Here is a 59,051-nt window from a genome sequence, read left to right on the forward strand (position 1 = left end):
GTCCAACCACCCCTGCCAAGGCAGGGTCACCTAGAGCAGGTAACACAGAAATGTGTCCAGGTGGGTTTTGAATGAATCCAGAAGGAGGCTCCATGGCCTCCCTGTTCAGCCTGTTCCATTAGCTTAGCTAATACAGCTGTTGCTAAAAACTGGAACTGAGGTTCAGTTCATCTCCTAAAATGGCAGCACCCCGATGTCAGTGCAGAGGAGCACATTGCCCAGTCCGCTGCCCACGGGCCGGCCGCGGCAGCCTCCGGTACCCGGCCCGGGCCTCGCCTCGCCAACCACCGCGGCAAGAAGGCGGACCCAGGGTCATTCCACACGGCAGGACCAACAACGCCAAGGCGGGGAGCTTTTCCCCGAGCCCGGCCGGGGGTTCTGCGGAGTGGCGGAGCCCGGACCCCCCCCACATCCCCTCAGGTGCGGCGGGAACAATGAGCGCCCCAGCCACAGCGAGCCCCGGCGGCGCGCACAGATCTGCGCGAGGCGCGCACGCCTAAAGTAGTTCCTCTTTGTTCACCAGCGGCCAAGGCTCGGCTGCGCCCGTGTCCCTCCGCCGCGGCGCCCCGCGCCCGCCCCCGGCGCTGCCGGCGCAGGCGGGGCCGCCGGGGCGGGGCCGCGGCCCTTTGTGCTCCCAGAATGCACCAGCGCCTCCTCCGCGGGAAACAAAAATGGCGAGGGGCTGCGCTGGGGCCGGGCTGCCCGTGAGGCGGGTCTGACCGTCCCTCGCCGCCTTCTGGCTCGGCTCCGCGCCCGGGGGCCCGCTGCGCATCGAGCGCCCGGCCGCACCTCACCGCGCCGCCGAGGGAGGCTCCCGAGCTCGCCGATTTCCCTGTATGAGGCGGTTGGCACCACTGGAGAGACCGAATGAGGTGAGGGTGGGGGGGAGGGAGGGCCGGCCGGGCCGGGCCGGGCCGGGCCGGGCCCGCGCGGTGGGGGGAGCGCGATCCCCGCAGCCCCGGCCGCCGGTGCCGCATCCCGGCGGCGCAGCGGGGAGCGCGGCCAGGGGCCCGCTCCGGCGCGGGGAGCCCGAGGCCTGGGAGGGAGGGAGGAGGGAGCGAGGGGGAGGGAGCTCCCTGCGAGCGGCCGCTGGCAGGCGAATGTGAGGGGTCAGCGGTGCTCCTCGGTGACCAAAACAAAGGGAGGGAGGCAGCGGGCCGGTCGGCGGGGCCGGGGGCTGCAGCGCTGAGGTGCCAGCAGCCTCGCGCCAGCTGTATTTCCATCTTCTCCTTCAAGGATATTGTCCGAGTAGGCTGCGTTTGCTCGAGTGCGAAGGGAACAGCACAAAGAGGTAGTGGTTTTCGTTGGTAACTTTGTGTTTGGGGATTTTTTTTTTTGTTTGTTTGTTTGTTCTGGGTTTTTTTTTTTTGGTGTGGCTTTTTTTTGTTGGGGTTTTTTTTTTGGTGTTTTTTTTTTTTTAAGTACCTCATCTCTTAATTTCTGTCAGGCTTGACGATTTGAATATGCACAGCAGGCTTTTAGTCCACTTAAATGTGATAACTGTTGCTGGCTGAAAGGATATGCAGTAATGCATTTTCCTTTTTTTGCTATTGAATTCTGTGGAAAGAATGGGCTGATATCTCTTCCAGTGAAAGAGAACAATATGGTTCTGTGCTGGATGCTCTGGACGCTGATATTGGTGTTGAAATACGAGGGCTTGTCGTTCATCCATAAAGGATCAGGGTACTATTAAAAGTAGAGGGCCTGCATAATTAAATGAAAGGCTCTGCCAGGAAAGCAGTGTAGCATTGTGGTTGTTTCTGGAATGTGTGATAGGCCCAGCTTATCATAACTTTTAAAGCATAAACAAAAAGCGTAGCAATGGATAATGACATGGTTTTCTTCTGACTTAGTTTAAGGGAATGTGATCAATGATATATGCTCAAACTGCCAAAACTGTGGGATAGTAACAAAAAGTTTCCCTCTTGTTTCTTTTTCTTTTGATCTGTAATCAGGTTGGTAAAAGTTAACCTGGTAATGTTTGTCCCTTTTTTTGAGAGCTCAAATTGCATTTAATTTGAAAACATTTGGGATTAAGAGAGGAGGTGAAAATGTTTAATTTCTGTCTTATTAGAATACAAGTTAATGACTTCATAGCTTTTCATTTAAAGGAGAATAAGGGAAAACAAAGATTGAACATATGAAAGGAAATGCATAATGTAGTGAAAATGAGAACAATCTTTGCAAGGAGCTGCAAGCTGTGAAATGTGGATCTGTGCTGAGACTATAATGTAGTAATGTTTTCCACAGTTAATCCTTCTTTTGTCAAGTAAAGGTGTGTGTCTTCCCATCAACCTGCCTTTTCTGTTCTGGAAAGAATTTAAAATCAGATATAGATGCTTCTCATATGACTTAGTATGGCTAGTCAGCAGGGTATATATATTTTTTTAATAGGTGAAAGAGACATGTATTGATAGTTAGTATGAAGTTATGTTTGTCCTTCCCTGCACCAGGAGATCAAGTAAAATTTATGAGAAGAGCAGCTGTAACAAATAAGTTCCAGTTAATTTTTTAGTAGACAGTGGACTTCAGTATTCCCTGGAGATGGATGGGAATTAATGTAGAGGCATTGAAGCACATTTTGTGCTCCTCATGTGGGTTGTGGGGAAGGAAGCTCGGAGATGTGACTAGAGGCCAGCATGGATCTTGGATTAGGTTGTGAATTGGCTGCATTTTTGTGCGAGCGGCCACTGGCCCTGCTGCAGAGTTGGTTTCACCTTCTTCACAGGCCTTCCTTGCCGGAAATGGAGGGGAAGTGTGTCTGAGCAAAACACAACAGGAGAAGAATTATGAAACCACAGGTATGGCTGGAGAGATAATCTCCATGCAGGAGTGAAATCAAGATGCTGACCTTTCCTTGAGAGAAGGAGCGCTAATGATGAGGGCACTCCTGATGAGTCTGGAAATACTTCATTAACTAAGTATCTTCCAGGATATCACTACTTTACTTAGATCTATTTATTGTATAAATTCTGTGGAACGCTTATGGAGATTGATGTTCTTGCAGACTAACCTTAAAGAAGAAAACTTATTGTTATGGGATTTTGGTCGGCTCTGAAATCCTTTTCCTTCCCCACTTCTCTCAGAGCAAGGTAGAATGTTGTCTTTTATTTCTTTCATTGCTGGGGTGCATGCTCAAACTCCCTTAGGTCTGTTGCTGTGTACACTGGATTTGGATAGTGTAGAAACCCAAAAAGCAGTTGCTGCATTCATAGGGGTGCTGAGGATACAATTAAGGGGAATTATGGTCAGAAAAGGTGTCTTGTGACCCTGTACCATTGTTTTCTCCCTGTACCTTCATGTGCAAACACATGATCAGCCCCAAACAAATGGCTCTTGCAGTACATGACTGCCCTGTCTTTCTTCCCTACGTACTAAATGCGTTATTCTGTAATGATCTTTTAAACTCTAATCCTTTCACTATTTATATCAAAGAGATTTAAAACACTTCTAGTTATTTAAGATTTCTTGAGGGAAAATGTGAGCAAAAATAAAATCACAAATGACTGTAGTATTATGAACATGGGGGTACACTTATCCTGCTGAACACCTCTTTTTAACAGTATGCATCAATCTTATTAAGGACAGTCATATTTCACAAGGTCAGAGGGCAAAACCAGAGTATTCTATCTAGATGCTGAGGTTTTGTGTCACAAACAGTCACTTTCCTTCAGTCCTCTGGCTGAACTTCTCTCTGATATGCAACAGATTCATAGACATAACTGCTAATCAGATTAATAAGATGCCGGGCCTCGCTTAGTTTTTATTACCAGTTTTTTATTTCTTAGAAGCAAAATTTATTAATTTTGTCACTTAACGTGATGTATATGCTTTTGAAAGCATGGATCTATTTTAAAAACTCACAAATGAAGAAGGAACCCCAGGCTAAGGTTGGCTGGGAGTCAGTTTTGCAAGATTGTCTGGGGATCTGACAGACAGAGAGCAGAATACCAGCCAGCAATGTCCTGTGAGCTAAGGCAAGTGGTATCCTGGGCTATGAGAACAGAAGACTGAGGGGAAATGAATATTTCCTTCTATGCAAAGTCATTAGACAGCATCTCAGCAGAATGCTGTGTTTGGGTGCTACCACTGCAAGAGACCTCAAACTAGAGGAGTTTGGTGTAGGGCCACCAGGACAGTCAGGGATGGCAGCACTTGCTCTGTGAGAGGAGGCTTAGGGAACCAGGTTCATTCAGCTTCAGGGAGATAAAACTGCAGCCTTGCAGCTCCTGTGAGAAAATCAGTGTGATCCAGTTAGTCTCTTCACAGCAGTACTTGGCAGGAGGATAAGAGGTAACATGCCTACATTGGAATAAGAGAGATTGTGATGGGGGAGGGAACATCCCCCTCTCCAGGGTGGCAGCTCAGCAGTGGACCAGGGGCACAGGGTGCTTTTGTGGCTGCCTGGCTTGGCCTCATGGCTGATGCTATGCTGAGCAGGACTAGAGAATTCCTGAGAGCCTTTCTACCCTGAATTATTGTATTATCCTAAACAACACTTAAAACCAAAAGTCATTTTGGTAATGTATTTCTTATCCCCCAGTCATTACTCTCTGCTTTTCTAGACTGAGGGATGCCAAGATTATAGTCCCCTTGCTTTTCTTTGGTACAGTTGGCTTTTGATTGTACCAGCATGCAAAATAGTGTAAAGATAAAGAGCTTCAAGTGTGTTTTGTAGATGTTGTATGATACAGCACATTGGAAAAGCAATATTCATTTCAGTCTTTGAAGTAGTGTAAGGGAGAGACTATAATCTCGATTTGTACTTGATCCTTTGCTCAATAAAATTAATGGCAATGTACTAATATAATAGCCTGTTTATGTGTAATTGAAAAGTGACTGCTGCAATAACATTGGTATTATGAAAAGCAAAGTGATTTTTTTTTTCTTTTTCGTTACCTGTTGAATCAACCTGATCTGAGGTTTGGACCTGGGTTGGGGTGGAGGAAGCCAACCTAAGTTTGACTTGTCATCCTGTTAATTTTGACTGTCTTCTTGGCCCAGCAGAATCTTATTTGGGGGAGGAAAGTGTGTTTGCCACAATGAACAGATAGTGCTTGGTATGAGACCTCATAAATAGTGGGAAAGCTGAAAGGAAGAAATGTGGCCAGGATCCAACATTTCTCCAGCTGTTAATGTAGGTACCACATCCAGGTCACCGGCAATGTTGGAAACATGGCTTGAGCTTGGTTATGTGGAGCTGGGTAAACAAGCTATGATTATTACTCTCAGACAAGGTTAGTTTCCCTTTTTTGCTGTCTTCTAGCTGTGAGCACTTGTGTACCTGGCTTGTTTAGTCACCAGATCTCTCTGTGAGGTACTTCAATTTGTTTTAAATATCAGTCAGTGAATTCATATTAAGGGAAAGAAAACTGAACAGGAAGTTGATGGAGAAGCCAGCTTGTTATTCCAGAGTTGCTGGGAAGGAAGCAAGCTGCTGTATTGGTTAAGCCATGTGTGAAACTGCCATGAGTTTTGTGTGTTCTGAGCCCTTGATACACCTCCATTCCCCTCATTCCATGTGAATGTTAACTCCTGTTTTAAGGAGAGAAGACTACTGGTATTTTACAGCATCTTACAACTTCTTCATAGTTCATTTTTCTCTAATAAAGGGTAATAAAGGGCTAGTTTGCAACTTCAGACCAAAAAAAGTTGCAGTTAATCAGCAGTAATTTCATACTTCCAGAATCTGAAGTGATTATCTCTAGTTGTCATAAGGTCTTTCACTATATTTTCCTTTCCTGTGGGATACCACATTTCCAGTTTTGAGATAGAGCCCAAACCTCTGTGGGCTATCTTAGTACAATGCTCTGTGAGATTTCTATCTGATTTGTCCTCTGACAAGTCTTTAAAGTAATCATCCGTTCACTGTGATTTGTATTTACTAGGAATAAATGAGCTATTTGTCCCACTTTTGAGTTTTCTCAGCAGATTAAAAATTTTTTTAATGTTCTTTGGGCACTTTGTTGTTGAAACTTAGTATCTTTAATGCTTCCAAAAACTATCTGTGCTTATAGGATAGCTATCATCTGTTACTGTTGCAGCATTTATGAATCAGGCAGCTCTTCTTGAAAAGTTTCCTGAAATTGTATGGATTGTTAGTGAACCTGACTAGTTCAGTCATGCAGTCTGGCAGTGCCAGCTGAGGGAGTTTGTGTCCCAAGTTGCTTGTTTGCATTTATTCAGTTGTGCTTACAAACAGTTCTGTTAAACAGATCCGTGAACTGAGATGGCTGGGGGAAAAAAAAACCAACAAAAAAACCAACCACCCGTCAGGGGAGTTTTTCTTAACAGTTTTTTCACAGCAGTTGTTGAGACTGAAGGAGTACAGGAATATGAATGATTTTAAGAAAAAGACACTTGGAAACAAGAATGCACAGTCTCTTTTTAATCCTCCAGCCTCTTCACATATTTTCCCCCCAGCTTTTCCACTTCTTCCTTTTGTAGGATAGCTGTAGAAGTATGAAATGAGCACCAAAATTTTCTAACTGCTGATAAAGAGGTTAGAGTTGCAAGTGAGTCAAAACTAACCAAACTAATTTTGATAAATACAATGCTAGGTGCAGTAACTGCTTATGGTTCATAAATCAGACTGATTTGGGTAGTTGACTTTGGGAGGAAATTTGCCATTCCTGTTGACAATAACAATTAATGTCCTGCTTCTGCAATGTATTATAAACTAATTCATTAAGTAGATGAATAGAAGGTATCTACCTGTCTTACTTGAGAATATCTGTGGCTATGGTCTAGACTCCAAGGTGAAAATCAGTGAGCATTTTCAGTACTTTGACATCAACTTCTCAAGAAAAGGTGGAAGTGCATTTCTATTTTCAAACGTATATCAGTGTGCAGACACAGTTTACTGACTGCCACCACTAACTTCTGAAAAATTGTATGGGTATATGAGTACTTGTTTTTGGTTTTGCATTTTAAGTGCTAGAATAAAATACAGCACAACATCCTTAACATTGAGTATTAGATGTAAAGCCATACATACTGTATGACATAGAGTGTAGCTTGGTTGTGAAAGTTAAATGAGATCATGTCGATCTTTATATTGTATGAGATTTTTTGAAAAACAGCGTATCTGATGGATATTGTGCAATTATAAGTTCTTGGAGAGAAGTGTTTAAGATGGTGGAGAAATTGTTATTTCAAGATTACTAACCATAGTATATGTTAGGAAGGTGCTATGAAGCTAACTTTAAGGAAGACTGGAAAGCAAGTTGCTGGAAAATGTGGAACTTTAACCTTCTTGCTTGCCAATTTTAAAATTCAGTTTGCATTTGAACTTCCAACAAAAGTTTTATTTTAATGGTAGGTGTAACTTTTTGGCATTCCACTACAGCAGTTAGAGCTGTGACAAGACAGATGGGCAAGTTAGTAACATTTTATGCGTGTGGCTTTTACACTGGTCTGCACTGCATTTCTTGTGCAGTGGTTCTGGACGATACTTCAGAGACACCTACTTTAAGTAACTTAGGTCCTGTTCATTAAAGTCAACTTGTTAAAACAGTTGGCTTCCTACTTAATCGCAGTCAAAATCACTGAGGGAGTGTTCCCCTGGAGAGAAACTTCCTATCCATGTGGCAAGCAACTGTTAAGTTACTGTCAGCCTATTGTAATAAGTAACCCTATTTTCAGTGTCTGAAATAAACCATGAACTGCCACAGCAGGAGCTGCTTCATGAACTGTTCAGTTGTCACTTCAGCACTGCCATCACTCACAAAGAGAGCAGTGTGGACAATGGAGAAGTGCCTGCTTTATTGGCTCACATCTTTGCTGGGTATCAAGGTTCTTCAGGGGCTGAAGCTGCTATTGTGTGTTTATGTTGTTGTATAAGTGAATGTATAGATTCATTTAAGTGTTTTGTGTCAATAAATGATGCACTTTTTTTTGGTTGTGCTTCAGTGGTGTTGTAAGCCAAATTTTGTACTTAAAAGAATGTTTTTGAAGACTTTTTTAAAAATAAAGCTCACAGTTGTTTTTAAAGTGACAATCAGTACTGTTTATGATAAATGAATTTATGTCTTTTTGTGTACTTGGTACAAGATCTTTCACACATTTCAAGTACTGGAAAAGAAGAATAAACTTTCCTGCCTTGTAGCAGGAATGGCTACCTATTTCTAGACTAGCCTAGCTAGGCTAACCTAGCTTTTCCTAGGGTCTGAAACCCCAGAAAAATTTTTGAAAGAAAGTCTTTGAACCTTTCTGAGGGTAGTTCTGTCAAACCCGTTGTAAACCAGATGTCAGTGCCAAGAAAGCAAGAAGTAAACGTCCTGGGCTGCACTCTGCTATGGTAAACCTATTTTGAATGCTGCATGTGTCCTGTCTCATTTGTCAGAGGTTTAGAGTAGAGCTGAGGAAAAGTAGCAGTAACTTGAATCAGCTTTTGTGTAAGAAGCAGCAGAATTGGTAAGATTCTTTATCTGGGAAATCTGGCTGGGTGTTGGGTCTGAACATTGTTATTTGCCCCATGAAGAGAGAAGGTGGAAAATGACAGTTTAATTTTCTGATGCTGTGAGGAAGGATGTCAGATGAAGTGATAAGGTGTCAGCTGTGAAACAAGCCAAAGGATTTTTTTGGTCCTCTGGTCTTCCCTGGTCACCCATCTGAATATTTTTGTGTTTGGGATCAAGCAGAACTTAAAGTGGTGACCCAATTGTGCATGAGGATGCCAGAGGCCCATTATAGCTGCTCTTACTGTCATGTCATTGTTGAATGTCACTTAGATTATAAATATGCTTAAAGCAGCTGATTTTCTTGTGCCTAACCTTGGTTTAAACTGTTTAGTGTGGTATTTGAAGCCATTACCTTTCTAGTTTTATTGTCATATTGTGAGTAGTAAATTCTTTAGAGAGACGATTCCTTTCTCCTTGAAGCTGTAGAGCAACTTCTCAAATATGTGTATAGCAATTCTCAACCTATATGGGGCACTAATTAGTTTACTGGTTTTGTCTATGCTTTGAGATTAATTCAAATGTTGATGGTGCTGATAATGTACCTAAGATATCTTGAGTGAGGTGAAACTGCTCTTCAATTGACTGTATCCTGTTTAATTCCCTGCTCCCTAACTGTGTTTGCATCCTAGTTACACATACCTGCAGTTTCTAGAGAAAATACTTGTGGATATACAAATGGTAACTGTATTACATAGTCTCAAATTCTGAGTATTACTTGTGAAATTCTTCCTTGTGCAATCTCTGGTCCTGTTTTATAATTTTCTCTATTTTACCGCTTTAATTGAAGTGTATGTCAGACGGCTAGTCTGACATAAAAGTATATCCACACTTACATATAGATAGACTATATGTTGTGGAATGTATGAGGAAAAATGCTTATTGATACAAATAACTTACAATTTTGGGTTTCATATATGAAGAAAGGTTGCAAGATCTGTTGTTTTTCTTTCCTCTCTGTTAGAGTAAGGTTGGAAAATAACAAGGCAAATTGATTTTACATAAGGAATTCCACATGTAGAAATTCTTCCTGTGCTGGAAAGCTCTACAGCTATGCTTAGTGGCATTGCATGGTTCTGTGTTGGTGGTACCTCAGTGTGTACCCTGAGCCAGCATAATGCTCAAGCTGTACTCTCCCAACCAAGGTAATGCAGTTAGAATTGGCTTGGGATCTTTTTAGCTTCCTTGGAATTTTAGAAAACTGGCAGTGATTTGAGTTTTGTATAATTAATCCTGTATTGAATGTTTTTGATGTGTTTTTCAATGCTTCTGATGATTTTATGAAGAGTCTCTGAGCTGGGGATGAGCATCCCCCTCCTCATTTACATTTGTTGATTTCCTAGAACACTTCTCTTTTATTAACTTGTTCCTTACTACTACTTAGTAGCAGAGGCACTGCTACTAAAGGTGTGTAAAGTTACAAAAGACAAGCAGGTCTCTTGCTCCCTGGAGTTGTGTTGGTATTTCCAGTGGTTCCTTTAAGCCAGTCCTGGTTACCTCCTCTCCTGCTTGCCCCCCTCAGAGACTCCGCGGCAGTGGGAAATTCACTGGTCCAGAAGCGCTCTCCTTCACGTCGCAGCCACAAGAGCTCAGCGTCTCTGGCCAAGCAGTCGGTCCATGATGGACAGAAAGCCAAAAAGCCACTTTGTAAATTTGAGGAAGGTCAGGATGTCCTAGCTAGATGGTCAGATGGCTTGTTTTATCTTGGAACTATCAAAAAGGTAATCGCATTTTTTAACTTCACTGGAGTTTTAAAGTGTCGCATACTGTTGAAAATTGCAGTATTATTGGCTCACTTATGTAGTATTAAATACATTCTTCTGTTTGGTGCTTTTACTCATGGCTTCCACTGTATTTCTGTCTTTCAGATAAACAAACTGAAACAGAACTGCTTCGTTATATTTGAAGACAGTTCCAAATCCTGGGTTCTCTGGAAGGACATACAAACAGGCAAGAACTTCCATGAAGTAGTCATTGTTTGGTATCCTATTTGTTTAGATTACTGTTATCTGTTAAAAAAGATTATTATATAATATTCTTTTATTCTAAAGAGTGATATAATTTAATGTGAACCAAAACCAAAAATTAAACAAATAAGAAAAAAAAATATTTTCAAACAACTGTCATTGAAGTTGCTGTTTTGTTCTGGGCTTTTGTTTGTTTGTCTGTTTTCACATGAGTGGGGTGGAGAAAAAAAAATCTTCTAAAAATAATCACTTCTAAAAATAATCACATTTGAGTTTGTTTGGGTGGGGGGGGATTAGTTCTCTGCCCTAACAGAAAATTCCAGGCCCTAATTTACACCAAGCTTATATTCTTTGTACCGTTTTCAGTTCAAACAACAGAATATGGAAAGAAACGAAAGCTTGGTGAATCTTATGTTTGAACAGAGTTTGGCCACTTAAAAGGAACACCATAACTGTTGCACATAAGAAACCATTACAGGCTTTGGAGTACTCATGTGATATAAAGAAATGTGTAGTTATCAAGTGAGGCACCCATCATATAATACCTTACTGGTTTTCAGACATTTCAATAATAGTTAATGTTTTTATAACCTAATGCTAATGAAGCATGGATGATAATTTATTCTGCAAATCAGTTACAGTTTCCTTGTTGTACAAACAAATGGAAATCTGCTCTGGCTCTTTTTGATTCTTGATGTCTACTTAAAGGAAAAGCTTTGTATTGTAATAGCAAAAAATCAACTGCTTTATTTCTTTAAGCTTGTAAAAAATGCTGTTCTGCTGTGTAGTACTAGTTTGTTTCATTTATCCTAACTATCAAAATTTAATAAATGAGTATGAGGAAAATTTCAAGTTGATGACCCTTATGGGTCTCTTCCAACTCAGATAGTATTTTTTTTTAGGTATTTTTAGCCTAAATTTGCATTCCTTATTCAGTTACTGGACTTTTATTGTTAATGTTGAGGAACCATGGACTGCATAGTCAGGATGCTATACAAAACCTATAAATATCTGATAGCTTATCATACGTGATATAAATATTTATAACACAGTCTGTACAAAATGTCTGAATATGTTCTTATTAAGAAGTTTGTCACTGTAACAGTGTGTTTCTACAATGCATGCATCTCTAAGTGAAATTATGTACATGTGGTAACTGTGTTTCAACTGCAGATATAATCTGAAAAAAATCACAATCTCATCTTTGTCTAGGAGCCACTGAGAGTGGGGAAATGGTCTGTACAATATGTCAGGAAGAGTATTCAGAAGCACCAAATGAAATGGTTATATGTGATAAATGTGGGCAAGGTAACTAGATTTTTTTTCTATTTACTGCATTTTAAAAGATGTTTTGATTTGTTTCACAAAGGAGGATATTTGCCCGGCTATGACTGACTGCTCAACTGATCTTAAATTTTGTAGCCCTTAGTGGCTATTAACAGCTCAGTGAAAGATGATAATCCATGTTAAAGTGACTAACACCCGTTCTGTAAGTCAAGATTATTTTTTTCTACTAAGAAAATTTAAAAGACCATTTTGAATGTGTTACCAATCTTTTTGTTCAGGTTTTTGGCACTTAATTATGGATAATGCCTGATAGTTGCATTAAGTTACGTGCTTTTGGCAACATAGCTAATTCGATGTAAGCTTTTGTCATTTTAATAACAGTTTGGTTGATCATTTTTCATCCAGGTTACCATCAGCTGTGTCACACACCAAATATTGATTCCAGCGTGATTGATTCAGATGATAAATGGCTCTGTCGACAGTGTGTATTTGCAACAACAACAAAGGTGTGTTTCTAGAAAAAAATGTTAATACATTTCATATTGCATGCATCTTTGTTTTTGAAATTGAAACAACAAAAAGAAATGGCATTTTTTCAGTGATTTCTTTATCTTTGATCTGAACTCAAATTTTGTATGTTGAGAAATAATGCTGTTTTAGAAATTGACAATATTACACTCTTAAACATGCTAGTATAAAACATAAATATACCTGAAAATATTTGACTTGAAAATTATGAAAACTTTTCTACAATCAAATGAAAAGCTTTGGAAATTTCAGATATACATGACTGGTTTTTGTAAACTACTGTATCTGTTCTGGCTCAGAGAGGTGGTGCGCTTAAGAAAGGACCAAATGCCAAAGCACTGCAAGTCATGAAACAAACCTTACCATATAATGCAACAGACCTTGAGTGGGATGCAGGTCATAAAACCAACGTGCAGCAGTGTTACTGCTATTGTGGAGGACCTGGAGAGTAAGTAAATGGATAATATGTAAGAACTTTGCTCTACTGCAGCTACAAACTTGGACTCTTTTCTTCTAGACTTCCTTGTGAACTTGTTAGTTTTTGTTTCTGTGTGTGTGCATATCAGAAACTGGATGCAAAGTGGGATTTTGACTTCTCTGTACATTTGTGAAATGTCTCCCAGTGGGAAATATATTAATTTATTTTCTTCTTCCGTAAAATATTTTGGTTTGTTTTAATTTTGTCACGTGACCATCACAGTACATTCTGTAATGAGCAAGATTTTTGTCTTGCTACTTTTGATGTGTTGAGTTGGGATAAAGTTGTTTGTTGATGATCTTGCAATGCTAGGCAGAATTTTTCTGATATTAACTCAGCTCTGTCATAAGTCACAAAAGTAAATGTACTTAGAGATTAGTTTATTAAATTTTGTTGGAATAGACAGCTCTCTGATTCTACTATAATGTCATATCCTGATTTTCAGTGACTGGTAGGGGAAAGATTTTTTTTTTTTTCCTCTTATGGCATTACAGAGTCTTCTGCTGATTCTTTTTTACAAGAAAGGCAAAAAGAGGACTTCTTAAGCAGGTAGAGATGAGTACTCTGGTGTCTGCATGAATGAGTGAAAGACTAAGATAGCATTGTAGATTTGAGGTCAAGGCAAGTAAAGAGTCCCACAAAACAACAAAGTTTTTGAGGGTATACACACAGGACAGAGCTCTGGTTTGAGACTTGAACAAACATAGCTGTCACTTTTGCATGGTTCCTTTTCTCAAGGGAGAAGCTGAAAAAGGAAAAGGTGTAAACTATGAGGTTTCTTTTGAGGATTCAAGTAGTTGGATCCCCAGAACAAATGTTTGTGACATAATGCAGTTGTGTCGTGCTTTAGAAAGTAACAAGGAAGCTAACAGAAGGAGCTTATATGGAGTTCCTTAATTCTTACTGAGAATTAAAAGGTGGATGTCAGAGTAAATTAAATGATTTTTTTTCTTAATTTAATAATTTAATTAATTCTTTTACTAGGCTGTCTTTTATTATTCCTCTCTGTCTTTCCCAGTAATTAATTATGGAACTAAATGTTACTGCAATATCCATAGAGATGACTGTTTTATAACCTGTGCAAATCAGTTTGGGTCACAAGATCTATTTAATTTAAATATAATGAAGAAACAATTTTCAGTAACTTTTTAAACACATCTTGTGTCTCTTTCTGTTGTTGAAGCTGGTATCTAAAGATGTTGCAGTGCTGCAAATGTAAACAGTGGTTTCATGAGGCTTGTGTGCAGTGCCTCCAAAAGCCAATGCTTTTTGGTGACAGGTAAGAAAATTAAGCTGTATTTTGTTGGTTGTATTAAAATGTGAGGGAAATCTCACATATGAGCTTTTATTAGGGCATCCATAAGACAACAGTGTTTTTCAGAAAGGGCTTGAGTTTTGAGTAGAAGCTTATACACAAGACAGCCTGTGTTTGGGTGCCAGGAAAATGCAGTTCTTCATCTCAGTTGAACAGGATGCAGTGGTGGGTGGTGGAGAGGTGACAAATGGAGAGTTGGATTGCAGCTGTTACTGCCTTTACTTTGTGTGGAAATCCTTTATACAATAGGTGCAACTCTGCATCCTCTGTTCGTGTGTGAGGAGTTAGGACAAAAAGACAAACAAAAGTGCCGGTCTGTGCTTCTATTTGAAGAGGAACTTGGAGCACTTGCAGTAGATGAAAGAGGAAAACGAGAAGAGAATCAAAGAGCATTTCATTCATTATTTATTATAATTTTATGTGGGAATTTTTCTGGAATGTTTGTAAGAAGGAACTGAGTTAGGACCCAGGAATGTATGGATCCTTAAAATGCATATTTGCACTTTTGTGCTGGGGACATTCCAGAGCATCTTAACTGATACAGTCACAGGTTGAGGGACTTCCTCAGGCAGATTGAAGCAGTGGTAGCAGGATGAAATCAAAGAAGTACCTTGTACCTGGCCCAGTAGGTATCAGCACAATTATAAAAGTTGCTAAAGTAAAGAATAAAGGGACTCAGAAATACTACATGGCTGTGTTTCTAGCTTGCTTAACTTTCATTTTTTTTGTGATCAGGGTGTTTAAATGCTGTGTGTATGGACACTCATCACCCAGACACGTATACGTATACATTTGTGTGTATTTTTAGGTTTTATACGTTCATTTGCTCAGTTTGCAGTTCTGGACCAGAATACCTCAAACGTTTACCCTTGAGATGGTAAGTATGAATTTTTAAAAAAAGGGTGAGTTGGATACATGCTCTGCTTTTCTTTTTGATGTTCTGTTTCTCCTTGCTAAAATGGAGATCTGCTTGTTAGCTTGGGCTGTTTCCTGAGTCCTTCTTGCTGTGTGTATGATCAGGGATAAATCTCTTTCAAAATTTATCTGTAAGGGTAGAGATGTATTGTGATTGCATGCTCTTGAGATTCAATCCTGGGATCATTCAGTGGAGTAACAAGCAACGACTCACTCTTGGTGTATGTGAAGATTGTGATATCTAAGTGAAGTGGTTTTTGCAGGTTTAGGATCCTGCTATATTATCTAAGCCAAACATATTGAGCATCAGAGCACACATCCCGATATATTTTATAATGGTTTCTTTGAATAGACTTAATGGAACTAGTCTGTAATAGAAATGATATCAAATTAAGTGGATATATACTTGGTGCTAACAAATACATGGTGGAAATTACCTTGTTAAATGTTAATTCACCAAAATACTTGCATGAATTCAGAACTGATACATTCAATTATGAATTCAGACTTACTTACATATCCCATGGTTCAGACCAGTTTTGGAGTTTAAAAAAATCAGAAATGAAAGTGAGATGCAAAACAGAAGGAATCACCTGAAAAGAAATTGCAGGAGACTTCACAGTGTTGTCTGGATTGAGTGTCTTAAGTTGGGCTTTGTGTTCCTCCACCTGTATAATGCTAATATCTTTTCTACTAAATTGTTTCAAAGGAAAGCAATTGGAAGAAAAATACTTGTTTTCTCTGGTTTTTTTATTCAAATATTCTAGGGTAGATATAGCACATCTATGCCTTTACAACCTAAGTGTTATTCATAAAAAGAAATATTTTGATTCGGAGCTTGAACTTATGGCCTACATTAATGAAAACTGGGATAGATTGCATCCTGGTGAGGTAAGTAAGTAGAATACCCTTTCTTGTTTCTAAATCACAGTGCATACATATGTCCTGAAAGTTGACAAGCTGTGAACTGTTTTACTCTGGATGTTAAATCCTTTATTACCTTGAAATCTGATAATCCCAAGTAATGAAATAAAAAATTTTTTCCTTGCAGAAATAGAATGCTTTTTAAGTGGTGCATATTTTTCTAAACTGTAAAGTTTCTTCAAGTCATCTATGCAACTAATTACTTGCGTAGTGACTTTCCATTACTTAGCTGTTTATTCTGTTGCATATCTACATTCTGTTATAGTTTCATGATTCTTTGATTACTTTGATATTTTCACGTGCTCTGACCTGAAAATCTAAATGTAGAATTGAAGGCAGAGTATTATTGCATGTGAAGACCACATTCAGTGTCTCTAAGGTGTAACATGTTTTTTTATGTGTTAAATATTCTACTCCAAGATTTCTTTCCTTCCTAATTCTTACAGTGGGGGTGGTCAGTGTGTGTCCAGTTTGTTTTTGATCCTTTTGCAGTTGGATTCAGCTACTTGTCAAGGCATTTTTATTTTAGTTCATTACTATACTAGTTATTTTCCCAGTGATTTGATTACTGGGAATTTATCTTAGCATTAAAGAAAACCCATTTACTCAAGTAGATTGACTTCATATTTAACTAAGAGGACCAGTGTTGATCTTGGTTTCTGCATATGAGGTTAGATGCAAAAATTTATGACTTAAGTTCAAAGTGGGATACTGCTAGTAGAGTAAGTACTCTTTTTTTGTGCATGAAAATCATTTAGGCTTTTGAAGGTTTTTTAAAATATATGGCATATAATGGGCTGAAATTTTCTATCAGTACACTCTACTTCTGTACTTCAGTAAATTCATAGAACTGTAGTCCATTTTTATTAGCACTCAATGTGAGAACCAAGTGTATGTTCTTGGTTGAAATAAGTAACTCTTTTTCATAAATAATGGAAAATAGTCTAAAGATATGTATTTTAAACTTTGATAGAAAGTTAAGCAAACATTAAAGCATTACTAAAAATTAGAGTCATGAATACATATCTGGTTTACTTTGCTATGTATGGCATCTTTTACCTAAGTCATATAGAATCAATAAATCTGTCATATGAAGTCTTGAGCTTTGAATTAAAAAAAGGCTACACAAAATGTAATTTTCACACCATTTTATCAATAGAATGAATTTTTTAGCTATCTTACTGTACAGCTTAACAAGTATGTAAGCTGTATTTAATTTTGAATTTGGTTTTTCTTAGTATTGAGGGAAATGCAGAAGAAAATGGTTGTTCATTTAACATAATGTCATGTGGACTAGCTGTTCAGAGCAGTGGATGAGGAGGGTGGAGCTGGCATTGGCTTGGAGCACATAAGCCATTTTGAAGAAGTTGAAAGGCTGCACTCCTCTTTGTGCTCTTCCCCTTTCTGCTTCCAATCCATCCATGCTCAGTCTGTGAAAATCAGGTAACTAAGGGGAGGAAGGAAAGGGCAGATCCAAAACAAATCTGCCAAAACAAACTCACTTCTTTAATTTGTATTTTCAATTCTTTAATATTTCTACACCTTCAGAGGAACTACTGATTTGAAGTCTGAAAGTTACACTTTTAAAGGGCTAGATTTTGAATAAATTCATACAAGCTGTATTGAAATATTTAAATACCTTATTCAGAACAGATTAAGTGTCTTTCATCAAGTTGGCAAAAATTTGCTTGAAAAATCTGATTAACTTTAGTTAATTAGGGAAATGAAGGAAACAAATTAGTCACAGAAATAATTGACATGTACAATATAGTGATTTTAGGGGTTTTGTGATCTCCTTAAATTGCCACTGTTGAAAATGACATTTTAGTTTCCTTCTCCACCTATTTATACTTGAGTAAGAGGAAAAGGCTTTTAGCTGTAGGTAAGACAGTAGTAAATGGTGGAGTTATCAGAACCCCTAAGCCAGTCATTTTTAACATGTTGTTATTTAGAAAGCAATAAATATGTGGCAATTTTCTGTAGTCTAGCGTTGCAAGACCTCTAGATAGCAATGGATTGAACAGAATGCATATGGTGAAATGGAAAAGTAGTTGTTGCTTTCTGTGGCTAAAACCTCTTGAACACCTCCATTACTTTTGGTAGTCAGGTAGACTTTCAGTCTTGCCCAAAATTATGTTAAAATGTTGGGGTTTATGAGTACATTTATTCACTTTTTTTTAGCTGTTAGCATGTTGCATTCTTTGACCTTTTCTCTCTGTCATGTTTGGTGAGGATTGTATTCTTTAAAAATTATCTGATCCTGAGTTTTCTTGACTTTCTTTGAGCTGTAAATGTTGTACAGTCTGGTCTTTAGCATTCATATTAATAGTGAAGCTTATAAACTGCTGACAGCTCTATAATTAAAGATAAATTTACAAGTTTTGGCATGGCAACTGGAAATAATGGTAGTTCTGCTTGAATTGAAAAGTAGATAGATAAATATAAATGTAAACAATCTATTTTTACATTCTGGTACATAAATGTTGTGTCCATGTGATCGTCACCACCATACTTGTTATGCTTTTCTCTGTAATTATTTATGCAATTTTTCAGAGAGAAGATTTCATGTTTTGAAAGCTTGATAGGTACTTCAGGTTTTGGTGAAAGGAGGGAGGTTAGACTGGGTCTTAGCTGAAGGGTCATGAAGATGCATCTACTGGCTTGGGGTTTTTTTAATCCTAATAATTCTTCTGTGTGTTTTCCTTTCTTTTTTGTACAGGTTGAGTAGTATTAAAAAAATATTAATTGGGTCCTATGGCAGGATTTTGCCATAATTATCACAAATAATGAGGTTCTTTTGTCTATATAGTTATCCTGTTTGCAATCTCAGTTAATTTAGGAGTACATACAGAAGATTTTTTGTTAGGAGTCTTGGGAGTCTTGTTAGGATTGTTTGGGAGAGCAATCTGGTGTTATGTTCCCTCACTGTACTAAATGTTTTTGAGATGTTTTTCTTGTACTTCTTAAAAGTGAAACTCATTCTATGTCCTGGGCTTGATCCAGGCATTAATTCTGTGGATGTAAATGGGATTATGCTTAATATGCACAGCTATTATTTCCTTAATGAACTTCACATTCAAATCTATAGTTACAGTGACTAAGAGTAACTGGGATCTATCTATTACTAAAGAATTTGAGAGGTTAAATGATTTCTTAATACTTTACAGCTGGCAGACACACCAAAATCTGAAAGATATGAGCATGTCCTGGAGGCATTAAATGATTACAAGACTATGTAAGTTATTGCTACTTGTTTTAAATGTTGTTTGCCTGTTTAATCTGACTTAGGTTACAGTCTTCAGTCTATGGGATAATCACTCTGGCTGTAGATAGCACTTTAAGTTTTAAATAATGTTTCTATTTCAAACTATAACATTACATAGGTGCTTTGATTGTGACCCAGACTAAGAGAAAGAACTGTTTTGACTTCCATCCTCCTTCCACTTCACATTCTGGTTTTGAGAAGGAGGATTGCAATGGGGTAAAGAGGGGAATAAAGTAGCATTTAAATGAATATTCTCTTTGCATAATTTTGTTTTGCATGTACCATGCTATTGTAAAAGTTGAATTCCCTGGTATCAGAACTTTAACAATTAATTTAACATCCATCTAGGTTTATGTCTGGAAAAGAAATAAAGAAAAAGAAGCATTTGTTTGGCTTGAGAATTCGAGTTCCTCCTGTGCCACCGAATGCTGCTTTAAAGGCTGATAAAGAGCCAGAAGGAACTTCACATGAGTTCAAAATTAAAGGCAGAAAGTCATCTAAACCAATCCCTGATGTGAGGTAAAATAACCCAGTCATTCTAGCTCTCTTGTGGTTAATTTGGGCTACTTTAGTTATTTTTTGGTGCCAACAAAAAAGGCCTTTTCTTTGTAGAATGTTTTTTTTAAAATTAATTGTAAAGGTAGATTATTTGTGAAAACAAGGTCTCAGAACAAATGTAGTTAACTTTCTATTAGGATTCTTCTAAAAAATCAGCGTGAAATTTAGCAGTAAGAACAATAGAAAATATCCCAACTTTGCTGTCATTTGGGAAACAAAACCTTTTGCCTTACTGGATCTCTTAAGCAATAATCTAACTAGAATTCTCAGTAGGAAGAATGTTGTGAAATAGTAACTTGTATTGGTAAATATGCCATCTTTTTCACCAAGAGTGGTCATGTGAATAAATGATATTTAACACTTGTTCATTCCTCTTCAACATTTGGGAATCAGTAATGTCCCTAGAAATACATTGACTCTGTTATGTTACTATAAAGACAAAACCATGTAGCTTTGTACCTGCAAATTTTGATTTGCCAGAATCACCTCATTTAATACAATATTTTAGAAATAAGCATCTAATTGTTATTCACTGCCAAAGGAAAATATGTATTCAATGAAAACTATCATCAGTAATACAGAATAAAATACAAATTTTCTTCTAGGGAATTAAGTAATGGTATAGAAAGAAAGGGGAAAAAAAAATCAGTAGGTCGTCCACCTGGTCCCTATACAAGAAAAATGATTCACAAAACTCCAGAGTCATCTCCTCTGGTAAGGATATTTCTTCCCCCTTCCTCCCTTCCTTCTAACTGCATCATAAATGTTGAAGAAAAACATAACAAGTTAATATGAATTTATATTCTCCCCCCCTTGCTCTCAAATAAAATCAATAAAAAAATTTAAGTACTTTTTTTTTCCCCCCTTAGGATAATGAACCAGTTCCAGTGATAGAGAACCCAGCCTTGGAATTACCCTGCACTGTTGGGTAAATTAAAAAAAATCCCTCCTATCAAGCATTGTAATACCATGTCATTTATCTGTTTGCTTCTGAAATGTCAGCTCAGTTTTTAATGTAAGATTATTTTTTTGCGTGTCAAACCCATTACCTTGCAAAACAGGAAATCTGATGGAACTGCACACTCATCCAATACCTCAGATGTGGAATCCACAGGTGCTGCCAGTATGAAAGAAACTACCTCATCTAACATTTCCAGACATTATAGGTAACTACTCAGTTACTCTATCTGCTATGAAGATCAAGATTTGCAGTGTATTAATTTTACTAAAATTTTCTCAGAGTAGAGCTATAAATAGCATGGGGAAACACAAAGAAATAGGATGAGTGAAAATTTGTCTTGAATAGTTCTGTTTACAACTCAAGAGTGTGAGGATTTTTTGGTACTTGCTAACCACTGTTTTTGATATCCAATATGTGGCTAAGTGACGTTTACTGAAAAAAATTAAACTGCAAACATTTGCTGAGTTTAGTTTTCTACTAGTGGTCACAAAAGAACTGATGTACTCTGAATAAATTTTAGCAGCTTGTTGTTTTTTAGGTTTATATGTTCATGTTATAAAATACTAAGTATGCAGTGATTTTCTACAGTCAATAGAGCATGAAAAAATTTTGGCACAGAGTTTATAAATAAATTATTAACTGCAGTCAACCTTCCTTCAAGCAAAACTTTTCTCTCTTGAGTTCAGCAAATAGAAATTTCTCTTTTATTGGCGTATGTGGATTTTACTATTTTGTCTCCCCTTTCTGGTTCATGCTGTTGAGTGCTTTCATGAGTCATTTTGTGTGCATTATTGATACAATTTTCAAATAGCTCAGGTTTAATTTAGAGTTCTGAAATTGTTTCCATCTGTGTCATACTTACAGTTACCTGTCTGTAGGCAATAAGTATTTTTTGAGTGAAAAAACAACAAAAGTTATTACATGAGTGCCATGCAAATAACTGATGCTACAGCGTCCATGTTGAATTCCCTTGGAGTTAATGCTGTGGGGTTTTATTTTCAATAGTTTATCTGACTCGAGAAAAAGGACTCGAACAGGAAGAACTTGGCCTGCTGCAATACCACATTTGAGGAGGAGAGGCCGCTTTCCACGAAAAGCACTCCAGACTCAAAATTCAGAAATTGTCAAAGATGATGAGAGCAAGGAAGATTACCAGTATGATGAACTCAATACAGAGATACTTAACAACTTAGCAGATCAGGAGTTACAGCTCAATCATCTGAAGAACTCCATCACTAGTTACTTTGGTGCAGCAGGTAGAATAGCTTGTGGGGAAAAGTACCGTGTGTTGGCTCGTCGGGTGACACTTGATGGAAAGGTGCAGTATCTGGTGGAGTGGGAAGGAGCAACTGCATCCTGACTGTAGGACTGAACATTATGTTCACTGCACTGTCATCTGTAAGTACAGTTCATAATGCAGAGCCACGAGAGAAATGGTCTCTAAATGTGTTTCTAAAAAAAACAAAAAACAAAACAAAACCAGTTTAGCCTTAACATGTAATTGTTATCATTACAGCTCTTGTGATAAAGACTTATCTTTTTAAAATCGGATCTGAGACTTAAATTTTTTAATCTGAACATTGTTAGATTGTTTTAGGTTGGGATATTTTGGGTTACAATTGCTTAAAAATGTGCATGGTGTTTAAAAAAGGATGACATTTTCTAGAGAACATTCCATGGATACAGTTATTGTGATTTAGAGAAAATATTATGTAGATAGCACAAATATTTGAAAAATCTTGGTTTGTTTTCTTACCCAAATGTTTGCAGAAATGTATTTCTATTTCAATACTTTCTAGATTTCATAAGTGCAGTGTATATAATGCCTACTGAAGACTGTAAAATACTGAAGTTTTCTTTCAAACAAAGTGTAAAAAAAAAAAAAAAAAGAAAAAAATATATTGAGCCTGTAAATTGCTCTGTGACCAGACTTCGTCTTCTTAATATATTCAGTGTGTGTGCGTGTGTGTGTGCTGTATACCGAGGTGTATATGCACACACAGCCCTGGCGTGTATATAGATGTGTGATTGTGACCTATGCAATACAGATTATGGGATCGGTCAGCTTCTGAGAACACATCCCATAATTCTTTTTTCAGGAATAGTTGCCAGTATTTACACAGCAGCATTTCTTCTCAGGCTTATTGGGTGCTGTTGCTTTTTATGTACTAAGGAAAAGTGTCCAACCAGTGCAGCATGTTCTGGCAGTGGGTGCAGTCAATGATGGTCGTGTGCTCTACATTCCATTATTTTCCATTTGAATTAACCAATAAAAAATAATGCAGGATCTGAAGATTTTGAAATGAATTCTACTGGATATAACAATTTGAAAGCTCTCATGGCACTCTGATTGTAAATTTCATGTCCCAGTTATAAAGTAAGTTGACAGGAGTCGTGCAGGATTTCTACGTACATGTAGAACAGTCATATTTTGATAAATGTAGTATGAATTAAGTGTATTATTGCACAGGGTCAACAAATGTTGCCATTTGAAGTAACGTTACTGATTTTATTACAACATTACCTCTTTTGTGTTTATAAAATGTACCAAGTTTTAAATTGGTAAGATTATTTTACTTGTTTAAAAAAAATGTCAAAAAGTCTCTTGCCAGTATTAGATATTTTTTCTTTGTCTGCTACTTTTTGAGGGGGTTTTAGCCAAAGAGTAAACAGAAGAATATTTTTACTTTGGTGGTTATTCACTGTACTGTATAAGGTTAGTTTTCTTACATGCTTACAGTTTGCCACCAAAATAAAATTATGTAACATTAACAAATGACAGAGTGGTTGAAAGTGTACTGCCTGAGTTAGTACTTATTTATTCCATTACTTGGTTATTTGACTTTTTCTGCTCATCTTGAACATCTTGAAAAGGTGACTTTTTTTTTCTGAATTTTTTTTTGTCACCTTATAGCCAAAGGAAGCAGAGAAAGCTTTTTATCCTGTGTTTGGCTTATGGCTGGCTGGGTTATATTAGCTTTATAAAAATGCTAATTAAAAACTCCCACTTCTGTTTACCTTCACTAAAATGTGTGGGTTTTTTCTCACACCCTCAGCTATTAATTTAATGTTGCCTTGCCTATAGCTGCAATATTTTGATAACACAGCAACTTCATGTTAATTTTTGAATGTTTATATCTTGAGATAATGCAAAATGTAAAGCCTTTGTAACCTTACTCACACCATCTGTATTTGTCTTTATTGTTTCACTTTATCCAAGTCCTTTAATTCTAACTGAACACCAGCAGTATTTTTCATAGAGATTCATTTAACGATAAATATTGGAATGTACTTGGGGACTTAAGTGGGGGAGGTGTGGGGAGAAAATACTTGTCAAACTTCAGCTGTCCATAGACCTAACTATTGTGAATGTTGTTTTCATTTTATTACGGTGGTTGACTTAACTCTGATGTTCAGTTTGTATTTTTGGAATTGCTTTTCTCTTAGAATTAAAAGACCAACATTAAATGTGTGTATTTTTTGAGAGAGAAGAATGAGTTTTGATTCTGTACTCTTGTGAAGCACATACTTGGTGGCATCCTCCCATCCATCACTTCCCAATCACTAGCTTTCCTGTTCCTGTCCTGGAGACACTTGCCCTGCACATAGACACTAACTGGTGTTCCAGCTATGGTTGAGGGATGCTTTGTTACAAGGTGTCATGTACTGGAAAATGCTGCAATAGTGCTGCTGAAGATAGAGCTAGAGTAGTAATTAAAGCACACCTACAAATGCCTTTCTCATTTTATGTGAATTTCATTGTATGTAGTAGTGGTGTGTCTAAAGGAAAAAGACAAATGTTGCTGTATGTAATGATTTCATTTTGGTATAACTCGATCATTGTATGTACGCATGTGTGTAAATATATGTAATTCAACTTTGTTGTGGTCACTGATTTAGAACCATTTCTATGTGTATATTTAATATTTTCCATTATGTTTTATTTGTATTACAGTAGTATTTAGATAGGAGAAGTCTCTCGTGACAGTTCTAAAAATATAGATATCGCATGAATAAGACAGCAAAGAAATAATGGCACAATGCTGGTCAGAATTGTAAGATATGCATCATAGCAAACTATTTGTCAAATCATTGTTCTCAACAATACTTCAACAGGAATTTTGAATAAAACTATGGTTTTTCTATGCATAATGCATTTTGAGTGAGATTACGAAGGAATTTTGAAAAATCTCTAAGCATGGTACATGAAATGAAGGTCAATATTTTAATTTAACATGATGAAAACAAATACATTTAAAAAGGCCTTTAAAGGTGAAGACAAGCACTTTATTGTCTAGGGGGTGGGGAGGTAATTTAATAAACAGAAAAACAGTTTGTCTTTGGAACATCCTACTAAAGTGATCTTTAGTGTTATATTTTAAAAGGAAATTGGTGAATGGAGATGGAACATACCAAGGCTGACAATGGAGCAATAGAACAGAGTGATAAGGATAAACTGGACAGAAGCATCAGTTCTGTGCACAGAGGGAAGAGGAGGAGTCTTGCAAGTGCTATGCTGGTAATATGTTCAGGCACATCTCTAGTTGGATCACATCTGTCTGAATGAAAAATAAGGGCATGATGGAAGAAAATTACTTTTTGTAGAACCCTTTTTGGAGAAAAGGGTTTAGGAAACATTGAAACATTGTTTGGTCAATGTTGAACTTAAATACCCATATTGAGGTGTGAGATCTATTGATATCCTAGTTTAGTTAGAAAAACATTAATGCATGAGTTAAACTTTGGAGGTGTCAATGTTTGTAGAAAAGCTTGCTGGTGTTTTGTTTTTTTTTTGTAAATTGGATCTCTATAGGTGAGGTATGGTGAAATGAAAGATGGGAAGAGAGTCTCCTTTGGAGTCCTTGAAGGAAGCTGGGAGGGGGAAACAACTGTCTTTTAGCAAAGGTAGTGCAGGACAATAGAAAGGAAAACAAAAGACCAATACCACTACAAGCTGTGCATAGTCAGAATGAGCTTGAAATTTGATGCTTTTGCTGTCTTTCGATTTTGTCATTCAGCAACAATGAAACAAGATTTTTGTGTTGTCTTGGTGTTTTAATGTTCTGCATTTTTCAATCCCTTAATGTTCTCAGCTAGCCCATCTCTGCTGGTTTTTAAATCAGGTTTGTACATATTTCAGTATTGAGATCCATATACCATAATATCAACAGTTCTGGTTTTCATTAGTACCAAAATATTTTGCCAGCATATGCTAATTTTTCAAATACAGCTAATTTTTCAAATACATACAAATACGAATTTTTCAAATTCATACCATTCTTTTTATATAATCTTGTAATCTGTTACTGATACTATTTCACTAGTGTGTGTTTTTCTTGTTCTAAGAATGTTTATGATTCCAGCTTCTCAATTTGACAATATTCAAATTACTTCCTATTGTCAGCTACTTAGTGTTTGGCACTGATTGACTTCCATGTGGTTTTGGTTTCCTAGTCTTCTGCTTATTTAATGTTCACCACAGTACCTTCCAAGCCTGACATCTGCAGTTTTACTCTTAACAAGCTCATTTATTTCAAAACCTCTTTTAAAGCAGGAAGCTAATTAATAGTTATATCTTGCTCTAAATAAAGGACCACTTCCAAGTCCTTCATTTGTGCTTTGCCATTCTCTGATGAATACTCACAAAACTTGGCTATATTGCATTTGCTTGTGTCACCATCCGGTGGGATAGTTACTGCTTTGCTATGTACCTGTTTTTCTCATTCATGATCATTACTGGTTGCCTGCTTTGTGTTATTTGGTTGCTCTAATCTGGTATTCATAACTTCACAAACTGGTTGCATGATAGCAGAAACCAGAAAGTACTAGGGGTAAAATTCTAAAGATCATCAACAAGAGTTGGAAATTGTGGGGAAGGGAATTAATTAACAACTGGAGAGGTTTTAACTCCTTTAAATCCTTAAGCATAGAAGAAAAGGACTTCTAATAGATGTTTAATTTCCAGTCCCTTTACATAAGGTTGAAATGTATAGATATATGCTTCTAGAACTTTTCTTTTGGCAAATCTATGCTTTCCTTATGTACCTGTGTTCCAATTTAGCAGGTGGCAGATGGAGAATGAGGATGGATATTGTTTCCAGAAATTTGGTATGCATGAAGGGAAGAAAGGAGTTTGTGAACAGTATGGGTTCCAAGTCTCATTAACTGTTGTCAGCTATAGCACTTGATAGGATGAGAGATGTAATTCAGATGCCTCTGGTGAAACTTCAGCAGTGTAGGTGGGCTTACTACTACTTACAAGTTGTTTTTCATTATTTTATTGCTATTTTATTATTTTTGTCTGTGATAAAAATTAAGAGTTATATAAATTGTTGGTTTTGAAAACAGTAAGTTATGTAGCTTTTGATTGCATTTTTAATTTCTGTAGCTATTTGTGTAAATTGTGCTTACTCCCCTCTGTGCTGTGTTACTCATACAGCATTCCTCCTGTATGAATAGTGAATTTCTGTGAGAGTACTCCTGGAGCCAGGGGGAAAGCATGGAAAAGGAAGGGCTTAACAGAAGCCATTTCTCAGCAGTAACTAGGAGATGTGTTTCCTGTCTACACCACAAGCTGCTAAGTTCTCAAATGAAAGTTTTGGGGAGACTTGTTCTTTAAAACACAGGGAAGGAATTGCTAGTTTTTAAAGATATCAGATACAGCTCAGCCTTCTTAGTGTCAGGCTGTCTTAATGAAATTTTTGGGATAATGAGTCTTTAGAAGAGATTGCCATATAAATATTAAAAAAAGCTCCATAAAGCTAAAAGAAAAGTAATTGCTGTGACTAATTGAGTAAAATCTTTAAAACTGTGGTGTTAACACTGCACCATGTGGTCATGGAGTGAGGCTGGTGCTGCACCCTGACAAGTGGAGTTAAACAAGGCCGTGCTGCACTGCTGAGCACGAGAAACAATGGGCCAGGCTGAAGCACTTCTGCCTTCACTTCTGTGTTGTGTGCACAGAAGTGAAGGCAGAAGGTGGCATTTCTCATGGTGCATGCTTGGAGAGATCAGGAAAGGGAACTTCTACAGGTATTTCTCATGTCTGTGTCCAAAAATAGCTCTTAAGACCTTTTACTGCTTGTGTACTTTTTCAAGTCAAATCACTGTTGCTCCTACCACTAATTGCCCAATCTGACAACATGAGATTGTACTTTAGCATTTCATGATCTATTTCATTGATTCAAAACACAGCATAAAGGAAGTTCCTGTTGCATTGCTTTCACAATGTGGTTTGCAGGCTTCCGGCCAGGCCTGGGTGTCTCAGGAGTCTTATGCAATGGTAAACAAGCTTGGATTTGTTGTGTTTTACTCCATTAGCCAAAAAAATGCTCCAATATTTTGAGCTTTATTCTTGGGATCTTGAGTATTATTTTATGAATAATACAAATATATGATATCATATAAATTACTACTAGTTATGAATATGAGATTCTTAATTGTGAGCTTGAGATTGTGATACTATTTCCTGTTGATGTTTGCTGCTGAAATACAGTTAAGTATGTTAAATACTTTCTCTTACAAAGTCCAGAGGTTGGACTGATCTGATGCCTGTGTAAATCTTAAATTATTTACACAGATAAAGTTGATATTTGCAGTGAATAAGAACAGAATTTGAAAACTGCACAAGGAAGAAATTAAAAAGATGCATTACTAAAACCAAATGTCCTGTTAGCTTAGCATCCTTCATCTTTTGCAGCATTCATAGGTATTCATAGCATTCTTCCTTCATTACAAAACAACACAAACACAGGTTTAAACTTGATTTATTGAAAATCTCAGTTTTGCATAATTATTCAACATCTGCAAGTCTTAAAACATTTAATTTGGAAGAAAAAGTCCATTAAGAAAAAAAATGTAATTTATATTCTCCTCTGTAAATTTTATACAGTCAAAAGCAATCTACTCTTCAAAATCCAAGTACAATGTTACTTAACTGCAAGTTAGAATGCCAAATCCTTCACCTATCATAAACATATTCCAGCTGCCAAAGCCAATGAACCTTTCTAGTTATTCCCTCTTTCATTTTCTATAGTGGACCTTGAATGAAGAGCAAATACAGTCAGAGCTCTTGGTTGCAGAACAATAATTTCTGTTGGTTGCAGAACAATCAATTCCAGATGAACTCTGCTGCCAGTTGTTGCATTTTCCTTCTCCCAGAGCTGGCTGTTTGTAACAGGAGACACTGAGCTGCAGCAGGTTCAGCTGGGACACCGCATGGCTTTGCCACTGATGTGGAGCTACAGAGAGGCACAGCAGAGCAGCTGGGGAACCCAATCCCTTAAGGTGCCCTTGGCAAACTTGGCAGAGCTTATCTATTGGAGTTCTGAGCTGAAATCCTGACTCTGGTAGCTTGGAGAGCAGAGGTAGATGTCTTAGTTGCAGCTTCCCAGAGCTGGTTCAGCATTTTGCAGATGGTTTGGAGCATCACACACGGTGGTGCAAGCCTAGATAACAACATAGTATAGTGCTACTGGGAGAGGGACAGGGAAGTGGCAGGAAAACATTATTTGCTACTTTAGCTGAAAGAATTATTTTTTCCTAGATATTGTTCTTATCACAGAAATAAGCTTTCTACTTCTGGGCAGTTTAGAATAGAAAGCATCATATGGAAGTAAGATACACAAAACCTTAAAGGGGTACAGTCTTATTTTGGACACAGTTTTGCAGAAAGATGAAGTAGCTCAACAGCCTTTGGAGCCCTCTATAACAAGTTCTGTAACAATAATAATTATTATTTTGCTTATAAAAACTATTGAGAAATATTATTGCTAGGTCCTCTTCTCTGAAGTTGAAGCTGAAGTGATGTTTCTATGTTCTGTAGCCCTTGCTAGCATCTGTTTCATTTGAACAATGTATTTCTTCAATGCACCTATTGACCCTGTTTTTCTTCATAAAACACTATTTAATCACAGAAAGTCTCAAAGTTGCAACTCTGCCATTCATACAGATGACCCCACAACAGGCACAACATTACTACATATACTGTTTTTAAAACACTTTTTAAAAAAGTGTTTTTAATAAAGTTTTTTAAAAACTCTTATGATGAAATGCAGTTAACACATTTGTACAAGAAATTCCAATGACTTGGCACATTGTAAAAATTACTAACTTGAAACTACTTAAAAAAAGTTAATTCTCACGCACCAGGGGTTTTGGCAAAAACTCTATACCCTCACTACACTGTTAAAAGCCACTGACCTAGATATTCTAGATTTCTGATTTGGTATTAGCTTTGTCTTAGTGACAGTGATACTACATATTCAGTTGATCATAAAACTTGTGGCCTATACTTACTGCTCCTGTGATTTGTGCCTTATTCAGATGAACAGCTAGGTACAGAAACATGGGCTAGATGAAGAATGTACTTACACAGCTGAAAGACTTGGGAGGGTGAGTAAAAAGGGAAAGTTTAGGTGAACAGCTTTGGTTTTATATGCCTATGTAAGCCACCTGACTAACATTAGTCATAGTTGTAATAAAGTGGAAAAGAAGAGGGATTTTGAGACTACAATAATCAATGTTTGTTTTGGCATACCATGAACAACCCCTGCCTTTATTAAAAGGAAAAAAACCACGAGAAATTGCTTTTTAAATAATTATCAATTCCATGAGGTTACAGTAACTAAGAATTTGCAAGTCATACTTCAAAGCGTGCCTGTGTTTGTTTGTATACCATGTAGTCACTTGTGTCGTCTAACAGCCACAAAGGAAAACAGGATTTTGCAACTACAGGACAGAAGGATTTTTGAACAGGAATTGTATCTATTTTCTCCAATTGTTTTTCAAAACTGCCTCAATTTCACATTGATGGTGCTTTTTTTAAAGTGCTGACATTAGTCCTCTGTTATAAAAAGAGATCTCATGTTCTTACATAGTTAGCCCAGTGTTTCTCCATGATGCCAAAGAACAAAAACTAAGGATTTAAAAAAACATATAACTTTGAAGAAAAAGGACAGTAACTACCAATCCTGTAAACTTAGGCACATGTAAATTCACTCAGTATTTAACAGCAACTAAACCAATGTCTAAGTTACTACTTAAACTTTTATGTGAAAATGAAGATAATGACAGTTATATTAACATTACTTTGCATATGCACCAGGTGTGCTATGCATAAGATAGGAATTAACAATCATTAACAAATCCTACAAGTACAAAAAATAGTTAGTAGCATTTGGAAAAATGGGAGAGCTTGGGAAGAGGCATGATATTCGTGTTTAAAAAAACCCCAACCAACCACCACAAAAAACAACAGAAAACCCCCAAACACAAACAAGACCAGCACTATCACATCCAAAAAGCTCAATATGAATTGAAAACCTGATTTTTACTCTCTTCAAAAGAATCTGAAAAGTCTTTACTGTAGTTTATTGCTCCCTTCTCCCCCATAGCTGTTATATTGTTATGATCATAATATGAACATTAATTAATATTAAGTTCTACTTTTCCTCTTATCTTCAAAGAGACTTTTCAACATGTAAACTTGAACAGCTGATACCACCACCATTACTCCCAAGTTGACCATGGACCAGAAATTCACTCTGTCAAAGTTGCTTTCTTGTATGTTTCGGTCACGAGCCTCAAATGCTCTGAGCAGGGTCTGAATCTGGACACTTTTGCTTAATCTGGCTTTGACACTGTTGATGGATTCCTGGTAAGTGACAAAAGAGTATTTTTAGGAAAAAACCCACCTGAATTAAGTGTATATCCTGCAGCAAATACGAAATTATTAACATTGTGTTATCATCTGTAATTTAATGTCTTGACAAGTGAAGAGTTAATTTCATTTTAAAATATATACATCACAGTTTTCATTAATTTGTCTAGCCTGTTCATTGTGTATTGGCTAAAAAGAATTAATGTAGCATTAGTGTTCTGTAGTAATTTTGTTTTTTCTCTTTTATAGGTAGGAAGGTAAGAGAGAAATCAAACCTATGTGGACTAATAAAAAGTGGTGAATCTGCAGAACTAGTCTCAAAAAAATTACGTAGTGGCAAGCAAATGTAGAATTTTTTCTGCTGCATAATAAAATTAAGGAGTTTTTAAATGGAAACTACCATCAGGGCTATATCTGTAGCAAAAGAAAACTACAATAATGTTACTTTTGTGTCTGCTTCTGGTGGCTATAAACTGCTGCTTCAGCCTTGACACAAAAGCAGAATTTTGACAGTAAATCTTGAACAGGACAACTGGAGGTTGTGACCCTGGAACTAGAGCATGACCACTCCAGAGATGACAACAGCAGCACTCAAGAATCACACTTTATTCTGAATTAGTAAGTAAACATCTGGTCCTATGATCTGCTGAAGTTTCATCCACCACATAATAGATACTGACAAAAGCTGATCTCATGCAGTGCTGAATTAGGTTCTTGATATAATTATGGATCCTGAAGTAACTTTTAGTGAGAAGAGTAACATTTGCAGTAAGAGGAGGCTAATAATTTTTAAAAATCCCCAAAACCATAAGGCTAAAGACAGCAGTAACATTTTCTCTGTTTCATATTTAACAAAAATATTTCAAAATAGCTATTCTGGGGAGCCAAATAATGTTATGATGATAAAGTTCATTGTTACACAACAAGGAAAATGAACACCACACAAGAGCTTTAAACTTAAAGATGTAATTCCCTATTTTTGCCAGAAAATGTGTTCTCATTTAGGAATTAAACTACTAAGTGCTTATGTTAGCCCTCATAGAGCTTGCAGGGAAAGTAATACCTTGCTAAGTAAACAATGGGATTAAATACTAATCTTAACTTTACAAAAATTACCTACTTTGTCAGATTTTCAAGGCTCTCAAAGATAGGTTCTGCATTTCTTTTTCAAGAGATACCAGTATGTAAATGAGTATCTATCAAATCCATTTAGGTATTTTCTGTGATTAGTGTGAGTGGGATTTTCTTCATAACTTCACATAGAAATTTTCCTTTTTTCTAAGTGTCTTGACTGCCACTCTTAAAAATCTGGTCAGATTTTCAGATTATGTATTTGGTTTTATTATTATTTAAAAGTGTATCATACACCTATAAAATATTTTAAACATTGTTTTGTTATTTAAAAATCTGCATTGTGTTTATGGCAGTAAATAATACACTGATTTTCTACATGATGAATTCAGTAGGTGTGTGCAGCTGTTGGGGTTTTGGGTTGTTTTTTTTTTAAGATACCTAATGTCTGTCACTATGATCAAACAAACAATAGCTTTACTGCATCCTACCAAGCATTAAGAACAGTGGTACTGGAGCACCAAGCAATCCTTCTAGAGTAATCTCAGTATTTAATGATCATAAAGGGAATAAAAGCTTTGACTCAGCAGTAGTCTGAATCCTCAGGCTCAGCATACAATTTAAGCAAAGATGAACCTGTATTTTATGCAAATTAACTCTCATTCTGTTTATTAGTTTGAAAAGATGTAATAAAATTTGGGGGCAAAAAACCTAATATAGGAATATCTAATTTACTGAAGATAGAAACAGTAATCCATACTTCTGCAAAGATGTGATGGAGAGGCTAATACAGTACTTTATCTTTAAACATTGATAAAAATGATGCAGTAATTCCAACTACATCATTGGGACTAAATAATACTTTAATGCTCCAAGTATTCAAATCATTGCTGCTAGGGAAGAATGTCCCATTGTAGCAGTAGGAAGAAAGGAAGCTGAATTGGAAACCAAGTGACTGAGAGCTAGGCAGTTTGTTCTTGCTGATGAAGGGCCTATTCTGAAAAAATCTTCAAGTTTCTGTGTGTAAGCAAGAGATCCATGCTGCTAGACTTCCTGTATTAGTAAAAGCAATATATGGACCTGGAATACATTCCAGGTTGACGCAACAGACCAAGGCAGAATGGCCACATGACATTGAGTTTTTTCCAAATACTCTTACACTGAATGGAAAGAAAGATCAAATACTAACCAGAATATCTTCCAACTTCATGTCTAGGAGATCTGTGCCTGTAACATACTTCTTCCAATCTTCCTCATCCTGACCATCTTCTCCCATATTGTCCAGGATCAATTCAAAGAAAATCACCTTTTCAGAAATGGTGCTGAATGTGTTGTCAAAGCAGAACATGTAATCCCCATCTTCTGTTTCCACACTGTGTATATATGCAAAACATGATTAACTACACTTTCTGTGCTGGTTCTCAAAAAGTCAGGTTTTGTAAGCATACTCTTCCCTTTAAGACTGACAATTATGCACTTAGAAATAACCAAATCTTCTTTTTGTATAAAAATAAGAACTCTAAAGACACTTTACAGATTACACAGTCACAGGAAAACAATCTTACTGACTCCAAAGGCTCAAAATGATGAAGAGTGCTGATATTAAAGTGCTGATATTAGTTCTCAACTTGCAACTTGCTTTCATTTCTTTTTGGGGATTTTGAATCATTCCTAATCATTACAAAAAATACAGAATAAGTGGAGTTCTTATACTGTATCGTAAAATTACAGCAAATATTACATATTTTGACAAAAGGACTGGAAATAGGGGACTTTCTAGCTTCTTATTTGTATGACTCACATGATCTTTTTGTATTAGATATGGAGACCTTTTTCAACTCCATAATAATGATTTTTATCCACTGAACATGAACGGCTATCATTAAAACAAAAATACCCTTCACTTCATGGTACAATTCATGTAAAAAGCACTCAGTGTTTATAAAAAGAAAATTGGTATTCTCAAAGTGTCCTATTAGAAAGTCTTTTGTAATACCAAGGAATAAGAAGAACTCAACCTTCATTTTAGTTATATTTGCTAAAGAAACCAGAGAAGTTCTTTATGTAACACTTCTGAGTTTGAAGATTTTAGACTTACGTATGAACTCCATCTGATTTTCTTTCATCAAAAACTAGAGTTTCACCTTTTGGGGAGAGCAGATGAAAATCAACATCTAATCCTGCTCCATCTAGAACCTGTAAAACAAACAAAAATAACCAACCTCTGACCAGCTGAATTCCTGTTTGCATTGCTGACAGCAACATTTATAGGGAAGGCACTTTTTTTTAGGTAAGGGAACAGACAAATAAAATAATCTGAAAGGTTAATCTGTCTGGATGAGCTGACACCAAATTAACTGGAAACAGATGGAAAAACAGCTCAACCTAAAAGCATTTTGGCAATTTCAGAATCTTAAACTAAATGTAATCTAAACCTGCCAGGCTGAACTTATATTGAACGGTTCCCTAATTACTTTTAAGAATGCATGAAGTTTTATCAACAGGGAGGGTTAGACAACCTGTAAAAATGCCAACAAGAGATGGCTAAATCTGGCATTTCTATGGCTGCTGTCACTGATTGCTTGTGTTAGTATAGTGTTTACCTTATGTCTTTGGAGAATTACCTGCATCCTATGTTAAATACTCTTATGCTTTAGCCACGAATATAATTAAGTACAAAATAAATCTATTTGCAGTAATATACAGAGCTCCTTTTCTACACATTCAAATAGAAAACCAAATCATTACTGTTAACAGTAGTGCTAGGAAATTTATGCCTGAGTAGAAATAAGGTACATATATAATGTTATTCACACTAGTCCTTTCTAAAACAATGTCTTTATTTAGCTTATGATCAAACTAAAATCCTACTCTGTGCAAAATAAACTTCTGTTTGGCTTAGACAGGACTCTAAACAAAGCTTGAACACCTCTCTTTCATCCTTGTTCAGTTCTGCATGTAACAGTATTAGAAATTAGAAAAATCCATGAATTTCAGCTTTGTCTTTCAGTTGGGAAACAGAGAGGAAAAATAGATGGAGGGGGAAGAGAGATCCTGGCCCATTTCTAGGCACTGTAATAGGTGGGAGAATATTGAGTGCAGCTTCCCTCCCTGTAGCTATTTTACTGGGAAAAAAGTCATTGTTGTAAGGGGGGGAAATGTCTGAGATCGAGATCTATCCCAGACATCTCTGGAAAACTCCACTCTTCTCAAGAAGGACAGCAAAATCTTAAGGATAGTTTGTTAAACTGGGCTGTTTCTGTAAAACGTTCATCGTTGAGATCAAAGGTGTTTCATATCAGCACAAAGTTCGGCAAGTACGGGCTCTGCATCAGCACAAGTTCCTTACGCTTTAGGGCTACGACACAAGGTCTGAACTTTCTACATTCTGCCCTTTTCAAGGATGGCGCCTTGAGCTCCTCTAAAGTAGAAACAAAAAATTCCCCCCAAACCACCAAAAGAACGTATTAGAACAACTGAAAAGGCGGGGAGGTTAATTTTTAACTCCGTAAGGCAGAACTTCTAACAGTGTACAATTCCAGCGTGGCTTTGCGGGCAGGCCGGGGGAGCCCCGCAGCCGCTACCCGGGGCGGGCACCCGTCCCTGGGCAGGCACTGCCCCGCAGGGCCGGGCGGAGCCGCTGCACAGGGAGACGGGCAGAGGCAGCGCCGTCGTCACGGCGGGACGCGGGACCCCGGCTCCCCTCGGGACACGCCGCGGGGAAACGCCCCCTGCCGCCCTGCCCCGACCTGGTACTCGAGCTCCAGCGAGGCCTCCTTGCGCATGGGCTGGTAGAAGCACTCCTTGCGGCCGGCGGGCAGCGTGAAGGTGAAGTCGCTATCCAGGGAAGGGCTGAACTCGGCGGCGCCGGGCGGCGGCAGCAGCAGCGCGAGGCACCCGAGCGGCACGAGCAGCAGCGGCCGCGGCCCCATCGCGGCAGCGCCCGCAGCGCGCAGCCCCCGCGCGCACGCACCTAGGGGCGGGGCGGGCCTGGCACCGCCCCGCCCCCTCCGCCCCGCCGCACCAATCGCCGCCCCGGCAGCGCCGCGCCGCGCCCGCCCACAGTGCACCGCGGCGGCGCGCGCCGATCCCGCCCCCAGCGCGCCGGCGGCCGCGCCGCGCCTGCGCCGTGGGGGCCCCGCGCAGTTCGAGCGCGGCGGGAGCGGTGCCGGGCGCTGCCGTGGCGGGGACGGAGCGGCTGCGATACCGACACCGGCCCGCTCGGAGCCCAGCGACGGCCGCCTGCGCCCCGTGCCACAGCTCTCCGCCACCTCGGGCCCCCGGCTCGCGGTCCTGCGGCGCTCCCCGCACTGGCTCTGGTGCTGCCCGCCCGCCCGGGGCCGGTTCGCTTTCGTCTCTCGTTGCGCTGGTCACGGGCAGTGAGGCGAGTTTAGCGCGTTCGCGGGTGCGCCGTTCGCTTCTCGAGATCCCCGCCAGGTGCACCGGACTGCCGGAGCTCTGGGATGCGCTGCGTGACGGATTCTTGGTAAATAATGTACAGCAGGTTTTTCCAGTTTTCATGTATGGCAAGTCATGGAGCTTTTTGTACTTCATGAATGCATAGAGAACTCCTCACAAAAGAGACAGACTGTTACTTTGATCTAGTGAACATAGGAAGGAGGAATGTGTGAAACGTATACATTTGGAAATTGAGTTTATTTTTTTTCTCCTTTCTTTTTTCTATTTTTGCACATAGTTTTCATGCCCATTTAACAGTGTTTTAATATCAAATAGTACTTTAGCCTTATGCATGTTACCAATGGAATGTAGTATGTGGACTTGTTCTAAAAGTGATGCTGATGACGACCTGCTCGCAAATGTGCAGTCATTACAGAATCAGCTGAGGAGAACTGAAAAAAACCTGCAAACTGTAGAGAAGGAGCTTTCCAGGTATGAGTGTGTCTGGGAATGAGAACCTCCTGTCTCTTGTAGCATAGCTCTGTTGTATTCTGTGTGATGGATTACCGTGATTAGCTCCTTTTCTGCTTTTTGTTTGAATAGTCTTTATGAGCAACCTAATAAAGAAAAAAAAAACAGTCGTGACTTTTTGCTCTCCCTCCAAACACTAGTACAAGGGAATATTACAGCCACTGCTTCGATGAGGTTACAGATGTCCTGCTGCAGGACTTTGTACAGCCCAATTACGATTGTCAAGGCTTTTCCAGCTGTAAGAAGAATTCTGGGAGAACATCTCGCCAGGATCTTCAAAGAAAAGGCAAAGTAAATATTTCTCTTCGTTACTCCTTTTTATTACTTTGGTTTTCTATCCTTTGCTATGTTTTGGAGCATTTTTGGCTGCTGGGCTCGGAGTAGATACACTGTAGAACCGGGCAGTGATGTCAAGTGAGCACCTTAAACATAGTATCCCTTGAGTTCTTTGCTGTGGGGAAGTTTCCGCTCCACCTCTCAGTGCTTGAGGCTTGTAGGAAAGATGGGGACAAAGATTTTGGCAGGTCCTGTTGGGATAGGACAAAGATTTTCACTGATTTAGATGAGATGTAGCAGGTGTTTTACTCATGAGGGTGGTGCAGCACAGCCACAGGACCCCCATCCCAGGAGACATTCAAGGTCAGGTTGATCTGCTTCAGGTTGTCCTTGCTCATTGCAAGGTGGTTGGAGTAAATGACCTTTAACGTTCCCTTTCAACCCACACTGGTTTTGATTCTATAATGTGTTTTTATATAAGAGTGTATATATATAAACAAACATGTTTTTATATCTAGTCTTACTCTGTATCTGCAACTTTGGATAAAACTGTGGAAGAAAATGAACAACTTCAGGAGAAGTTCGATGCCCTTCATGAGCAAAATGCATCTTTGACTTCTCAGAATCACTACCTGAAGAACAGAGTGGAAACAATGAACTTTGAATTGATGCAGTCCAAAACAAAAGTATGTATCTTTAGTGTACCCCATGACACCCAGTGACCATGATTTTTGAGTTTAGAATTCCAAGCAGAATGTGCTGGGTTTTGTCTTATTTTAATCTGTGTAAGTTTAATATTTAGTATATATTTCATAATCAATATTAATCTTGGACAGAATAGTTTGGAATCTATTTCTCCATGGGCAAAACAACTATATTAATTATGAATTCTATCTACTTATGTTTCAAAATTTAGTCTAAAGACAGTAAGCCACAAAATGAAAAACTCTCTATGAGAGAAAATAGTTCAGTAATGCATTTAGTACTGTACATTCATGTGTCTGAGACATTAATGGGAATAATAATGGCACAGTAGTCAATTGTCTAGGAAATGAAAATAGTTGATCTCAGCTTGGATTAATATTGCTATTTGGAAAAAAGTGAAGATGAGTTAGAAAGGAATATTGTATCTAATAAATCATTACTGATTTAGTTTACATTTGTCTGTACAGGTTTATTTCAGGACAACTATGTTGATTTACTTGGTTTATATATAATATTAATAAAGCATAGCTATGCTTAGTGGATTTTGTTTGAGAATTGTTATCTCCAAAACACTGCAAATAAACAGATAAACAAAATGTTTGCCTGGCACTGAAAGAAGAAGTAGTTGGATATAAACTTCTGGGGAAAAGCAAAAGACAAGATCAACCTGTAAAGAAATAATTGTCCTAGACAGAATATCACACTGGAACTGGAAGGAATGTTAAATGGGCAGAAAATTGGAGTTAAGGTGGTGTAGATGAACAAACATAGTTTACAGTAGGGTTAAGAGCACTGTCATTCAGCAAGCAGATTGTTTTTCTGTTTCTTACCTGTATACATGCAATTGTTAATGAAACCCCAAATATGTTTGTATTTCAGATTTCATATCTTGAGGCTGCTTTAGCTACACATTTAATCAGCATTCCGAAGCTGAAAGAACAGATTGTAAATTTGGAAGCAGAAGTTTCAGCTCAAGATAAAATTCTGAAGTAATGTGTATTTTCAAATCAATATTTTATTGTTGTCTTCCTGCTAGTCCAGTCTCTTTTTAGGGATGACATAATTTCTGTGTGGGTCATGTAATCTGAGGTCTGAAACTTTAATTTCAGAGCCATTTCTAGGAGGAGGGATGTGGTTTAGTTTGTGCTGAATGAACTTCAAGAAACTGAGAAAAAATAATAAAGACTGGTGAAAGAAACCAGTTTGTAATGTGTGCTGAATAGGAATGGGGCCTTACAACTGGGTAGGGTGATTGCCACATGGCCACATAGATTCTCTTGTAACCAGCATACATAATTCTGAACATGACCTTTGTGTGTTCTTTGTAACATAAAGGATTCTTTCTACATGAGTGCATTAATCAAGGCAAATGGCCAGGTAAAACTGATGTAATTGCTGTTCAGAGGTGTCAAGAAGACATCCCTGGTTGTCAACTTGCCTTACAACCTCATGTTATGGAATATTCAATTAATATTTCAGTAGTCTGGCTTCACAAAAAAAAGCAAAAATACTTATGTTAAATTTATATTTTAGTGTTCTTTCCCAGTCACACCTCTTGGCAGAGAAATTATGATTTCTATGATCAGAGCTCATGACACAAAGTCAGCTCTGGGTCCTTGGCAGTTGTGACACCCGGTGCCTATTGCTAAGTCTTAGATACCACTCCAGGCTGCAGACATACTCCTGGGGAGTCTGCAGACTCTGGGTGCTCCTGACCTAACTTTGAGAGTTACAGCATCTTTGTCTAGCACTTCTGGAACATTGTATGCACTAAAGAACAACAGAAATCTATTTTCTTTACAGAAAGTTCTTATTTTTTTATTATGCTTTCTTTAATTGCTAGAGATGCAGAAGATAGACTAGATCAAAATCAGAAAACAGCAATGGAAAGAGAACACATGTTGGAAAGATATCAAAAGGGCTATAAAATACTGAAAATTGAGTTAATTGAACAAAGCAAGCAAGGAAAGAGGTAATTAAGTAATTTTAATAAATGGAGCATAGAATAATAGAGCATAAGTGTTTATTTCCATTGGCAGTGGCTTGCTTTGTGGAATCAAATTACTTTTCTGTTTTAAGGATGTTATTTTTTAAAAAAGGGGAAATTCTGTGGTAAGGTACTGATTACTTAAATGGGCACATTTAAAAATCTTGAAATCAGCCGGTAGCTGCAGGCTGATAGCACACGTTAGTGCCCAGTTTATCAGCTGGTTTTTTCCTTCAGAATGGAGGTACTGCAGTGGAAAGCTTCAGTGTCCAGAATATATTTTTCCTGAATTATTTTTGTACTTGTCTTGCAAGAACCTGCAGTGCATACTCAGCAGCTGGTATCCAGCAGTATTCCTTGGTGTGAGTAAAATGATAAAAGAACACCTTAATCAAGAGAACATTTTTATGTTATCCTTAATCTTACCTGTCTATGTGACACTGTTGAAAAGGGTGCTGTAATTCCATCTCAGTCCCCATTTCCCTTTCCTATTGCCTCTTTTAGCCTAGTGGCTCTGTCACTACTGGAGGGAGTTTGGGAATTTGACTGTTGAAAGTTGCTATGAACACTCCTATCAGCTCCAAAATGTCATTTTAAAGAAGTGAGTGGAATAAATAAAAAGATCCATATCTTCCCTATTAATTTAACTGCATTACCTGGGGCAAAAAAATTACCTGAATTAATGGCTTGGGAAAGCATTTCTTGAACCTTTTAAATACAAACTCTTTGTTTGACTTGTGCCTCTACCCATGAAATTACCTCTAACCTTCTTAAGGTAAAAAAATCCAGAAATACTGTGGGGCTTGCACTGCTGGTTGAAGAAATGTTTTGCTTTATGATTGCTGCTCCTTCAGAGCATGTGGTCTGGGACTAGCTGTACTTAGTTACTAGTTGTAAATGTAAATATTTTTGTACTTCAGAAAAGCTGAGCTTCTGCCAGGTGTTAAGTAGGATGTTATGGTTAGTATCAACAATTATTTTGGTTTACTTTTAATCATTAATTGCAACAACTTACTTACAGGCAACCTGAAGTGCTTTGGGCTAATGCTATGTTGTTGTTCTGAAATGCTCTTATCCCCTTCTCTGGATACTTTTGCCATCTCCAAATAGGCACTGGTCCCCAGACTGAGAGACCCCAGTCTGAGGCTTGGCTGTACTTAGATGAGGCACTGCCCCAGCCCCTGAGTGGAAGAGAGAATGGTTTTGAGCAGCAGGAATTCCTGTGTGCCCACGTTGGCTGTCCTGAACAGACTGCACACCTGACTGTGCTGAGCTCACTCTGCAGCTCCTTCCCTAATGAGCCATGACAGGGGAAGGGCCAGTGCTGGGGAGTGACAGAGGGGAGCAGGGGGACTCTGGATTCTTTCTTGGAGTACAGTCTCATGTGATATCTGGGGCTTGGAAAGTTGGGAGAAGAAAGGAAGAACCTGGAGCAATTACTGCAGTAGTTGTTTTTAGTAACTGGAGAAGATAATTACATTAATGGCTGGAGTAAATTGGTTTGCATCTTTTGCTTGACAGAGCACAACAGCAAAGAAATGAAGCTTTGTTGAATGTGGAGGAGCTGACAAGGGCTTTTACAAAGTATAAAGCAGAAATAACTGAAAAATTAGAAAAGGTGAGAGTTTTTCCTTCTCTTGTATTTGCCATGGTGTGAAGATGTTTCTTCCAATAGGCCAGGCAGCCAATAGCAACAGGTTCATCAGTGAGTCAATTGTTTCCACTTGTTGGTGGCAAAGCCCTAAAGAAGTGGGACAGGGTAAGCAACTGTTTGTAGTGATAAATTCAGTTCTATAATTTTACACTCTCTTTGCACAGTCTGCATCTTTGCAGTATCCCATTACTGCTGCTGTTTCTCATGTCTCCTGCTTGCCAGCTGGGAAGTTTACATTTTAAAAATACAAGGTCCTTTAAAAGCTCTTTTTCTTCCATATGTATAAGCTGTTCAATGAAACATGTGCTGAAGAAGAGTTAAGATGAAAATGAAGTAATCTCCCTAAGTTAGCTCTTACAGAGATTTTTGTTTTGTTAGACTTCTTTCCTTGTGGAACAAGGCTGCCAACCACAAATATACCCTAAAATATTAAGGCAATTTTTTCCTAAATGACAGAAAAAGAAAATTTCTTTGCCTCTTGCCTTCTCTTCACAATAGTGAGCAATAAATAGTATTATCTACTGACTTACCAGGAAGAGCATAATGTTATTTTTAAAGTAGCCTCTTGACACGAAAGCTGTACAGTAATGAAAAGTAATTGCTTTTTAAGGCTAAAGCTGAAGAAGTAGTCTTGGGAGAACATTTGATTAAGTGTGAAAAAGAAAGAGAGAAGTTGAATGATAAGTGTATCAGCTACAGGAAGGATCTAGACATCCTAGAAGAGCAACTAAGGTAACACAAAGGCTTTTAAAAATTCTCTGCACAGTGTTTTTACAAGAACTTGTATGTTGCAAGTGTCACTGGGAATGTTCTGCTCAATTCATATAGTTCAATACATTTCTACTCTCTTTCTGTAAGTAATTTTTAAACACTTTAATCCCACATGCTGCCCCCATTCCCAGGAAGAAGCCCCCCAAGCCTTCTGGGGCATTGTTCATGGGCTCGCTGGCTGCTGCTGCTGCCATGGGCTGCACTCAGGCCTCAGTGAGGTTGTGATGCTGACTGCAGCTCATGGAACAGTCACACCTGGGCTGGGCTGCTCTCTGTCCCAACTCTTTCCAGAAGTTCTTTGGTAATTCCCTCATTGCTTTAATGAGGGTAGACAACTATCAGCTGATTGTTTTTAGAATTGTTAGGTTTGGACAAACACCTTTTGGACAAAGACATTTTTGGTGTTATTCAATTTACATGCTTTGTCCACACCTTTTAAATGTCTTTTTAGACAATTAAAGGAAGAGAATCACAACAGAAAAGAAGAAATTAAAGCTCTAGAGGCAAAGAACACTGAAATTACATCAATGCTGAATCAGTCTGATCAGAAGATCATCAAGCTTGAGAGTGAACTTTCTGAAAAAGAAATAGTACTTAAAGAGAAAAATGCTCTAAAAAGTGAAAATGAAGAACTGAGAGCACTTACTGCAGAGCAACAGAACCACTTGAAACTATGTCATCAAGAAATAGAGGATTCAAGGGAAGAGCTCAACATCCTGGAAACCATTATTTCTCAGTTGTCTTTAAGTACACCTGAAGAGGTAGAGTAACTGATACAGCCTTAACAGTGTATTATGTTTTGAATCATTTTAAGGATTGAGTTATCCAAACTTTTAATATCCTGGTATGTGTCTTAAAATTTATATGCCAGCATAACAGATGAATTAAGGATGCTGTGGAGTAATAAAAGGCTGATTTTTCATTGATCTTTGTTTTCTGTTAACTTTTAGTTTAAATGGCACCATTTCAAACACCAGCTCCTGAATTCCTCAGCAAAAGAAGCTAGCCCTGAATCTTGTGGTCAATCAAGTAAACCTTTGATTGCAGACCTAAGGTATAACTTTCTGGTTCCTGAGCTATGGCAAGATTAGGCAGATGATAAGGTGCTATGAGAATTAACATGCAGAATGTTAAATATCTGTCTCCTTCTTTATAATAGCATTAATCTGGCAATGAAAGAAACAGAAATTCAAAAACCTGATGCAAACTTAACTATCTGTACTGGAGCTGAGCATCTTTCTAACAGTAATGAAGGACAAGGAAACAGCAGGTTATGTGAGCTGGAAACAGAGCCTGTCAAATTGACCAGGAATCCAGAAGGTAAGCTTGCTGAAATAGCTGTGCAGCTCTGTCTAATTAATCCACAGAACAGAAATGTTCTGCAAGGGTTCAAGTTGGTTTTACAGTATGTGTGCTTTGGTTTTGAGCATTTTGCCATCTTGGAAACTGTCAAGTTCTCCAGACACAATATATTTCTTTCTTTAGCTGCTTTAGTTTCTTGTTCAGCAATAGCTGAGCAAGGAGTTGTGTTGAAATGGAACCATGTATTTTTTTCTTTAGGCAGATTGTGCTAAAATCTGTATTTTTGTTGACTCTTTTCTCTGTATCCTGCTGTGTTTCTCTGATTGCTTCTGTCATTACTGTTAGGACTGCTCCATGGAATTATGTCAGGGCACCTGTATGATGCTGTCTTTATTTTGTTTGTTTTCATGAGTCACTGCATTGAGTTACATTATTGGTTTGCATGTTCTTTTGTAAATTAATTTAAATTTATTTTTTCTACTTTGAGAGAGGAGAAAATGTCAACAGTTGGAACTTATAAGCAAACAATTTGAAAAGGTGAGGCAAAAATTCCAGAAAGAGATAGAAGAGCTACGCACTAAACTGATAAAAGCAGATGATGAGAATTCTGCCTTGAGGACCAGCATGGCTCAAAGAACCAGTCAGTTTCAAACCATACAGGAAGACCTGTTGAAGAAGGCTTCAAAAACTAACAGCTTAGAGAGAGAAGTAAGTTTTAAATAGCACTGCAAAGAATATGCCCTTTTTTCTTCAGTCAGTAATCTAAGATAAGACAATAGTTATGGAAAAACTGCAATTGCCATAATAATTTTAAAATCTGATTAATTTGAGAAAAATTCAAACTAAACTTTTCAGCAAGCAGAAAGGCTTAGCAACCTTAATTTGTTAGTTGTCAGAAATACTGTTTTAAAGCTGGTGTAGGGTTAGTTGTCAGAAATACTGTTTTAAACTTAGTAGGCTTTTCTGCAACTACTTTGATTTGCTATGTGGAAAATATGCACAGTCTTGTTCCTTTGGTGTGGTTGAATCAATGGTAATCCTAGGAAACAGGTTGAAGGAACAGTTGTATTTTTCCTCATTAAATGTTACTGTAGTTGCCAGAGATGAACATCATTACCAGGGAGTCACAAAAGAAAAAATTTAAGCTTCAGCTTTTCTTAGGATGAATAAATTAAATTGCTAATGTTTCCATTCTGGTGCTAATGTGTTTACAGAGTTCAGCATAATGGGCTTTGCAGTTATTTCCTAATAATGAGTGTAAATGTTATAAATATGTAAAGCTATTTCACTGATAATTGATTGGATAAATTGTAGGTAAATTGTCCTGAATATTTCTCTGTAAGTAATAAAATATAATAGTTCAACAAAATCAACCAAACAATTTATTAAAAATACTATAGTAGTAGCTAAAATGGAATTGGTGATAAGAAAGTGCATACAAATATTTGAATAAAACTGAGACAGTTGTCTACATGCTGTTTTGTGCATATTTAATTTCAGATAAGAAAGAAGTCTTCTCAGCTTTCTGCACTTGAGAAACAGTTGGAAGAAAAGACTATTGCTTATTCCAGTGCTGCTGAAAGAAATGTTGAGTTGGAACTGGAACTCATGGTAAAATGTTCTCAGTGAGAAACCACATTTATTTAAAAAGACATAAAAGTTTAACTTGACAGTGGTATTCCCTGTATTCAAAATGTGGGGACTTTCAGATCTGCTAAATAATCTATGCAGATTTTAGGAACACAGGTTTTAAAAACAGAATCTTGTTTGGAATAAAGCATCCTTTTTTCCCTGCCCTTGAATGTAGTAGGTTATTAATGAACATGTTAGGTTTTCCATGTGGTCACATATGCAATGAAGATCTGGCCCTGTTGAATTGCCATTTGTTTCAGTGACATACATGTAGATTTGTGAATTAAAAAGTCTTCAAAAGGTTATTTTAAAGATTCCATCTATCTATATGAACACAGAATTTCTTTTTGTCTTTGTCAGGAGTTCCCTGTGCCATAATCCATCTTGGCAGACAGCTTGTGTCTGTAGTGGCTGCATTTACTGACATTCTGTACCTGTGGTATAAGCCTGACATCCTTTGAGATGACACATGCTCTGTGTAAATTCAGAATTTTGTTTGTTGTTCCTTTATGAAATCTAGAAACCAGATGATCAAATAACTTAATATCACAGCTAAATGTTTTTATTCAGTCCTTTTATTGTTGCCACTTCCCAGGGAAAAAACAGATGCATTCATGAGCTGGAAACAACTATCAGTGAAGAACATGAGAAAATAACTTCTGCTTTTGAAGATGAAAAGTTGTTTCACCTCAAGCAGCACAAAGAAATGGAGAAACAGATTGCTCTAGTAAGACCTTTATGGTGTGGTATTATGTATGAGTGTTATACTTGGTAACTTTTTCATATATTGATTTGTCTTGTAATTTCGAGACACATCCATTAAAATGTTATGTTAAAAAACCTCTTTCTTCTCCCTACATTGCCTGATTTTACTACATCTTCTATCTAGCTAGCTATACAACTTTCCCACTGAAATACTCATATCCTGCTCAAGTGAAGAGAAATAAGGACTTAGGAAGAGTACTGTTGTTTTTTGCTCCAAACACACAGGAAAAAAAGTATAGCTTTAGTGCCTACTGGATTAAAACATGTCAGCTTCTAAAAGTGTTCTTGTTGCCTGAACCTCTGCCTAACTGAGCCTTGGGAGCATCTGCATTCAGGGGTTTTTCAGTCTCTAGAGAAGAAATGTTTCTCCATGTGATTAGAAATATAACTGTGATTATTTCTAGCTGTTTAAGAAGCTTCTCATCTTTTAGTAAAGAATGGATGCATGTCTTATTGTGTTGGTTGGTGACAGCCAATTACACTCTGTCTGCCCTCATTCTCCTCTGGAATGAAGATATTTAGTGCTTGGAATTTCTTGATAATTTGAAGACTGTGCAATACTGTTGATGGCAGTAATGTACTTAATTTTCCTTATAAAAATGATGGGTGAATAAATATGAATGACATATTTAGATGAATACATTTTTATTAGAAGAATAAATTACTGTTTACTTACGGACAGCTTCGGACACAGCTGGAGAAGAAACATCAACAAGTCATTGAACAAGAGAAAATAATATCTATTTTACAACAAGAGGTTGTACATAAACAGCATCACATTGAATCATTGGATGGGCTGCTCATAGGAAACAGAGAGGTAAGGCTGGCTCCTCACTTTCTTAACATGCAAATCAAGCAAATGACCAAAAATAATGGAAAGCATATCCATAAATACATGGAAAAATTGGGGAAAATGAAAGATGTTTATGTTTATGCTTCTTAATTCTTGTTTGAGCAATTGACTGAATCTAGTGTAGTCACCAATTACTACTACTACTACTACATATTGGTCAAATTTTAATGACCTTTCAGTATTTTCTGTCTTAGCATTCTCTTTATGCTTCTGTATTGCCCCTTGGGCTTCTCTCTCTAATGAAAGGAAAGAGATCTGGATAAAGAATGTTTGCATCAATCCTGCACTAGGTGGAAAACCAATAATATTCTAGTATGATAATGTTTTATACCTTTTAATAATGCCTGTTGCTGCAGAATATGGAGAGACATTCTCAGCCACCAAATTCGCTTCAGAGTTTCATGCACACTAACACAAGATACAGGATCAGATACACTGATCTGCATTTTTTCCTGATTATCAGTTTTTATTAAATTACTTACAACTTTATAACATTAGATTAATGTTATGTGATATTTATATTTGGTTCTCTTGAATAAAAATGTCTGTAAAAACAGGAAATGGAAAATCAAAATGTCAAGAAAGATCAAGGATTGAAGATGCTGGAAAGTCAGTTAAGAGAAGAAAAAATCAAAGTTAGTAAACTCTCTGTAATGTTCAAGTAATAGTTTTAAAGTTTGCAGTAACAGTGTATTTCCTTTTATCTTTTATGGAAAAACTGTTTTATATAAATTTCTCTTAAGTAAATATTCCAGAAGTTGTCTGAAGTATTTATTTTTTATCTGTTGTTTAATTTTTTTTTTTGTTTTCTTTTTTTAATTAAGAAAAGTATGATGAAACCTACAGTATGAGATGATGCAATGCATAATTGCTTAATGCAGTTACTGTAGTTACAAATAGGGCAAACTTGTGCTTCTTGTACTCTTAAAGTCCAATGTTGTCCCATAGAGCTCATGTTATAAGTGCTTTTGCTCTACATATGGCATGTGTTTGAGACACATGTGATACTGGAATGTTGGGCATGCTTTTAGCCATCTTTAGCTCTTCCTAGTGTTTGCCTGATAAATATTTTCCATGCAACACTTGTAACAGGATTTTAATGAACCAATGCCATGTGCAGATTTACCCCAGGCAAGGATTAAATCTTCAGGCTATCAGTGAGAAGATACTGGGGACTTTGCTGTTCCATGCTTTTTCTGAGCTTGTGTAGGGTCAGTTTGCTATCCAAGTGGCTTTGCAGTACTTGATATGTTTTACAGAGACTTAAAATTAAGACACATAGTAATTTCTCTTCTAAAAACTCTTGAATCAGCTGGGGGCAGAGATGTCCAGTATAGTTTAGAAAACTGCCAGTCTGATTGCAAAATTGAAAGAATTAGACATTCTGCAGCTAAGTTCAGCACAATTCTTATTGATGACAAATCCTAGCATTGAAACCAAATGTTTAAGAAAAGCCTAATTACTATGTCTTAGGATCTCAGGGTTTGTTTGTTATAATTTTCATCAGTTCAAGGTTATAGGGTATTTGTTAGAGATTACTCAAACCCAAATGAGCACTAAAAGTGTAAAATAGATTGACAGTGTTGGCACTGCTCAGAGTTCTTCCTTTCCCATTTGGTGAAACTCAGGCACTGTCCCCCAGTGCAGAAAGGGAAATCATGCTGCTTGGGAACTTTTTGAAAAGAATTGCAGTAAGATCTGAGTGGGTTTTTTAAAAACATGTGTGCCCACTCACCTATGATGATAATTCCAAATCTATTTATGCATTTCTATATGTAATGAAATATGATGGATTAATGATTTGGCATTGATCCTATGTTTGTTTTTAAATTCTAGCTACTGACAAATGCTGGCATATCTTCTCAGAACTGATAGTCTCATCTGATATAAACACAGTCTAAAGTATTATCATTTTGAATTTCACAAATAACTTCAATTTTGAAGACTATTCCAGTTTTAAAGTCTACTATAATCTTCCATGACTGTTTTAATACTCATATGATAAAAATATAACTTTTCTGATGTTTTACACAAAGCTGTCTTTTAATACAATTTTTAGACCAGTTAATACAAACCATGCCATGCAATTTTGAATAATCTATTGCATTCATCTAGGTACAACAACTTGAGTCAGCACTAAATGTATGTAAGGAAGAAGTTGCACTGTATTTGAGTCAGTCACAAGAAAATAAGGAGATGTTTGAGAATCAGCTGAAAGAAAGGTCTGAAGAGGTAATAGGTTGTTTTATAACTCTTCTGTATTGCAGAGAACTCTTGTTATGATTGATTTAATCTAAAAGTTTGTGAAATGACAGCCAAAATTTGCAACAGGACCTGTGGATGGGAAGTAAGCTGGGAAAAAATGATACATTTTGTGAAGGTAAAGGGGAAAATCATAACTCAAACCCATGGGGTAATTTAAGGGAAAAGAAGCATTAAGATAAATGAATTGTTGAAAGAAGTAACAAAATCAGAATAATGTGGAACAAAACATTATCATGGAAAAGATGGAGAGAGCACTATTGTAATATAAATTTAAGGGCACAAAATTGATCTGGTTTTCAACTGTCTCAATGGCGATGAAGTCCTGGGCATAAAAAATGTTTACTTCTAGACCCTGAGTTTTATCATACTTTCCACTACTACTTGAAAGCAAGAAAGAGTCAACTTTAAATATTAGAAGGCATTTTTATTTGTGGGTGAAGTAATTATATAGCAGGTTGGTCATGTCAGTGCTGGCCTCCCTGCTGAGAGAGGCTTCAGTCAAGTGGAGGCTGCTGGACCCTGCACAAGATTAGCTTGATGGAAGCTGTGGGGTCTGTCACACAGAAACCTGTGATATTGACTGCTGCTTCCTAAGCCCTAAACCCTGCTGTTCATATGAGGGGACTGGATCCTGGGTGAAATATCAAGTGTAGCAAGTGAGGCTTTATTTTTTTTTTCCCCCCTCCAGAACAGTTCCCTCTGGCATTCACCACTGAGAAACCAGATTAGTCAACATAAAATAAGTTAGGCACTCAAAATTTTTTTTATTGGAATGACTATTGTCATACAGGCAAAAAGAAATAAAGGGGAGGACTGAGAACAAAATCTCAAGGGGAAAACAAGGACTTTCTGAGAAATAAAGAAGACTGGCAGAAAGAAAAGTAGTTCTAACTAAAAATCTGTTATGTATGGTTTTAAAATATTGTCAAGTGCTATCTAGAAAGTAAGAATCAAAACCTGGGACTGACTGAGAAGTTGCTACTTTCCTCAGTGTATAAAGCATAATACAGTGATGAATTATGAGATCTGTTATGTACTGTTGAAACTGTAATGCAACTAAATTCAGACACAAAAGTTTTATTGCATCACAAGTGTGATTCTGTGTTCATTAAGAGAGAATAGCTGAAGCAACTGCAAATAAAAATGTTTTATTGTAAGGAAAAATAAATGTCTTTTCAGCTTCATTATTTGCAGAAAGAAATAAAAATTAAAGGTCAGACAATTCAGGACATGGGTGAACAAAATATTCTTCTGCAACAAACTTTGCTTCATCAGCAGCAAATGTTACAGCAAGAAACTATTAGAAATGGAGAGTTGGAAGATAATCAAATTAAACTTGAAAAACAGGTACAGTATGGTGAGAATTGTATACATATATGGAGAAAATTAAATGCCTTATATATGTTTTCTTAATACCTATAAAATCTGAATATTTCTTTGATAACTGAGTTGATAATTATTATTTGATATATGTAAAATAAAGAGTTTAGTGGCTTGTTTTATCTTAATCCAGGTTCTGAGCTATCAAACATTCTAGTTATCATTAGAGTGGCTAGGCACTTGGAAAATCAAGCCCTAGACTGCAGTTAAGTAGACGTGCATTTAAATTCAGAAAGTTGCATCTTGTTGCATTTACTAGAAACTATTTTTCTTTCAAATGTGCAGAGTTTTAGTTTTAAATTGCCTACAGACTATAAAGAAATCTGTTGTGTGAAAACTCTCCCTGTGTGAGTTACAAGACAAGAATGTGTATTTCTTTGGTATGCAATTTGAAACTATTCTTTAAATGCCATTTCCAATAGGTATCCACTTTGGAAAAAAAACTCCAGAAGCAGAAAGCATGTGCAGAAGATGAGCTGAGAAAGGTGGAGGAGAAACTGCACCTAGCTTCTCAGGAAGCAGATTTAAACAGACAGAAGGTGGATGAACTGAATTGTACAATCAGGTAGGTTTAGGACAAATGAGAGGAGTATTCTGCACGTGGGCATATGGATGAGAACCCCTGCTCTCTGAAATGCTGTTCAGCTCTGGGCTTACACTTCAGTCTCTGGCAGCACAGACTGGAAATCAGAAGGGAAGCTTCTGACTAGCAGAAGCATGACTTTCTGGAACAGTTTTCCAGTGGAATTAATGCATGTCCTGGCAACCTACTTAGCCTTAAGATAGCAGTTCAAATCATAACCATATCAGCTTGCTTGTAATTGTAGAGAGTACATTCTGCACGAGCTTGCTAGTCTTAAAGAATATAGCTTTGATTACAAGAAAAGCTTACTTAACATGACTTCCCTTTCTATTTTATTCACAAACACTTGTCTTAGAGCATGTTGCTCTTGTTATTCCTTTGTTCATTTTGTTCTGGTTGCTTCTCTTAGACAGATGAAATTGGAGATGGATCAGTGCAAGAATGAACTTACTGGCATGGAAAAAGAAGCAGTGCAATTAAAACGAGATGGTGCAAACAAAGCACTGCAGATAAATCAGCTGGAAATCACTCTGGAAGAAGCAAGATCAGAGCTCAACAGAAGGGCAAATGAGGGTAATTTGGCTATTTTTTTCCTCAGGCTTCCTTTCATTAAACTATTCCTCTCTCTGTATTGGACATTTTTCCCTTCCCCCCCCCCCCCCTTTCATAATCAAGTACATGAGAGTCAAAAAATGATAATCTTTTTAAACCCAAACAAAACCAAACCCAAATGTACAACACCCCCAACAACCCAAAAATATCGCAAACATTTTTCACATTCTTTTGCAAATTCTCAGTTTTGTGGTATATACCTTCACCCCAGGTGAAATACTAAGTGGTTTCCCTGTAAACTGGTAATGCAGATTATTAATGTAATAGTCGAATGAGACACTTAGCTTTAATAAAGGCATATGCTATTCAAAAAATGCAGCTCTTTGAAACAAACAGAAAACTCCACAAATCTATGGAAATAGTAACAAACATTCAATCCATCATCTTCCATTTAGTTTAATTGGACCATTGTTTTAAGCCAGAGAAACAGCAGCAATTCTGCTTGCACTGTTCCTGGCACTGCATGGTCAGTTACTATACTGTGTCTGTACTGTCTCCTTGGCCACATGTTTTTAGATACTTCCTTATGTTTCAGGTCAATTGTTGATTATGAACTGAATAAAACTAGCAAATACTTAGGTACCATAAACATCTTTTTGTATAAGTAGTCGCTGTTTTTCTAGATTGTCCTAAAAATAGTGATACTGGAAATTTATTATGACCACAAGTGCTACTAGGTAGTGATGTTGCATGAAAACCCTGATGTACTGATGATTAAACATTCTCTTTTGTGGTGTGTGTGTAAAATAGTGAATGATTTTGAAGATAAGCTGCTTCAAAGTGAGACTTGCCACAGGAAAGCCTTACAGAAAATAGCAGAACTGGAATCTGCATTACAGAATGCCTGTGGAGAATTAAAGATCACTTTAACACGGCTCCAGGAGTTGCAAAATGCATTGCAGAATGCACAGTCCTCTCTGGAGGAGAAGAACATTGCTGTCATGGACCTAACAACTGAGCTCAGGTGAGCTGCTGTCTTTTCTGTCATGAAAACTTAGTTATGTTGATCATTCCTTAAGAATAGCAAGTAGTTTGGATGGGGTTTTTAATGTTTTTAGCAGCTCTATAGTTTTTAGGTGGTTTGGGGCCATCAGATAGCTTGATACTTGAGATCCTTGGCTCATTTTTAATTTCTAAAAGTGGTGCTGAATTCTTTTTGGGGAAAATTCTGTTTTAAAATCTGCTGAAATTATTTTAGGAATCTTAAAGCTGTGAAGTAATCATAAGAATAGTCAAATTGTCCAGTCTACTTTCTGACCACAAATTAATGACACTTTATTTTTTAAAGAATCCTGATTTAGTCAATTAAATAAATTGAATAATGAAGTTACTTAGAATTCCCCACCTGGAATATAATTAACAGAATGATTCTATTTGGGTTTGTTTCCTTGCAATCAATTCACCTTTAGGGTAATATGCTGTAAGTAAGTAATAGATCTCATGATTTTCAAGCTGGATATTTGAAGCTAAGCAACTGAATATGCATTGAGTAATTAAATGTATGAGAATTTCAGGTATTGCAAGGATGAAATTGAAGACAAAAAGCAGGAACTTCTTGACATGGACCAAGCACTGAAAGAAAGGAATTGGGAACTGAAACAAAGAGTAGCTCAGGTGAGATAATTTTTAAGCATGTTACTGACAATTATTCCTGTTCTACAGCAGATATCTTATAACAAGTTAGGTTAGGCCTGCTAGGTTTGGTTGCTTTGATGTATTTTCTCAAATTCTACTGGTTCCTACAGGCACAGTGCCAACCTCAAACCAGCTCTATGTTGTTGAAGCCTTATGTACCAGGAAAATCAGAAACCTTATGCCATAACCTGTCCCAAGACTCTTCATTAGTGATAAAGTTATGGGGCAACTGTTTTCATCTTGGTGTTTGCTAAGAGGAAGGAGAGATCTGTGCTGAAGGGTGCTTGGAGATGATAGATTCCTTTCCTTGTTTGCACTGCAGCTTATCTGATTCACATTAAAGCAGCCACTAAATATGAAATGATATCTTTGTTGTGAATAAATTTCTGTAGCTCACTTGAAATATTTTCAGATTTTTGGTCTGGCTTCAGGATTTGATGCCCATCATGGGAAAATTCTGCTTCTGTCACTTTATAATAAACCTCTTCCTGAAGGAGTTACCAGCCTTTGTCTTCAAGAATATTTGAGTGGGATTTGAATAAGTCTGCTCAAAGAACTGACACTGTCAGGAGGACAGATCATGCCATGTATTTTTGCCACAGTACCCTGTGAACTGCCCCAGGAAGTCATCGAAGCATTTGATGAACTGATTTTTTTTTTGGTTTGGCAAAATTTGGCACTTCCTAAGAAGGTGGATTAGTACAATAAATGACACCTATTTCATTGAAACAGATAACTTGCATTATGTGTATGTGAGGACCTAACATATTCAGTTATGGACTTTTTCCCAATTTTCCCTTTCCTTTTGTTTAGCCACTATTTAAATGAAATAGCTAGGGTGTAGCTTTATATTGACTACTCAAGAGAATACTCTTGAGGCTACAAAGGATTAATTTCATTCACTTTGCTCTCATAGTTTGTAATATGGCTTCTTAAAATCTGCATATTAGTTCAAAATAAAATATTTCCTTTTCTTCCTTTTTTACCTCTAGATTGCACAATTGGATATGACAGTTCGTGAGCATAAGGGAGAAATGGAGCAAAAAATAATTCAATTACAGTGTAATTTAGAGAAGTCAGAGTTGGAAATTAAGGAATGCAATAAACAGGTAATGCTTCTTAATCAAAAACACAGTTTCCCTAACAAAGGGCAGCTAATTCTATGAGAGAGTTTGTTCCTGGGACACAATAGCTGGCCAGATTTAATCTACAAGATAAAACCTCTTTTTTATTGTAGGGAGAGGGAAGGAATGTACCAGTAAAAATAGATGTTTGTCAATTAAAACTAAATTTTTTAAGGCTATAACAGTGCAAAAATGAAAAATGATTTTTCACTTGATATGATACGGCTCCCAAACTGCTCTTTTAGTAAAGGAAAATGGAGACAAAATAAAAAATTGACAAAGGAATCCAAAGTCAGGGTCAATACTGACAATATTTGGGAGTTTTGTTTGTTTTGTGGGTTTGGTTTTTTCTTAAATAAAATTGTTCTGACTTTGGTAAAATATTGGTTCTGATTTAATTGCATTTTCTGTTCAGATTGAGAGCTTAGAGAAAAAACTCCAGCATTCCAAAGATGAGCTTCGTGAAAAAGCGTTTGAATTGCTCCAGAGAGATCAGGAAATAAATCAGCTGAAGAAAAAAAGAATGAAAGAAAACAACATAGCCTAGAAGCTCTTGGAAAGGTAAAACATACCTTGGATAGAACAAATGATCAATTTTTAATGCCATTACTGTAGTGCCTAGAAGAAATTATATGGTGTCTCTTTAATGTGTCATTACTTCTCCCAGAATCATTGTATTCTTATCCCCTAAGTTTAATTATTTTAAAATTACAGATTTTATGGCAAACTCTTAATTGTCTGCTTTTTGTGGAGAAATTTGGTTCCTGATTATCTTTAGGGACCTGATTTTCTGGCTATGGATGATATGGTCTTCCTTGAAAGGAAACAAAGCAATATGCTATATGATGAGAGCTTCTTATGACTTAGGTACCTATTGTGTGAAAATTATTGCTATCGTGTGAAAATTATTGCATCAAAGGCCACTGAGCTCCAGCATGCTGTAGGAAGGAGAAGTGAGAATGTTTTGGCCTAGGGAATGGGAGTGTGGGGAGGGACTTGAGAAGACAGCTAACTTTGTGAATTGCACAAATCTTGGCTTTGGTGCATGAATCAGTCTCTACAAGCACGAATGGGGTCTGAGATAAACAGGCTTTTGCAGAAGTAAGTTCAGTCAAGGATGATTCCAAGCTAGAGTTAAACACCAAAGCCAGGATGGCCCCTGTTACTTTGGTTATGCTGCGTTTATGTGTTGGTTTTCCCCAGGGTGAGGGATCAGAGGAATTTCATTTCTGTGTGAACACCAAAGGCCTTTGGTATTCCAGATCATGAGGGCTTGGCTGTGTCCCAGCTGAATATGAAGTTTCTGTATTTGTTTCACTGCAAATTAAAGCAATGTCAGCTCTTCCGTCTGGAATTCTGTTAGGCTATTGATGATGCCCAAGAACAGGACAGTGACTGCTGCTGCCTTTCACACATACCATTAACAATTTCTAACTTTTCCTAAGGGATGATTCTGGAAGAAAGAATTTCCTAACTAGCCCCTGTACAATTGCTGACTAGACTCTTTCTTTCCAGACAAATTGTCTTGTTTTTGCTAAGGAATACCAGGTAGGAAGAGGCCTAAGAATGATATAAGAAAGACTTTGAAAATAGACCTGCTCTGGTCATGTTCCAACACTTGGGACAAGGAAATGAAATTTTATTTTCATTGTAGTGAAGTAGATAAAAAGCCACTGGATTTTGGAAGCATTCTGTGTAAACCATGAAATATGTTGCAGTGGGCTTCTGGCTCCATTTACAATATTATATGGTTCCTTCTTTGTTTAAAAATTAAGTATATTAACATAATGTAAGAAAACACTTTCTCCATTAGTAGCACATTGCAGACTGATTGACCAGACTTCCACAGAAATTTTCTGTCGTAGTTCTAAAAAATAAATTGCCTAATCTATTTAGGGAAAAGGGGTGGAGAGGCAGTGTGTATGCCTTGCCCAGGGGTACAGGCTGTCTCATTCTTTTTCTTCTTAATACATTGCCTTCCTTGCTTATTACAGAAAATATATTAGTTCAGGGCAGGAATTGCTGGGAGAGTTGATTTGTGTTCTGGTCCACTCTGTCCCTTTGGGACTCATAAAATAACCCGGTCACAGAGTTTTCAGTTGAATTATTCTTTATTCTTACCGTGCTTCAATCTGCAGTGAAAATTTTGTAACAATACAGCACTTGGCTATCCTTAGAAGCTGTAAATATTCCAAATAAAGGAACCAAAAATATCTTGCTGAACATTAAGAAGGGCTTTTTTCATTTTTCTGGGAAATTAAAGTAATTTTCTTTATTAAAAAAAAAGGCAGATTGGATTTACAGCAAGCTAATTTTTGTGACCATAGTTCCTTCTGAAATGAGAAGTAAAATTGTATTAAAATGATATAAGAAAAAATTGGTGCTTACAATGATTGACTTTTTAGAAAAGTGATTTTTACAACATTTTTGAAAAACTGCATAGCATTAAAAAAATAAGAATTACTGTAAGCTTTCATTTGTTAGCTGTAAGCTGCTTATATGCTACTTACAAGTGTTTCTGTACAGTATGTATAGCATTCCTCATAAAGAATAAATACCTAGCTAAACATAGATAGATAAACCGAGGACCAACATAACCTCTTTTGAAAATTTATAATTAACAAGCACCTTAGTATACTATGATGTGAAATAGTAGTGGCTGATAGTCTCTTTTTGTGCTCCAGCACTAACTAATGTAAACATGGCTGCTGTGTATATATCTTAAAGACACCCAAAACTCTTATTTTTTTCTGTTAATGAATAATTAGATCCAGCATATTCACTTGTTTTTAAAAGGAGGGGTAGGGGTAGTGAAGCTCTAGAAACGAACAAAAAGCCCCTAACCTCAAACATGCTGTGTTTGGCTGCATTTACTTCTATACACAGCTTACATTTGTTTTGCTGTTTTTCTTGCTCAGTGTTAGTGGACATCATAGGGTTTTTTCCTCTTAATACCTTGATACTGTTGATGGGGTTTCTGCAGACACTTCCTGAACTGTTAGCAGCTTAAGAACAACATTGTAATCCAACATGAAACCTTAAGCCCCCTGCAGAGAAGTTATTTCCAAAGACAATGTTCATTTAAACTGTACAAAATTCTTACAGGGATTTGCATCTGAAGATTTCTTCTCAAAAATATTCTGCATAACATTTTCCTTCTTATCTGCTGGAACTTAAGATGGTATTGGAAAATTTGTAAGTTCTGCTCTTGGAGAAAGCAAATGCACTTCGGTTACAAGAACAGTGAACAAAAATGCATCAATAACATAAATCAGAATTTGAGATGGCAGCCATGGACTTGAGACCTGCTGTTAGTTTTCTTGAATTTGTAAGATAAAGTTTAATAATGAAGAGTAACATGTTGGTACAAATGGATTTTAGCTATGGTAATCACATATTTTGTTTCAGGTGCAAGAACTGTGAAGGAATGAGTGCTGTTGCTGGCATTGTCACTGTGCATTCCAAGAGGACATTTTAAAGTTGTATTTCTAAATAAGGCATGTAATTATTTGTACTGAAGCAGATAACAACCTTTTTATTTTTCCAGCTGTTATTGAGATTATTGCCTTAATTGAATATCATATTAATTTATCTTTTATACTTCAGAATAAATTTTTTTTAAGTTGTAGGGATTCATTTCAGCTGTCATATTTTTCCAAGGTTTTTAGATTATGTATTTGTTTAATATCTCACTTCTAACTAAAAGCACAATGGTACTACCTTATTAGCAATTTTTGCTTGGGACTATTTTATCTTTTTTGTACAAATGCAGTGATGCAGACGCAATAAAAATATAAATATATAAAGATATTTATTAAAATTTACCTGTTTGTAAGATGCTTTGGGACACTGATTTGATCATAGACACTGGCAAAACCTGCTTCCTTTACTCTAAGCAGTATCTTTAAGATGCACAGGGTTGTGGGACAGGGCCATAAAGCTTGAGGTTGTTTCTTTTGATATTTTTAATCAAACAAAAATCCATACAAAAATTCCCATTGATTAAATTCACATCATAACTATGCATTCTAAAACATATTTATTTCCAGGTTTCCAAAAGTATTACACAATTAAGCTGGTATGAATGGCTAGTGGCCCCACTTTTATATTTACATAAGCATCAGAAACTGCAAATATGCTTTTGAGGCATCAGTCTAAGTCTGATTAATGCACACAGGATTTATGTGCAT

At 37.2% G+C, this 59,051-nt stretch overlaps 3 protein-coding genes across 3 annotated transcripts; 2 read left to right on the top strand and 1 right to left on the bottom strand.

Moving 5' to 3' along the window:
- Positions 1–688: 688 nt before the first annotated feature.
- MTF2 (metal response element binding transcription factor 2) lies at positions 689–24,809 on the top strand. Its single transcript, XM_066555805.1, has 15 exons — positions 689–872; positions 9,982–10,180; positions 10,328–10,409; positions 11,639–11,734; positions 12,119–12,219; positions 12,541–12,689; positions 13,903–13,998; positions 14,843–14,911; positions 15,717–15,840; positions 19,041–19,108; positions 19,487–19,657; positions 20,302–20,410; positions 20,566–20,624; positions 20,758–20,862; positions 21,663–24,809. The coding sequence occupies exons 1-15, from the start codon at positions 868–870 to the stop codon at positions 22,015–22,017; spliced, it is 1,788 nt and encodes a 595-aa protein (XP_066411902.1). The 5' UTR covers positions 689–867; the 3' UTR covers positions 22,018–24,809.
- Positions 24,810–28,407: 3,598 nt separating this feature from the next.
- TMED5 (transmembrane p24 trafficking protein 5) lies at positions 28,408–36,326 on the bottom strand. The gene is made up of 4 exons (XM_066555811.1): positions 36,138–36,326; positions 34,487–34,584; positions 33,578–33,761; positions 28,408–31,311 (listed from the first exon to the last, which is right to left on the bottom strand). Exons 1-4 carry the CDS (start codon positions 36,318–36,320, stop codon positions 31,093–31,095), a joined length of 684 nt encoding a protein of 227 aa, XP_066411908.1. The 5' UTR covers positions 36,321–36,326; the 3' UTR covers positions 28,408–31,092.
- A 439-nt stretch (positions 36,327–36,765) lies between these two features.
- On the top strand, positions 36,766–58,398 carry CCDC18 (coiled-coil domain containing 18). The gene is made up of 25 exons (XM_066555687.1): positions 36,766–36,874; positions 37,131–37,278; positions 37,458–37,608; positions 38,112–38,279; positions 39,178–39,287; positions 40,142–40,270; positions 41,807–41,903; positions 42,550–42,671; positions 43,162–43,471; positions 43,661–43,764; positions 43,870–44,030; positions 44,500–44,720; positions 45,513–45,623; positions 46,240–46,371; positions 47,092–47,226; positions 47,820–47,897; positions 49,378–49,494; positions 50,707–50,874; positions 51,330–51,472; positions 51,900–52,063; positions 52,853–53,066; positions 53,617–53,716; positions 54,730–54,846; positions 55,277–55,422; positions 58,270–58,398. The coding sequence occupies exons 2-24, from the start codon at positions 37,139–37,141 to the stop codon at positions 55,406–55,408; spliced, it is 3,324 nt and encodes a 1,107-aa protein (XP_066411784.1). The 5' UTR covers positions 36,766–36,874; positions 37,131–37,138; the 3' UTR covers positions 55,409–55,422; positions 58,270–58,398.
- Positions 58,399–59,051: the final 653 nt, after the last annotated feature.

Source organism: Molothrus aeneus, chromosome 9, assembly GCF_037042795.1.
Source record: "Molothrus aeneus isolate 106 chromosome 9, BPBGC_Maene_1.0, whole genome shotgun sequence".
Lineage (NCBI taxonomy): Eukaryota > Metazoa > Chordata > Aves > Passeriformes > Icteridae > Molothrus > Molothrus aeneus.

Coding starts and splice junctions, on each gene's coding strand:
- MTF2 (XM_066555805.1), top strand. Junction 15,841..19,040: donor ATAGATTGCATCCTGGTGAG/GTAAGTAAGTAG, acceptor AATACTTTACAG/CTGGCAGACACACCAAAATC. Junction 19,109..19,486: donor TTAAATGATTACAAGACTAT/GTAAGTTATTGC, acceptor ACATCCATCTAG/GTTTATGTCTGGAAAAGAAA.
- TMED5 (XM_066555811.1), bottom strand. CDS start 36,320: ATGGGGCCGCGGCCGCTGCTGCTCGTGCCGCTCGGGTGCCTCGCGCTG. Junction 34,585..36,137: donor CGCTGGAGCTCGAGTACCAG/GTCGGGGCAGGG, acceptor TTTGTTTTACAG/GTTCTAGATGGAGCAGGATT. Junction 31,312..33,577: donor TGAAGTTGGAAGATATTCTG/GTTAGTATTTGA, acceptor GTCACTTACCAG/GAATCCATCAACAGTGTCAA.
- CCDC18 (XM_066555687.1), top strand. CDS start 37,139: ATGTTACCAATGGAATGTAGTATGTGGACTTGTTCTAAAAGTGATGCT. Junction 40,271..41,806: donor CAAAGCAAGCAAGGAAAGAG/GTAATTAAGTAA, acceptor TTTGCTTGACAG/AGCACAACAGCAAAGAAATG. Junction 52,064..52,852: donor CAACAGAAGGGCAAATGAGG/GTAATTTGGCTA, acceptor TGTGTAAAATAG/TGAATGATTTTGAAGATAAG.